We start from the raw sequence: 72,089 nt of genomic DNA, 5'->3' as shown, positions 1-72,089 counted from the left end.
ACTGCAAAAGCCGCATCGAAACCACAGGGAGTCCGAACTTCCATTCCCTCCCCTTGGAGTCTACCCACGCTCTCCCTTTCAATAAGTTGAGCCCCAAAATGTTTGTTGGTAGCAGTCCCAATATCATTATAGTTTCTGTCACAGTTTCATCTCCTGGCAGCCAGCACTTGACCCGGGCAGTTGCCTGGGGCTGAGAGTTTCCAAAAACATCCATTACCCAAATTTGTTTCTTGTCAGCAACTATGCCATTACGGTTGGCGACATCCATTCGGAGTGCCGACACCTGAGCACCTGTATCTACCAAAAATGTGACTGGGGTCTTAAGGGGGCCTAGGGGAAAGGTAATTAACAGGTCCCCTTTATCGCTTTCTGTGAGCCTTCTCAAATGGCCGTCCCCCGGCTCACTTGTTGGGGATGGTGGAGGGGGTTTCCCGACTCAGGGACATCCAAATCAATCAATTCAGCCCCCTGAGGAGCAGATGGGGCTGTGTCCCTGGGTTCCTGGGATGGGGGAGAAAGGTCTTTAAAGTTTGAGGGAGATAGGGCCCCTTTGATTTTGTCCCAGCCTTTCACCAGACCTTCCAGGTTGGGAGTGGGCAACCTGTCCATCACCTCCCTGGGGATTCCCTTTGAGATACCCTCTGTCCACAGTGCATATCTTTTATTATCAGGAGGACATGTCGGTCTGCCTGGAGGAGGGAATCGAGAATTGTGTGCGGACCTGGTTTTTGTTTCTCCATTCCCTTCCACCCTCCTAAGGTCTGCTTTGGATTTTGTCTCTCCCTGAGTGGTCAAGCAATCTTGTAATTGCACCGCATACAATTTCAAGGCATCAGGCAATCCCCTTATAAGAGGATGCAACCTTTCAGGGTCTGTCGCACATTGCATGGGGGAGGGCTGTTGCAGAATCAGGAATCGATTATGCATCAGCTGGAAACACGTAGCTTTTTGTACGCTCTCCAAAATGTGACCCACTGTAGATGTTTTAACTGAGAAGGGGTCTCCCCTCTCCATAGGGTCCAATCCACCTGCCCAATATGCTACTCTTTGGGTCAGGGACCACGGCTCTCTATTGTCATTTGTAGTTAGGAAAACCCCCGGACCCCAATATCCCCTTGCCTCATCCTCACTTAGGAGGATATGGTCACCCCCAGTAAGGGATACTCTCCGCACATACTCAGTTTCTGTTTCTCGGGGTCCCTGGGAATATTTTTCCTGAATTTTTGCCAAATCAGTGGGAGAATAGGGGACAATGCAGGTGGTAACTTGTTGGGCTCCTCCTTGATCACCATCCACAGTCTCAGTCTTAATCAAAGGCCGCATCGTGACCTCCCCCATCCCAGGAGAAAATATTTCCCTTACACATCCTAGGTCTTCAAAAGGGTACGATTTTGATTCCTTTTCCCCATCAGAGTCTGCACCCACATTTTCTACAGTGATCCAGGAGCAGGTTTCATCTAATTGCTCTCTTCATACCCTTTCCCGCTCCAGAGCCTCAGTCAAAGCGGTATGTAGTCTCTGGTTAGTCACTCGCTCGGTGGCAAGTTGGTCAGAGGGGCTTCTTGTCTCATTTTCCAATTGTTCCTGCAAAGCCTTCACCAAGTCTTGAAGGGATTTTATCATCTCCCCTTCTGCTTGTTGGGCCACGCATTTGTCCTGTTGTGCTGCCACCAAAGCGGCTCCTAAAACTCCACAAACCAATGCCTGCCCTTTTCCTTGCTTCAACCTTCATTCTTTAGCCAAAATGAAAATTGTCAGCTACAGCTTGCGGATCATGCCAATTGTTATGGACCCAAGTCATATCAGGGGGAGAAGGCCGGGCATTGTAGGCCTCTAATACCTTCAGGAGAGGGGTACAGTCTACAGTCTGACCTCCCAGGGAGGCCATAATGAACACACAAGTACAGGGATCAGATGCTTTAGGTAGTCCCCTGAGGACTGCCTCTACAGTGGGACCTCCCAGGGAGACTGCAATGAAATCAGATTAAGTCCTCTGAGGACTATCTCCCCTTGTGTATGACTCCTCTCAGAGAGAGGCCACAGTAAGGACCTGGTCCCAATGATCACTTTAGCAACACCAAGGGAATCCTGCTGACTACACCAAAAAATGTCATGACCCGGACTGGACAGACCAGGGAGTCGTGTTTAATTCGGAATTCCCTCAGGCTAAATTAAGGTGAAATGACACCAAACGATCAGTTAAACATTTTATTCATGGCAGAAGCAAACTGAATTTGGGAGGCATAACAGTAGGGGGCGGGGTTTCTCTCAACAGGAATTGGCATGGAACTACCTCAGTGAATCGTGTAACCCGTGGTAACCATATACATCAATTCAGGGAATAAAGAGATCCCTCCCACTGAGTCACGAGGTTCAGAGCAGACCCCCTTGCTTTCTAGACTCCTCCTCAGAGAAGGGCTCAGGGGCGGCTGGATCCACTCTTAGTCCCAGACTTGGTCAACGGTTTTATGTCTTAAAGGGATGAGGTGTAGGGATTATGGAAAAGGAAAAAAGAGAGAAAAAGGAAGAGAGAAAGATTTCACCGGTCCTGGTGACGTGCGGAAAACAGACTCCACAATCAGTGAGATTGTAAAGTAGGTATGTTCATTCAGCGCTGGGCAGCACGGGGGGTAGTCCCACCAAAGTCGTGTGCGCCTGATTTTGGCAGTTCGCTTTAAATTTATACAGTCAAGTGTTACATATACATAGAGTTTCGCAATACGCCTATACATAGGCATTACCTATCCCCGCTTCATATTATAATTAGCTCTAGGAAGTCATTTCCATAGTTTCCTTTCAACTGCGCTTGCGCAGTGCCTCCTTATGGTGGTCGTCTGGTGGTCGTGAAGATGAAGGCTGTATGTCTTCTTCACAGTGAACTCTTAACCTTCTGTCCCTGCGCAGACTCAGTTGTCCCTTGGCATTTGTCCAAATCACAAGGTCGGTCTTGGCTGGTTCTTGGAGTCACTGCTGATTCTTATCAGGGACTATCTCCTGTCTCAGTCAGCCTCAACAATGGAAACGTTAAACATCACTTCTCATCCCCTTGGGCCATGTCTACCTCTATTGAAACTTCTTTAATTTCATTATAAGCTAGATAATTATTAAACAATTCCTATCTACATTCATGTATCTACTATATCTACTAAGGTTCCTTTGGTTCCCCGTCTCAGTCCCCCCTTTTCTAGAAAATAGTAAATTCTTTTACTATATCCAACTCTAGTATTTTAATGCATTATTTCCTTATTTAGCATTTTCTCAAAATATTTGTTGGACTCAAGTTTTCGTCGCAACTGATTCTTTTTCCATTCACTGTAAGAGTCCCCTGTATTCTTACAGCACCAAACGCCACATTGAACCATTATGCAAAGGACTACAGACAAAAGAATGATGATTATTACAGTGACAAACAATTGTTTCAACCATGTGAAATTTGGTAACCAGGAGGTTAATTTTTCCCATATCTCAGTGAATCCCCATGAAGTGTCATCTTGTGACATTAAATGTAAAAGTTGGGGTTTTTTCCAAATTTGAGAGAGATCTGTTTCTATTCGTTTCTTTTGGTTAACATAGGTGTAGCAGCGTTCATTAATTACAGTGCACAGGCCCCCTTGCTGAGCAAAGAGCATGTCTAGACCTAGTCGATTCTGGAGCACCATTTTTCCTAGGGAGGTGGTTTCTTCCTGGAGGGTCTTTATAGCATCGATTGTGACATTATTAATAATTTCCATAGTGGCAGAAAGATTTACCAGAGCTTTTTCTAATTCACTAACTCCCAATGATGGAATGAGCCATCGTACAAAACTACGAAAGCTAGTTGGTCTTTCCACTAGAGGATTGCTGGTGCGTTTTTGCCTTACTACTGGTTTCATATAAGTTCGTAAAAAGTTTTGGGAATCGTGATCCGTTAAATTTTTAATCGTAATGGTATTAGGAGCTATGGTTCCTACGGCACATTGGTCAGTCCAACCTAGAGGCAGTACTTTATATCCTGTCTGTCCACAAATCCAATACCATCCTAATCCTACTGGGGTGGGCCATCCCCTGGGTGTAATAGAATTATGCCCCCGGGTTCTTGCAACCCGGGTTTGATTGGAGTTCCACATGTTTGTGCCACCATACTTAATATATTCAGTACAATTAGGGTAACTTCCAACAAATAACTTAACTGATCCACATTTAGGGTCTGTGTTATTACCTCCAGAATTCTTAGTTGTGTTTTTCAGATGGCACCTTTGAACACATGGAACCTTTTGGGTTTCATTCCACAATTCGCTCAAATCTGTTTGCCATTGCAGGTTCTCAGGGGGTATTTCAGTGTACCTTGTGAGGGACATGTTATTAAAAGCTGCTACTATCACAGAGATGTTAGAAAAGACTGTAGCAATTACAGGGTAGCCCCGTCCGAGACCCTTAGGAAAACGTGAACATATCCAGCAATCAGTTTGATTTACTATTTTTGCAATACTCTCATGGAGTTGAACAAACGTGTTCCCATCCCATGTTACGCTCCTTGTTACTAAGGTTGCCCATGTTACCGCGTAAAAACTAAGTGTCCATCGGGTTTTGTGGTGACTTTCCATGGAGTTTTGGGTGTCTTTTTCACTCTGGTGTGATGAATCCAAGTGTCCTGTTCCTTGATTCTGATTGCAGTAAAGGAGGTGAGTAGTACTTGGAATGGTCCTTCCCACTGCGGTTCCAGGGTTTTTTCTGTAAGAGACTTTACATATACGTAATCTCCAGGTTGTATATTATGTACAGGTCCATCTAAACCTCTCCCTCGAGTCCCAGCTACATGTTTCCTGATTTTATTGAGTTGTTTACTTAATGCTATCATGTAAGAGGTCACAATTTCATCCCCAGCTTGTACAGACACCCCTTTTTGTATTTCATAGGGTCTCCCATATAACATTTCAAAGGGGCTCAGTCCTTCCCTTGTCCTTGGTCTTGTTTGTATACGCAAAAGGGCTAAAGGGAGAGACTGAGGCCATGTTAGATTTGCTTCTTGTCCCAATTTTACAATTTGCTGTTTGATTAAGTGGTTCATTTTTTCTACTTGACCACTTGTCTGGGGGTGATATGGAGTATGAAGTTGTCAATCTATACCCAAATGGCGGCTAACTTGTTGTACTATTCTTGAGACAAAATGTGGTCCTCTGTCAGAGGACATGGTTGCTGGAACCCCGAAACGTGGTATTATTTCTTGCACTAATATTTTAGTTACCTCCCGGGCTTTAGCCGTTCTTGTTGGGAATGCTTCTGGCCAACCTGAAAAGGTATCAGTTAATACTAGTAAATATCGATACCCCCCTTTTCTTGGAAGTTCTGTGAAGTCAATTTGCCATTGCTGTCCAGGTCCATTGCCTTTCCCAATATGACCCATTTCTAGTTTGGGGGTATTCTTAGGATTAGTCTGAAGGCAAAGATCGCATTGTTGAGTCACTTGTCTCACTGTGGTATATAAATTTTTAGCCACAATTTCTCTTATTAAATGTTTATACAGAGCCTCTGTCCCCCAATGTCTTTTTCTATGCTCCTCCCGTATCAAATGCCACAGTAAGCAAGAGGGAATGATTAGTTTTCCTTGAGGGGTATGAGCCCACCCTTCTTCATTATATGATCCTTCTAAATCTGTAATAAGTTTCTGATCTTCCTTGGTATATTCTGGCTTACCTTTTAGGGAGATTTGTCTATCAGGAATTAAAGCCCCTTCTATTTTTACCTTTGTTCTGGCCACTTGTTTTGCCTCTCTGTCCACCAGTTCATTTCCTTTTTCTAAATCTGAGCTCACTTTCTGGTGTGCCTTAATATGCATAATCGCTACTTTCTTAGGGAGCTGGACAGCTTCCAGTAACTTCAGAATTTCTTCTGCGTGTTTGATATTTTTCCCCTGGGAATTCAATAGTCCTCTCTCCTTCCAAATTGTTTCATGTGCGTGTACAACTCCAAAGGCATATTTTGAGTCTGTATAAATGTTCACAACTTTGCCCTGGGCCAATTCCAGGGCGCGGGTCAGAGCAATTATTTCTGCCTTCTGTGCAGAGGTGTTCATGGGCAAAGCCCCTGATTCTATTACCTCTTGACTGGTGGTGATGGCATATCCCGCATGTCGATTACCATTTAGGACATAACTGCTTCCGTCTGTGAACCAGGTTTCTCCGTTTTCCATGGGGCTGTCTTTCAGGTCTGGGCGACTTGCATATGTTGCTTCGATGGTTTCTAAACAGTCGTGATGTACTGGTTCTCCTGTGTTCTCGCTGAGAAAAGAAGCTGGGTTGACAATGTTAGTGACTACAATCTCCACGTCATCCTGTTCTACCAATATAGCTTGATACCTCAGGAATCTTTGGGGAGAGAGCCAGTGTCCACCCTTTGTTTCCAGTACTGTTGATACTGTATGAGACACTAAAACAGTCATTTTCTGGCCCAGAGTAAACTTTCGGGCTTTCTGTATGTTTAGTATCACAGCCGCAACTGCCCGCAGGCATCCAGGCTAACCTTTTGCAGTCGTGTCTAACTGCTTAGAGAGGTAGGTAACAGCCCGTCGATACGGACCCAGGTTTTGTGTTAATATTCCCAGGGTAATGCCCTGCTTCTCGTGTGAGTAAAGAAGAAACGGCTTGCTTACATCTGGGAGTCCCAAGGCCGGGGCCGACATTAAAGCCTTTTTCAGTAGCTCAAAGGCTCGTTCGGTCTCCTTGTTCCACTTAAGGTGTTTCTGCTCAGTGGTTGTTAGCGCATACAGTGGTTTAACAAGCAATCCATAATTATAGATCCACAATCGGCACTACCCTGTCATTCCCAGAAAAGTTCGTAACTCTTTCACTGTCTGAGGTCTCTGAGTTTGGCATATTGCCTCTTTACGGGCTTGTCCCAAAGTCCTTTGTCCTGCACTAATTTCATAGCCCAAATAATTCACTTTGCGTTGTATTACCTGTGCCTTCTTCTTGGATACCCGGTACCCTTGAAGTCCCAGGAAATTCAACAGACTCACCGTCCACGTCATACAATCTCTCTCTGTCTTGGTGGCGATCAGGATATCATCCACATACTGTAACAGCTTTCCCTCCTCAGACGGGGTTTCCCAGGATTCTAAGTCTTTTGCAAGCTGATTGCCAAAAATGGTAGGACTATTCTTAAATCCTTGTGGCAACACCGTCCAAGTGAGCTGGGTCTTTCGACCACTCTTGGGGTTTTCCCATTCAAATGCAAATAATTTTTGGCTGGCTTCATGGAGAGGGAGGCAAAAGAAAGCATCCTTTAAATCTAAAACAGTAAACCAAGTTAATTCAGGTGTTAATACAGTTAACAGGGTATATGGGTTCGCCACTACCGGGTAAAGATCTTCAGTTATCTTATTCACTGCCCGTAAGTCCTGGACCACTCGATATGACCCATTGGGCTTCTGAACCGGTAGTATAGGGGTATTGAATTCAGATTCACACTCTTTTAGTAATCCCAACTGCAAAAATGTTTCTATCACTGGTCGAATTCCTTCTCTGTCTTCCTTCTTTAGGGGATATTGTTTAATCCTTACCGGTTTTCGGTCTTCCTTGATCCTAACTTCAACAGGGGGAGCACTTTTCGCTCTTCCAGGTGCATCAGTAGCCCATACCCCCGGGTACACTTGGTTTAAGATGTCCTCGTTAATGTTTCCTTCTAGGGGGAGACTGGTTAAGGTTAGGCTCAGTATTTGAATATATTCTTGATCTTTTACCTCCAGAGTAATTTCCCCTTTTTCGAATACAATTTTTGCTTCCAATTGTTCCAACAAGTCCCTTCCCAAAAGTGCCTTTGGGGAGTTGGGCATATATAAAAATTTATGAATGCCCCACTGTTTTCCTAATTTATATTCTAAAGGTTTACAAAAATATGCCTTTTCACTTTGACCAGTTGCTCCTTTCACCATGACATAATCATTTCCCAGGGGCATCAAAGCTTGGTTCAGAACCGAGTATGTTGCCCCTGTATCTACCAAGAATTCTATTTCTTGTTGTGTTTTCCCTAGTTTAATTATAACCAGTGGATCCGCTAGGGTAGATTCCCCAGGTTCCCGTCAATTTCCCTTCACATGGGCTACTGTTCTTCCTGTTTGAGCCCCCTGATCCTCCTTCTTGTTCTTTGGGCATTCCTTTTTCCAATGACCAAATTTCTTATACAAAGCACATTGATCTTTGCCCAGTCGGGGCAAGCCTCGCCTAGGCCCTATTCCTCTTTCTTCCTGGATAACAGCCATTAATTTTCTTTGTCCCTGCCTATATCCTTCTTCTCTGTTACTAAATACTCTCCATGCCTCATCCAATAATATTTCTAAATTCCTACCCTCTGTAGGGCGCAATTTTTGAAGTTTGCGCCTTATATCCCCTGTAGATTGACCCAAAAATAGGGAGACCAATTGTTGTATTCCTACCTCTGACCCAGGATCCAGCGGTGTGTTGCGGCGCATTGCATCCCTCAATCGATCCAGGAATTCAGATGGAGACTCGGAAGGACTCTGTTTGACTGCATATAAAGCTGACCAATTTATAATTTTGGGGATTGCCCTCTCCATTCCTTTTGTAATCCAATCCTGATACCCCTGCAATCTTTCCATATGTGCAGATCTATTAACATCCCACTTTGGGTCTTGGAGAGGGAAATATTCTTTAACGTCCCCTCCTGTGATCTTATAATGATCTTCAGCTAGGTTCCCTGCTGTTTTTAAAATCAGCTGTTTCTCTGTTTCGGTCATATATTCTAATAATAGCTGTATATCCTTCCAATCAGGGTTATGCTGTTTTACAATAAATTGGAAATGTTTAGTTACACTTATCGGATCACTCCTATAATCTTTTGCAACCTTTTTCCATTCCCCTAGGTCAGCAGTAGAAAACGGTACTTTGATTAACATCATCCCACCATCCGGCCTCACCGCCTCTCGGAGAGGTGCTTGTAAAGCTGTTGAGGTAGTTTTCTTCCTAGTACGGGAAGATACAGGGCTGTCCGGGGGGGTCGGAGTTCTATCCGAGTCTGCATCCTGTTCCTGTGGTCGAGGGGGAGGCTTAAACAAATCAGTTAGATCTTGTTCTGGTACCTGATGAATTTTATTTGTCTTTGTACATCTTTGTCCAATACTACATGCCGAACAACACCGTCTCAGTTTACCTCTAAGCTCCTTGTTGTTTTCTCGCTCAACTGCGAGCACCATGGGGTCCTGTGGGGGTACTATTCCACAGTCCCTTTGCCACTCCGGGTGGTTTCGGAGGGTGAAAAACATGTCTGCATATGAAACTTCATCCCATTTTCTTTCTCTCCTTAAAAACAGCATTAGTTGTAATAGAGTATTATAATCTGTTGACTCATTAAGTGGCCACTTAGCATCACCTTCTAACTTATATAACGGCCACCATTGATTGCAATACTTAATAAGGTTCTTTTTATTTTCCGTACCTCCGGCCCCAACAATATCTTTCCAGTGGGTAATAACACAGCCCAGAGGACTCTTCCTCAATATTCCCCCTTGATTGTTTCCCATTTCATTACTTCTCCCCTTAATATGATTCCATGCAAATTGTTTCTTACACCTCTTTATAGAATTCTCCTGGTTTTTCTCTCACATGTCCTGAATTCCGAGATTAAATTTTCCTTTTCACACACCAATTTCACTATTTTGGTTATCTTTCCAACCACAAACAATCCCAACTGTCTACGTAGCTCGTTCCCTCTTATCCCAAGGAGTCCAAACCCCACACTCAGGGCATTCAATATCCCCGCCACAATCTATTTGCAACCTCTGTTTACACCACACACATTCCAGGACATATGAGGGCATACACTCATTTCCTGGATGTAAAAGACACCATTCTAATACCCACATTTATGCGATGCACCATACAGGGACTTTCTTATACCAACACCACAAAATGATTAAGATAATCAAACTCAAACTTACAATTACAACACTAACATATAAATTCAAGTTTCAAATCATCAGTGAGTCACACTTCGTTTGTCTCCGGCCGTACCCCTTGTGAAGTTACGAAACTGTGGAGCAGAACTCCACACACGCTCTGCAGCTGAGCTGTGTCTCTTTTACTCAAACATTCAATCCACAGTTTTAGATATTTACACATTAACAAACATATATACACATATGAATCTCAACATAACATTTTCACATTCTCACACAAAATCTTTAACATTAAATTTCCAAACATTCATACCATACAATCATCGCTCCAGGTGATAACTTTTCAGCAGCTGCAAAAATGTATCAAGCGCAATTGCGAGGGGGTCCACTTACCCCATAAACCAAGCGCAATTGCGAGGGGGTGCGCCTACCCTTCTCCTGCCTCTTATATACCAGTCATCGACAGGTCCGTCCTGGCTCCCGATACTGGGATACAGCAGTCACCCCGGATTTGCTCGATCTACCCTCAAGATCGCTAGCGGCCGCTCTATCGGTCAGCAAATCCCCCCTTGTTACCGTCCAGGGTACCCTCCTCCCATACGGGGACTACGCTGCACGCCAGACGTCTCTGCGCGATTTACCAGCTGTCCCGGCCTGTACTTTTACAGGCTCCCCTTGTAGAACATACCGTTTGGACCGCGGCTTCAGGAGGTTGTTGTCTGCTCCCGCGGTGAGCGGCTGGCAGCGGAGGCTCCTCCGAGGAAAGTGCTCGGGGCGCGCCTAGGGGCGTCCGCTCCGCAGTCGGTCCCGCAGCCGAGCAGAGAGTCTCCTGGCTGGCTCGCCAAACTGACGTGCGGAAAACAGACTCCACAATCAGTGAGATTGTAAAGTAGGTATGTTCATTCAGCGCTGGGCAGCACGGGGGGTAGTCCCACCAAAGTCGTGTGCGCCTGATTTTGGCAGTTCGCTTTAAATTTATACAGTCAAGTGTTACATATACATAGAGTTTCGCAATACGCCTATACATAGGCATTACCTATCCCCGCTTCATATTATAATTAGCTCTAGGAAGTCATTTCCATAGTTTCCTTTCAACTGCGCTTGCGCAGTGCCTCCTTATGGTGGTCGTCTGGTGGTCGTGAAGATGAAGGCTGTATGTCTTCTTCACAGTGAACTCTTAACCTTCTGTCCCTGCGCAGACTCAGTTGTCCCTTGGCATTTGTCCAAATCACAAGGTCGGTCTTGGCTGGTTCTTGGAGTCACTGCTGATTCTTATCAGGGACTATCTCCTGTCTCAGTCAGCCTCAACAATGGAAACGTTAAACATCACTTCTCATCCCCTTGGGCCATGTCTACCTCTATTGAAACTTCTTTAATTTCATTATAAGCTAGATAATTATTAAACAATTCCTATCTACATTCATATATCTACTATATCTACTAAGGTTCCTTTGGTTCCCCGTCTCACTGGGTCCAGCGTTGGTCCAGTCAGCTGAGGGGTCCAGTTCCGGTGGGCTTGCGCATCTGGGGCTTCAGTTCGTGCCCTTTTATCATCTCCTTGCCCCTTCTTCGGGCAGATACTCGAATTTATTGGGCCAGTTAGGTATCACGAGCAGTTTGTGAGCCTTTGGGACTTGGGGGTCGTTTGGGGAGTAACTTGTCCTTCCCTGCAGACGTGACCATTGTTTGATCTTTGTATCAGAACAGCGAGCTGCGCAGCACCCTCCGGCATGCCCTCCCTGCCCTGTTGCTGATGTCTGTGCTAATGGGCTTTTCACCTGTGGTTTCTTGCTGTGCAGGGTTCCTTGTTATGCAGAGTTCGTCTTTAAGCAGAACTAGCCCCACCACAATGTTTGAGACCTTAACTCTTTCAGTCTCTCACACATGCTCTGCCTGCAAGCAGGTGTACAAGAAGCTGGGAGGGAACATAGCCAGGACAGCTGACCCGAACTAGCCAAAGGGATATTCCATACCATAGAATGTCATGCTCGATATATAAACTGGGGGGGAGTTGGCTGGGAGGGGCGGATTGCTGCTCGGGCATCAGTCAGTGGATGGTGAGCAATTGCATTGTGCATCACTTGTCGGTTTGTGGTGGTTTTTTGAGATAAGAACGATTTAATAACTAAAGTAAAATATAATGCTAACAATAATAATAAAATATAATAATATTAATAATTGTAACGGAAAGGAATATATAAAAAAAAAGAAAAAATTAAAAGGCCCCCTGAGCCTTCTCTTCTCCAGTGGGATGGGGGAGAGAATCGGGGAAAAAAAAGTAAAACTCGTGGGTTGAGATAAGAACAGTTTAATAGGACAGAAAGGAAGAAAAAAATAATAATAACAATAATAAAATGACAATAATAATAATAAAAGAATGGGAATATACAAAACAAGTGATGCACAATGCAATTGCTCACCATTGGCCGATTGATGCCCAGTTAGTTCCTGAGCAGCAATCCACCCCCCAGGCCAACTCCCCCCAGTTTATATACTAGACATGACGTCACATGGTATGGAATACCCCGTTGGCCAGTTTGGGTCAGCTGCCCTGGCTGTGTCCCCTCCTGACTTCTTGTACCCCTCCAGCCTTCTTGCTGGCTGGGCATGAGAAGCTGAAAAATCCTTGACTTTAGACTAAACATTACTTAGCAACAACTGAAAACATCAGTGTGTTATCAACATTCTTCTCATACTGAATCCAAGACATAAGACAATGCCAGCTACTAGAAAGAAAATTAACTCTATCCCAGCTGAAACCAGGACACAATCCAGCTGGTCAGCTGCCAGTGTGTAGTGGTAAGAGGGGTTATTCATCCCTAGTTGCAGGAATTGGCATTTCCCTTTGTGGAACTGCATGAGGTTCTTCTCTGCCTAGTTCTCCAGCCTGTCAAAGTCCCTCTGGATGGCAGCACGATCCTCTGGTTTATCAGCCACTCCTCACAGTTTTGTATCATCAGCAAACTTCCTGAGGGTGCACTCTGCCCCAGCATCCATGTCATTAATGAAGAGGTTGAACAGTACTGACCCATGGGGTATATCACTAGTGACATGCCTCCAACTGAACTTTGCGGCACTGATCACAATGCTCTGGGCCCATCCATTCAGCCAGTTTTCAATCCATCTCACTGTTCACTTATCTAACACATATTTTGTCAAGTCGTCTATGAAGATATTATGGAAGACAGTGTCAAAAGCCTTACTGAAGTTGAGGTAAACAATAGCAACTGCTCTCCTTTCACCCACAAAGCTAGCCATCTCATTGTAGAAGGCTATCAGGTTGGTTACACATGATTTCCCCTTCATAAATCCATTCTGACTACTCTCAGTCACGTTCTTGTCCTAAGATATTTGGTAAGGGCTTCCAGTATTATAGGCTCCATCACCTTCCCAGGGATTAAGATGAGTCTGACCAGTCTGTAGTTCCCCATATCTTCCTTCTTGCCCTTCTTGAAGATAGGGGTGACATTTTCTGTCTTCCAGTCTTCAGGAACCTCCCTTAATCACCATGACCTTTCAAAGATAATTGTTAGTGGCCTTGCAATGACATGGGCCAACTCCCTCAGCACTTGTGGGTGCAACCTGTCAGAGCCCATGGACTTATGTATGTCCAGTTAGTTTAAATGCTCCCTAACCTGGTCCTCCTCCACCAAGGGTAAGTCTTCCTTGCTCTAGACTTTCCCACTGGTTGCAGGAGCCTGGGCTTCCTGAAGGCTGATATTCCATCTACCCCATCTACCACTTCCTAGCTTGATTTGTGAGGACTATCTCCTTCCCCCCATGATTCCTAGGTTATAGCTCTCCTTACCAGGTTGGCCAGCATGTTGGCAAAAATACTTTTGCCTCACTTAGGTGGATTCCGTCTCTTCCAAGCAGCTGTTGATTCTTGAAGAGACTACTATGTCCAATAAGGTTCCATAGAAACCAAACCCCTGCTGCTGTCACCATTTGCACAAACAATTGCTGACCTGCAGGATCCATCCAGTCCTCCTCAGGCCACCACCTGGGAACCAATGCCCTTGACCACTGCCCCCAGCGCCATATAGTCATGCTCGATACTTTTCATGTCTCCCCTGGCAGTATCATTGGTACCTACTTGGAAGAGCAGTAAGTGGCAATAGTCCAAGGGCCAGACAAGCCTCAGCAGTCTCTCCACAACATCCCTAATGCCAGCCCACAGTAAGCAGCAAACCTCCCTAGATGACAGATGTTTTGCACCAGGAAGTGCTGATCCATTATTATCCCAGTAAGAAAGGTACTCAGACTCTGTAAGGATCATTCAAAATGCTATTTATTAGAGCTAACGCTATAAGGAGAGAATAGTACAGATAATCTTACATCCCTTTAGATAGTGGGAACTCTGAGTTGTGTGGCATCGAATGGGCCTCTGATCGATGCGCAGCATGCCATGCAGACCCCACCCATAAAAGAGAATCTCCCATTTTGGTCATTTGAGCCATTATAGGATTTTCTTACAAGGAAACAACTCTATTCATCATTACTACTGTCAAACACAAAGGATGTTTGCCTGAGAACTTCTTGCTGCATTTTTAGAGAAAGGTGAGGACATACAAGTGATGTGATCACGGATACCAAGAGGGAGGTTCCCGCAGGCTCCTCTGTTACAATGAGCTGGCTAAGTTTATTCTGCGGCCAAGGGATTTGTGCAGCACAACACAGGCCTGAAGGCCAAGCTATATAAGCAGCATAGGGCAGCACAGTACAGGCCTAGGCCAACTCAGGTTAACGGTTATGTGGATCACTAACTCCTCGATGTACAATAGTTTTCTGGTCAGGACTACTACATTCCACCCCTTGATCCACATACAGTTTACCTTTCTCAGAGATATTATAAGTTACAGATTATAATAGTAAGTGCTTTGGCTACAGTGTGATGTAGTAGACAGGAAGGAGCTTTGGTGCAGCTGGAGGGCAAGGGCATCCAACATGTCACGTTTGTTGATACATAGCATGCAGCAAGCAAAAGCAGCGGTGTGAGGCTCCACATAGTGGTTCTGTGTGAGATAAAACAAAGGCATTATTTTATGTACAGCATACATTGAGGCACATAATAAGGGCTGTCTGCCTGCTCCTGTAGGATTAGGCATGTGGCTCCTGGTCCCTTTGCCAGGAGCTCTGCAAGGATGACTTTCCCTCAAGAAGTCCAGTACATGCACTTGCCTCTGACTCACAGTGAGTCATTAGGTTCTGTCAGCATCCCGGATTGTACCTCATAGCATTGATGGCCTAACAGAAGCTGGTAGGAAGCCTTGGAAGTGTGCTTTACTATTCAATTTCATTGCAGCTTGCTGTAGCTCTGTTGGCCAGTTATGAAGAGTGTGAGAAGGGAGCAGTACACATAACTGTTCCTTCAGTAAGGCATTGCTGCACTCAGCTAGGCCAGCTCCCCTGGGATGATAAGCTATTTGGTGTATCCAGTGTACTTCATGCTCAGCAGCCCATTGTTGTACCTTTTGGCCTGTTAAATGAGACCCATTGTCCGACTGGATGCAGGTGTGTGAGCCTATCCACTGTCTTAGTAATGGCAGGCCTTTCAATGTCCCTTTCTGGTCCACACATGTAGCTGGGGACACAGCAACATAACTGGTATATGTGTTGACAACTACCAATATGTACTGTAATCCCTGTGCTTTTGGTAAGGGCCAGATGTAATTTAATTGTCAGGTATGGCCAAGAACAGGGCCTTGTTGAAACTGCCCATAAGGCTGCTGAGACAACTTTTTATCTTTCAGTACTTTACAGACTGCACACCACTGCACTAGTTCCTAAATGGCTTCCTGGGTACATGGGATGCCCCAGATTTGAGTCCATCTGTATGTGCCATTCACACCTAGGTGCCCAAATTTTTCTTGGGCCCATTTAACAAGGCCTTCCTCATCAGGAGAAAGAGCATCAGGGCATGAGGTATCCAGTCTTCAGGAACCTCCCTTAATCACCATGACCTTTCAAAGATAATTGTTAGTGGCCTTGCAATGACATGGGCCAACTCCCTCAGCACTTGTGGGTGCAACCTGTCAGAGCCCATGGACTTATGTATGTCCAGTTAGTTTAAATGCTCCCTAACCTGGTCCTCCTCCACCAAGGGTAAGTCTTCCTTGCTCTAGACTTTCCCACTGGTTGCAGGAGCCTGGGCTTCCTGAAGGCCAATTATAGGGCGCAAGAAGACTTTGTTACGGTAACCCAGGATAGTTCGCCTCCCCCATCCAAGTATGTAGAGTCCCAAACACATCTTATCTTGTTGTTATGGTAACCTGGGATAGTTCACTTCTTCCCATCCAAGTATGTAGCGTCCCAAGCACATTTTATCTCATTGTCACAGTAATCCAGGATAGTTTGCTTCCCCACCCATCTGCACCTACTTTTGCACGCGTGCCAATGAGGGTGGCCAGCTGCGGATCTCAGAATTTGGACAACAGCACCTGCATTACATCAGCAAGTTTGCTAATGAGCAAACCAAAACATTTACACATGTATGATATGTTAATCAGCGCAAGTTTTATTATCCACCCCTGCAGTGCTTTCCCTTGAGCTTCACCCCCGAGCAGGGCTCTGCTGTGTCGGGTCCCCATTTTGACTAGCATCAGTGTCCCGGGGCTCCCACTGTGGTAATGCTACGCTTTCATTAAAGCCAAAGCTTTCACTCGCTGAGTGTCGTGCCTTGTCCCTGAGGGATCCACACCTGCTTTTCGCTCATAACACCAGTCTTACCAGTAAAGACCGAGGCAAAGAAGGCATTGTGTACCTTGGCCTTTTCTGTGTCCTTTGTCACCAGGTTCCCTGCCCCATTCAGCAGTGGGTTTTCCCTAGTCTTCCTTTTGTTGTTGATGTACTTGTAGAATCCTTTCTTCTTGCCCTTCACATGCCATGCCAGATTAAACTCCAGGTCGGCCTTGGTTTTTCCATGTCTATACTCCTCCTGGGTCACCTGTTCTTGCTTCCACCTCCTGTACACTTCTTTTTTATGTCTGAGTTCAGTTAGGAGCTCCTTGTTCATCCATGCAGGCCTCCTGCTTGCTTTCTTTGATTTCCCACTTGTCAGGATGGACCACTCTTGAGCTTGGAGGAGGTGATCCTTGAATATCAACCAGGTCTTTTGGACCCCTTTTCTCTCCAGGCTCATATCACAGAATAACAGAATTGCAGAATGGTTGAGGGTGGAAGGGACCTCTGGAGGTCATCTTGTCCAATGCCCCTGCTCAAGCAGGGTCACCTAGAGCCAGTTGCCCAGGACTATGTCTAGATCGCTTTTGAATATCTCCAAGGAGGGACATTCCACAACCTCACTGGGCAACCTGTTCCAGTGCTCAGTCACCCTCACAGTAAAAAAGGGTTTCCTGATGTTCAGACAGCACCTCCTGTGTTTCAATTTCTGCCCATTGCCTCTTGTCCTGTCACTGGGCACCACTGAAAAGACCCTGGCTCCATTCTCTCTGCACCCTCCCTTCAAGTATTTATATACATTGATGAGATCCCCCCCCGAGCCCTCTCCTCTAGCCTAAACAGTCCCAGCTCTCTCAACCTTTCCTCATAGGAGAGATGCTTCAGTCCCTTAATCATCTTCGTGGCCCTGTGCTGGACTCTCTCCAGTATGTCCATGTCTCTCTTGTACTGGGGAGCCCAGGACTGGCTTCACCAGTGCTGAGTAGAGGGGAAGGATCACCTCCCTTGACCTGCTGGCAATGCTTTGCCTAATGCAAAGCTCTGGTTGTTATGGTATGCAGACTTTATCAGTCTTGTGCTTAATTAGAATAGCTCGTGCTTAATTGGAACTAGGTAGAGGAATCAAGGTAGAATGATTCATCTTAGGGAATATATAAGGTAAACAATGTGTCACTAGTATGAATCGAATAATTATAGAGGAGTTTGGGGTGCAAAATTTTTCAAGATCACCTGTACCCCAGCAATCATATCAGTAATACCACATAAGGCTGAGGTCCCCCTGTCTTGTTGAGGAAGGGGACTGACAGAGCAGCTTCATGGGCACCTGGCAGCCAGCCAAGGTCAACCCCCAACATTTACATATATTAATATGTTTATATAAATGATATATATATAAAAATATACAAAGTGTATCTGTGTACAAATAAATAAAATATATATTTATACATATTTGTACACTCCTTTATATTTCTATATACTCCACAGGCCAGGGGAGTCTACACCCCTGGTCTGACTCCAGTAGCTAGCACCAAATTCCACTCACACACATACAAGTCTCACCAGTATCTGGCACTTAGTCCCTGCAGCGCGCGCGCACACACACACGAGTGAGATTATGCACAGAGATAGTTAATAAAAGATTGAATAAGGAGACAGGCTAGACTGGTAATCGGGCACAGGGCTCAGTCAGACAAGTGTACTGACTGGTCCTGTTTTACATGTGACTGGCCCCTTTCTGTCTCCCTCCCTCTTTGTTCCTCCCTGCTCCCCCTTCCCCTGCACATTGCCTCATCAGTTGGCACAGTTCCACTGACCCCCCTCCAATATCCTGGACCCTCAGGTTTGCATCCTTATCAGTTGCAAAGTCCAGGTTTTCCTGCAGTTTCTTGCTATCCCATCAATTAGTACGACTGACTAGGTTTGTTTCTTGTTATTGTCTTTGTTAATGCTAATTGGTCAGGTTTTATGTCTCTGTGTATTTGTCTCCCTCCCTTCCCTTATGCACCCAACTGAAAAAATAAACATTCTCACACTCCATATATCCTTACCAATTAGTGTGACTGACCAGGTTTGTTCTCATCACTGCCTCCCTTATCATTTGTTGGTTAGATTTGACTCTGGATGTTCTTGTTTATTGCTCTTTTGATCAGATACCCTTAAAGGAGCAGACACTGTCCTTCCACATACCCCCTTACAAAATGTTTAAGAAATCTTGATAGAAATAATGTGATATTTTTATTAAATTAAAACTTGACTAAGAATCTTACAGTAGCTATATGTTCTTGTCCTGTCATGTCTCCAACAGTTTTAAAAGCTTAGTTTTGAAACAAAATAACAAAGTCATAAGAGTTTCACTAAAGGAATCTCTAATTCTAGGGTCTGTTTCCAACTCTTTTGGAAACATTCTGAAGTTGCTGCTCCGTGGCAGTTCTTTTGAAACAGCCTTGCGTATACTGGGTGAGTGAGAGCAGTATTGCTATTGCACTGCACTGGAGCATGGAGTCTATCTATGAATGTAAGAAATAACTGTTTTCTTTCAGTGTTGCAATACAGTTCCTGGGGGTTTTTAATATTCTTTCACTTTTTTTGAGGGAGAGAGAGAAGTGCAAAGGAAACTATTACTGAATGAAACACTCTATTTCTCTATAGTGATGATACTGATATTGCTAGCTCAGCCCATGTTTGAATGCTATATTGGATTAAAATGTTTTGGTGGTGATCAACTTCTGGACCTTCCAAAAGAAGGTAAATATAGAAACTTTGAATGATTTGAAGAAATTTTGGTGGTGTTCAACTATTCAGGTGAGTGGGTTTTATCATAAACTTTTCCACCTGATATTTTTTAAATGTTGTGGTAAGATATTTGCAAGATATTGGGCTAATGGTGAATCTGTTTAGGTGACCAAGTTCAAGGCAGTGAACTGTCTACTTGGTGTCCCTTTTGATAAAAACAAATGAAATGTTTGTTTCTGTTCCGACACTGGTTCTGTGAATACCTCTTCTGAGAGCAGTACTAGTTGAAGTGATCCTTGGACATCTGTTCATGCCCTTGAGTCTCACATTGCATTGTGCTGCTGGCACATCTGGTCTGCACAGACTAAATCAGGGAACTGATCTGGCTGAAATATAATCAGGATTTTCTTTTTTTAAGCAAATTATTTGATTCTCATTTCAGCTACACAAACAGCTGTACTAGCACAATGCAGTAAATGGTCTGGGAATGGTAGCTAACTCATGGTTTAAGCAACATTGTTGTCAAATATAAGCCCACAGTCAAACTAGCCAGTATTTGCATGTGGTTTTATTCTCTCCTTTTCACCTTAACCATACCTGCAATGTTTTTGTTATCTAATGCATGCCAAGTATTTGTTGCAGCACACACATTTCATGACTACCTATTGAAATAATGAAATGGAGCCATGTAAGCCTTGTTTTCCCACAAACATTGTTTCTATGTTTATAGGACAAATTTCTCATAAACTGTGCCTGAAATATGTTCAGCATAACTATCTTATAAGTTACACAAAAGGTCACAATCTTCACAAGCTGTGTTACATTATGTCCTCATGCTGTTCAATGCCAACTTTAGCATTTTCTGTTTTAAGAGATCTTTCAGATATTTTAATTTATATTACATGCAACTGTTTTCAACCACAGAAATTTGGACTAAGGTATGAAACCTAGGTCTTAGAGCAGAATAGAATAACTCATGGGTTTGAGGCCTAATTAATATTATATTACCTTGTGAAAAAAAAAAAGATACTAAGCTGGACTGAACTTTTCTTCTGTAGATAAACACTGTGCAAGACTGGAACCACACAGTTCTGGGAAACACTGTCATCCTCATGGTTATATTTCTCTTTAAATGTACACCAAACTGTATAGGTTCCAAAAGCTGATAGTTTGCAGCAAATGAACAACTTAGGTATTGAACACCATAAATATTATGGCAATAAGGATTGCAGATGTATACTAAAAGTTGAAAGACGATTCAGACTTACTGTGAAACGAGAACAGCAAATTGATACCAAAGTTATAGTATTCAATAAAGAGAATTACTTTTCTGAGTTTCAAAGTATATCTTTTAAGAGGCTGGGGTTACAGTCACCCAGATGATTCACAAATATCATAGAGACTGTGTCATGATAAAAGCAATGGTTTTGCAGGGCATCTAAGAGATTGTAAAGCTTTAGGTGTGCATATGCAGTGGTGAATCAAGCTATAAAAATGTTAGTATTGTTTTCCAGGGTCACGTGTCTTTTGGCATGCTACCACAAGACAGTGGCTATGTCCTAATCAGCAAAATCACAGGAGGATGCATCATAAAGGGGAGAAAAGAGTTAATCATAAAATTTGTCTGGTTCTCTTATTATAGTGATGTTGGGTAGGTTGGATCTCTGTCCAAATTTTCCCCACAGAGAATTTAAAAACAGTTTGGCAATTTGGCGTTTGTCAGGCTGCAGAACTACATCCTTCTGCCTGTAATCTTCAATGTATTTAGCTTTTTTGTCAGCATCTGAGCACCAGGCTGGGTAGCCTGAAGCTTCTTGCTTCTGGCGGAGGTGGAGTTTTATATAATCTGAGAAAAGACTGTCACCCCTCTGTTCAAAATGCCAAGCCTCAGATTTTACCAACCCTGTAGCCTTTCTCCAGAGCCTTGTTCAATTCTGAGGAACACCAGCTGCCCACAAGGGCTCTTTCTTCATCACTGTGGGTACAGAGGGACAGACAGGTTTCAGCACAAGTGTGGCACAAAGGAAATAATAGCTTGACATTTACTCTCATGGGAAGCACAGGGGAAAAGAGCCCATGAGGCAGGTACACCTCTGCTTTGACCGTTCCAAAGTAGGTCATCAACAGTGTTGAAAAAAATGGGGGAAATAACGTTTGAAACCCTTGAATGCTTGGGGAAGGAAGGCTGGGTAAAAACTTTAAAGAGTCTATGAAATGCATACTCAGGCTGGGTACTTCTATGCACATGAGTTTACCACCTTGTGTGATTAACTGCACATCCATTTTTTCCTTTAGAAGCTGACTAATAGCAAAGTAACCATCACAGCTTTTGTAATTATGCACTAGGAAAGTGTAGCCCTGAAACTTTGTTTCCATAAACAACCAAATAAAGTCTACAAGTGTCATGGTTTAACCCCAGCCAGCAACTAAGCACCACACAGCCACTCATTCACTTTCCCCCCACCCAGTGGGATGGGGGAGAGAATTGGAAGAAAAAAGGCAAAACTTGTGGGTTGAGATAAGAACAGTTTAATAGGACAGAAAGGAAGAAACTGATAATGATAACAATAACAATAATAAAATGACAATAAGAATAATAAAAGAATGGGAATATACAAAACAAGTGATGCATAACGCAATTGCTCACCACTTGCTGACTGATGCCCAGTTAGTTCCTGAGCAGCAATCCACCCCTCCTGGCCAACTCCCCCCAGTTTATATACTAGGCATGACATCACATGGTATGGAATATTCCTTTGGCCACTTTGGGTCAGCTGTCCTGGCTGTGTCCCCTCTGTGGCAGTACACTCCCCTCCCCCAACCCCCATCCCCCATTCCGCCAGCAGGAAACAAAACTTCTCCAAGCAGGGAAAAGGAGAAGGAAACCCTGGAGGCCACAGGTTGAAATTTGAACTGGCCAATAGGGATTAAATGACCACAGGTCAGATTCGACAGGGGTATAAACGGGGTCCCGCCGGAGGACATGTTGGAATCAGTCCTCCTCAGAGCAGTGGGTCTGCTAGTTGGGGATTCCCCGTCGGGTCGGGTGGGGTCGGGGCACCGCCCCACCCTGCCCAAGGTAACTCCTCGAGGGAAAGAACCCTCAGCTTTTAGGTGAGTGATATGCACATTTTGAGCCATCACTTTAAATCTTGGGGATTCTTAAGTCGGCCGTGTAGTATTAATTCTCTTTACATCATTGAGCCTGTGGTTTTATAAAATGTTACCAGACTTCTAACTAACTTTTTACTGAAGAATAAATCTGAGTTTTAACACCTGTTGGATTTGGTTAGTTGTGCATCTGTAACACCCTCCCAACTTCTTGTGCCCCTCCAGCCTTCTTGCTGGCTGGGCATGAGAAGCTGAAAAATCCTTGACTTAGTATAAACACTGCTTAGCAACAACTGAAAACATCAGTGTGTTATCAACATTCCTCTCATACTAAATCCAAAATATAAGACAATGCCAGCTACTGGAAAGAAAACTAACTCTATCCCAGCCGAAACCAGGACAACTATATATCTTTCTTTTTTCCTGCCTTCTGTGGCCATCCTAGGAAAATGCCTGTGCTCACTGTATGCTGAAAGCCTGCATCTGCTCCCTTTGGTGTCTAGAAAATTGCCTGACCTACTTAAATCAGGTAAGATTTTAAATATTTTTAGTTTTATGTAAAGGGCTGATAATATGTCAGCCCCTTACATGCAGTCTGAAGCTGACACATACTATGTTGTACTTTGGAACTTGATTGAACTGAATCAAGATATTTTGGTCATGTCTGCAGTACTGAAATCAGGGTGCATTATGATCTCACTGCAAGTTGTTACGTTAGTCCTCATTTACAATGCAAAGGTGAAAAATTACCAGTATTGACCTTTATAAACATATCTCAATTTTATAATGGATTTGTTTAATTCTCAGAGATGTTCCCCTTTATGTCCACTCTGCTGAGGTCTGAAAATACATTTGCTGTGACATGAGAATGAGCCTTTTCTAGATTTAATATTTAAGGTCTGCACAGCTAAAAAAAAAAAGTGTGCATAGCCTCAAATTGTGTAAGTCATTCTCATCTACAAAGTGGGGAAAACAATTGCAAATTGTGACACATTGGCTAGTCAGTTCCGCCTTGTAAAAGAATTTCTTTGGCCAGTGGTTCCACCTCCATTAATATTCTTTACAGGTTTTATGCTGTTGCTTAATTTGTCCTGCTGAAGATAAATATTTTATTCATTCATGTCTGATTTTACAAACCTAAGTGCTTGTTTACCCATCTGTCTTTGTTCATGGGAATACTTTCCCTCTGGTCAGATAACAGCCACTGTTTATAAAAACATAAGATTTTTGGGAAGTGACTTTGCCCAGAGAAGATGGAGGGGTTTAAGTCTTGCTGTTGATGGTATATAATGGGTTTCTGTGTTTGGAGTGCCTTGCAAACCTTATCCAATCTTCCCAACACACCATTTTACAGACAGGAAACAAAGATGAAAATGTTGATGTTTTGCTGAAGCCCAGACAGGAGTTAGCTAGTTCACTAGTCTCAGCTAGAAACAGAGCTTGTTACTTGGTTTAGAATGTTGTGATAAAAGAAGCATTTTAAACAAAGCAAAACAAAAAAGCACATCTTTACAGTATCCCTGCCCCAAATGATTTTAAATCATCTCAGTGAATATCATCACTAGTGTGTGTAATCCTTAGAAATTGATCCAGCTACCCTTGACTTTCCTATTTAGTGATGCTAGACAGAATTAGGAATACAGTCTATTCTCTCTAGAAATTATGTTTTCTGACTCATATGACTCTCAAACTGCTTTATATTTCCAGATTATTTTTTTCTAAAAAAAATCACATCCTACTGTAAAGAGATTGCAAATTCTGTTTTAATTAGTTTTTTGGTGTAAACTGGTTAACACATAAAGGATGAGCAAGGGAGGTGAATTGTAATTCTCTGCCTCATAGTTTTCTGTCTGCTGTTTACATACTGTTTGATTCAACATTTGTCAAAGTAATTTTAATTCATTAACATCATAAGACTTAATGTGACTTAATCAAAAGACTATAACATTTTTCATGGAATGATTGTAAATGCTAAGGGGAATTTTAGACCTAGGAAACTTTTTTCAGTACACCACTCAACCATTTTATCTCTAAGATAAAGCACATTCTGTAGAAATTAATAGCATCATTTGATCATGCTGATATTTTTCAAGTAGCTTTATTTCTTACCAAGTCTCTTATCAAATCCAGTGTTGTGGAACAAAGTGCTTCCTTTTATGGAAGGGAATATCACTAAAATCACTTCATGATTGATACTGAACAGAAATTCTAAGGTGTGAGGTCTGAAATTTCTGAGCATTTTATAATTAAGTCTTTATTCTGCTTTTCCCAGAATGCATATACAGCCACAGCTATCAACAGCACAGCCTTCTGCACTTCGGCAAAGGATGCCTTTGTTATTCTAGTGGAGAATGCTTTGTGAGTGGCTGCCATAAACACAATGGGAGATTTTATGCTGTTCCTAGGAAAGGTATGTCTACCTTATAACATTGTTATGTACATATGTATGTCCAAGGTATGTTCTTCTTGCTGGCAGTAAACTTCTCTAAGCAATGGCTTGAGTTCCAGATACAACCTGCCTTCAAATTCCCAGCAGAAATTTAGGTCCTCCTGTTTAAAGAAAAAAAGCCATTTATGTATGTTGTGATTTAAATTCTTTTATAGTTATTACAACAACAAAAATGTGTTAAGTATTCATATAATAATTTTTGTGTTGCCCTACATTAAATTAAATGGATGAGAAAGATATGTTTTATCATGATGCTTCCTTACATTTTCTTGTTGGTTTACCTGATCCTGTATGTTTCAGCAGTGTTAGTATTACTTTGGCCTATAAACTGAGGTCAAGATGAGGTGGCTTTGCCATTTCAGAGTAACAACTTTTGTATATGAGCTATGTGTGCAAGAAAAAGAAAAATAATATGTTTTCTATTTTGTCCTCATTTTCTTCTTGTGTATAGGATAAAAACTGGCACAGTGCATAAAAATGCAGAAGATGTAAGTCAGTGTTATGAGCGAAAAGCAGGTGTGGATCCCTCAGGGACAAGGCACGACACTCAGCGAGTGAAAGCTTTGGCTTTAATGAAAGTGTAGCATTACCACAGTGGGAGCCCCGGGACACTGATGCTAGTCAAAATGGGGACCCGACACAGCAGAGCCCTGCTCGGGGGTGAAGCTCAAGGGAAAGCACTGCAGGGGTGGATAATAAAACTTGCGCTGATTAACATATCATACATGTGTAAATGTTTTGGTTTGCTCATTAGCAAACTTGCTGATGTAATGCAGGTGCTGTTGTCCAAATTCTGAGATCCGCAGCTGGCCACCCTCATTGGCACGCGTGCAAAAGTAGGTGCAGATGGGTGGGGAAGCAAACTATCCTGGATTACTGTGACAATGAGATAAAATGTGCTTGGGACGCTACATACTTGGATGGGGGAGGCGAACTATCCTGGGTTACTGTAATAAAGTCTTCTCCCACCCCGCAGTCAGTCTTAGTAACCAAAGGAAAGCCAGCTGAATTTTTGATTTGGAAGTTGCTGAGTGATACTGTATTTGCAATGAAATACCTACTCATTAGATATATAGATGGCAACATTTGTGAAATAGTATCTATCCACAGATAATGAGATGCTCTTTTGAAATGTCCACTATTATTTTCATGAGGATCAATGAGAAGCTGAATTTAGCATTCAGTAAATTGGGTCAATTTCCACAGGCAAAGAATATAATATTTTAAAAAGTTTTATGACATTGAATAGGTGCAAACGTGAATTTTCAAAAATATGTTATTTTGGGTCAAAATAGGTTTCATTATAGATTATTTGCAAGTTATCAGCCAGTTCCTGTGTTCATTTATTCAGGAGTAAATCCAGAATTTGCTTTGTTTAAAGTGGAATGCAATCTTAAAATGGCAGTGGGAAGAAAGGTTCTTTATACCTTAAAAGCAACTTTAAGATATATATTCATGAGTATAGGTAAAAGTGCTTTATTTGTGCATATAAGCAGTATCTTTCAAACAAATGTGCACTTCTTAATGCAGAAATCTATAGTCATTCTAGATCAGCCATTTAATCAAAGCAAGCACATACCTGACCTCATACTGGTGTCAGATAGAGAAAATCCTGTGGTAGATTAGAAAGTCCTGTTTTAAATTAAGTTAGTTAGCCAAGATCATTCTGATCTTTTCTATTCTTCCTGTTTAATGGTGCCTCACCTGGAGCACCAATTCTGATCCTTTCTATTCTTCCTGATTGATGGTGCAACCCTCTTGGCAGGAAAATGAACCACTGACCCGATACGGAGAGACTTAGTGGTCAAAGTGAGGAGGGGATACCTTCCCAAACAACCACCCAAGACACCCGCGCATGTGGAGAAGGCATCTGATGTGTCATGGTTACGTAATCCTATGCATATGCATTAGATAGTTTGAATATGTATTAGGTAGGAGTAGTTTAATAAATTAGATGCAATTGTTAATGTATAAAAGGGACACACCTGATGAATCTGGTGTGCTTGATTTGTGGAAAGTCCACTGAGCACCCTGCACAGAATAAAGCAATATCTCTCCTGAGTGTGTGAGATTGGTCTGTTGCACACTGGGTAACAAATCCGCTTTTAGGACAACACTATCATAGGGAAAAGATTTCAGATCTCTCAATCCTGTAATTTGCATTTTTCTTTCAGATCTTGAAAATAATCTCAAAATTTTTTCTCGTGTTCATTTGTGGTGGGTTGACCCTGGCTGTACTCCAGATGCCCACTAAAGCTGCTCTATCACTCCACCTCCTCAGCTAGACAAGGGAGAGAAAATACAACTAAAAGCTTGTGGGATGAGATAAGGACAGGGAGAGATCATTCAATCAATTACCATCACAGGCAAAACAGACTTGACTTGGGGAAAATTAATTTAATTTATTACCAGTCAAATCAGAGCAGGATAACGAGAAATAAAACCAAATCTTAAAACACCTTCCCGCCACCCCATTCTTCCTGGGCACAGCTTCACTCCTGAATTCTTTACCTACCCCCACCCCACCAGAGGCACAGGGGGATGGGGAATGGGGTTTGCGGTCAGTTCATCACACGTTGTCTCTGCCGCTCCTTCCTCTTCAGGGGCAGGACTCCTCACACTCTTCTGCTCCAGTGTGGGGTCCCTCCCACGGGAGACAGTCCTCCACAAACTTCTCCAATGTGAGCCCTTCCCACAGGTGTACTGGGTCTGGCTGAGATGGAGTTAATTCTCCCCATAGCAGCCCTCATAGTGCTGTGCTCTGCATCGGTAGCTAGAAAGGTGTTGATAACACACCAGTGTTTTGGCTACTGCTGAGCAGTGCTGGCACAGCATCAAGGCTGTCTCTCCAACATTTCCCCCCCACCTCTCACTGGCAGGGACGGGCTGGGCAAGATCTTGGGAGGGGACATAGACAGGACAGCTGACCCAAACTGACCAAAGGGATATTCCATACCATATGATGTCAGCTCAGCTATAAAAGCTAAGTAAAGGGAGATGGAAGGGGGGCATTTGTTATTTTATGTTTGTCTTCCAGAGCAACCACTACGAGTACTGAAGCCCTGCTTCCCAGGAAGTGGCCAGACATCACCTTCTGATGGGAAGTAGAGAATAAAATCTTTTGTTTTCCTTTGCTTTTGCGCACAACCTTTGCTTTTGCTTTATTAAACTGTCCTTATCTTGACCCATGAGCCTTTTGTTCTATTTTCTCTTCCCCGTCCATTGAGGAGGGGGAGTGATAGAGCGGCTTTGGTGGGCACCTGTGTCCTGGTTTCAGCTGGGATAGAGTTAACTGTCTTCCTAGTAGCTGGTACAGTGCTATGTTTTGAGTTCAGTATGAGAAGAATGTTGATAACACTGATGTTTTCAGTTGTTGCTAAGTAGTGTTTAGACTAAAGTCAAGGATTTTTCAGCTTCTCATGCCCAGCCAGCAAGAAGGCTGGAGGGGCACAAGAAGTTGGGAGGGTACACAGCCAGGGCAGCTGACCCAAACTGGCCAACGGGGTATTCCATACCATGTGATGTCATGTCTACTATATAAACTGGGGGGAGTGGGGGTGGGGGGATAACCACTCGGGGAATTACTGGGTGTCGGTCGGCGGGTGGTGAGCAATTGCATTGTGCATCACTTGTATATTCTAATCCTTTTATTATTACTATTGTTATTTTATTAGTGTTATCATTATTAGTTTCTTCCTTTCTGTTCTATTAAAACGTTCTTATCTCAACCCACGAGTTTTACTTGGGTTTTTTTCAATTTTCTCCCCCATCCCACTGGGTGGGGGGGAACTGAGTGAGCAGCTGCGTGGTGCTTAGTTACTGGCTGGGGTTAAACCACGACAGTCCATTTTGGTGCCCAACGTGGGGCTTGAAGGGTTGAGATAATGACAGACCTGACCAGAGCTTGTTAAAACGAATTTGTTAAAAGCATTCATTATATTGGTCTAATAGCCACTGGTCACTATGCCAATTTATGAGCTCGTTTTCAGAGTTCTGTTATGTATCACCTCACTTGCTGTATGTAGTCCCTGTGCTGCTGCTTATCATCCGTGGGAGGTGGATTAAGGTTTTCACTTTGATGTACTGTGTAATACTGGCTTATGGTATGATAAAATTATCGGTCGTGGGACTAATCCGGTATTTGCACTCAGCATTGTCACCTCTATACTTCAGAAGCCATCTGTGGGAAACTATTAATAATTACACCATTTACCTTTCCTCCTCGGAGAGCCAATCTATGGGTGGGGTACCTTTCCCCCTTTCCATTCTCCTCCAGTCTAGTTACAATTGTGTTTGAGAATTTTGAAAAATTTGAATACCCTTGGGATGTTGAGACCAGCACGGTCCTATTGCTAGGAACTAGCATGTTCGTGAATGTGATTCAGAGCTTGTTTAAGGTTAAACAACTATTAAAGAAGATCACCCAGAGATCTGCCTTGAGGCTGGATAATTATGAGTGGCAGGGTGTGTGGGATAGTATGGGCAAATACCTAGGACAGTGGGCACCTCCAATGTTTTGGAAATTCACCCCTGAACAAGTGCAGAATCTGGAAGAACTAGTAAAATATTTGGAAAAGGTATGCTGTCACCCTGGCAACTCCAGAGAGACACAAATCACTGCAATGTGCTGGGGCCTGGCCCATGCCTATCGAGCCCTGTTCATCAACACCACTCAGTACCCTCAAGGGGAAGAGAAGGTCTCTCGATCTAACAACAAGGTGACAGGCACTGTGGCCCCTCCAACCCCGGCGACAGGCAGTGAGGCTACCCAAACCCTGGCGACAGGCACTGTGGCCCCTCCGACCCCGGAGATGGGGACTGCAACTGAACCAGCAAACCAACGTGCACCAGTATCCGTTGCCCCCATACAGAAGAAGAAATATACAAAAAAAATCAGTTCACTTACTTAGTGAGGGATGAAAGTGAACCAGGGTCATAATGGGAACAGGGGGAAGAGGCAGAACCAGAGGTAATCACCCGATCCTTATCCCTGAATGAGATGTGGGATATGCGAAAAGATTTTGGCCGTCATCCAGGTGAGCACATTATTACCTGGCTGCTCTGATGCTGGGACAAAGGGGCTAGTAGCCTGGAATTAGAAGGTAGGGAAGCCAAGCAGTTGGGATCACTTGCCAGGGAAGGTGGCATTGACAAGTGAATTGGAAAAGGGACACAAGCCATCAGCCTCTGGAGGCGACTCCTGTCAAATGTGAAGGAAAGGCACCCCTTTAAGGAAGATGTTATAATGTCAACCAGGCAAGTGGACAACCATGGAGAGAGGTATCCAATATCTGAGGGAATTAGCTGTGCTAGAGACAATTCATCATGATCCGGACAACCCACAATTACCCAAAGATCCAGACGAAGTCCAATGCACACAACCCATGTGGCGGAAGTTTGTACGGAGTGCGCCATCGTCCTATGCCAACTCATTGGCAATAATGACCTGGAAAGACGAAGAGGCACTGACGGTGGATGAAATGGCTCGCCAACTCCGTCAATACGAAGAAAATCTCTCCTCCTCCCTACAAGCCTGCATTTCGGCTGTGGAGAAGCTGTCCCAGGATGTCCAGCAATTCAAAGAGGAGATGTCCTGTTGCCCACCTGTAAGGACCAATGTCTCAGCTATTAGGAGTGAGCGCTCCTCTGCCCAAGAGAGAGAATATAGAAGGTACACACCGCGAGGTGCCCTGTGGTTTTACCTATGTGATCATGGAGAGGACATGAGGAAATGGGATGGAAAACCTATCTCAGCCCTAAATGCACGGGTACGTGAGTTGCGAGGAAAAACCACCACAAAAGGGGATTATCCCAGGAAAAATGCTGCTCCAGTTTCCAAACAGAGTAGAAGGGCTGATCTTATTTCTGATCCTCTTGAAGGGACTTCTGAGCCAATTTTATGAGAAGTGAGTACTGGATACTCTGACCAGAATTAGAGGGGCCCTGCCTCCAGCCAGGTGGAGGAAAGGGATAACCGGGTCTATTGGACTGTATGGATTCGATGGCCTGGCACGTTAGACCCACAGTAGTATAAGGCTGTAGTAGACACCAGTGCACAGTGTACTCTAATGCCATCAAGTTATAAAGGGGCAGAACCCATCTCTATTTTTGGAGTGACAGGGGGATCCCAAGAGTTAACTGTATTGGAGGCTGAAGTAAGCCTGACTGAGAATGAATGGCAGAAAAACCCCATTGTGACTGGTCCAGAGGCCCCGTGCATCCTTGGCATAGACTACCTCAGGAGAGGGTATTTTAAGGACCCGAAGGGGTATTGATGGGCTTTTGGTATAGCTGCCTTGGAGATGGAGGGCATTGAACAGCTGTCTACCCTGCCAGGTCTCTCTCAAGACCCTTCGATTGTGGGGTTGCTGAGGGTTGAAGAACAACGAGTGCCAATTGCTACCAAAACGGTGCACTGGCAGCAATATCGCACCAACCGAGACTCCCTGATTCCCTTCCATAAGTTGATTCGTCGACTGGAAAGCCAAGGAGTGATCAGCAGGACTCACTCACCCTTTAATAGTCCCATATGGCCAGTGCAAAAGTCTAATGGGGAGTGGAGACTAACAGTTGACTATCGTGGCCTGAATGAAGTCACGCTGCCACTGAGTGCTGCCGTTCCAGATATGCTAGAACTTCAATACGAACTAGAGTCAAAGGCAGCCAAGTAGTATGCTACAATTGACATCATTGCTAATGCGTTTTTCTCAATCCCTCTGGCAGCAGAGTGTCGTCCACAATTTGCCTTTACTTGGAGGGGTGTCCAGTACACTTGGAATCGATTGCCCCAGGGTGGAAACACAGCCCCACCATTTGCCATGGACTAATCCAGACTGCACTGGAAAAAGGTGAAGCTCCGGAACACCTGCAATACACTGATGACATCATCGTATGGGGCAACACGGCAGAAGAAGTCTTTGAGAAAGGGAAGAAAATAATCCAAATCCTTCTGACAGCCGGTTTTGCCATAAAAGAAAGTAAGGCCAAGGGACCTGCACGGGAGATCCAGTTTTTAGGAATAAAATGGCAAGATGGGCGTTGTCAGATCCCAATGGACGTGATTAACAAAATAGCAGCTATGTCTCCACCAACTAATAAAAAGGAAACACAGGCCTTCTTAGGTGTTGTGGGCTTTTGGAGAATGCATATTCCAAATTACAGTCTGATTGTAAGCCCTCTCTATCAAGTGACCCGAAAGAAGAATGATTTTAAATGGGGCCCTGAGCAACAACAAGCCTTTGAACAAATTAAACGGGAGATTGTTCATGCAGTAGCCCTTGGACCAGTCCGGACAGGACAAGATGTTAAAAATGTGCTCTATACTGCAGCTGGGGAGAATGGCCCTACCTGGAGCCTCTGGCAGAAAGCACCTGGGGAGACCCGAGGCCGACCCCTGGGGTTTTGGAGTCGAGGATATCGGGGATCCGAAGCTCGCTATACTCCAACTGAAAAAGAGATATTGGCAGCATATGAAGGAGTTCAAGCTGCCTCATAAGTGGTTGGTACTGAAACACAGCTCCTCTTAGCACCCCGACTGCCAGTGCTGGGCTGGATGTTCAAAGGGAGGGTCTCTACACATCACGCGACTGATGCCACGTGGAGTAAGTGGATTGCACTGATCACACAACGGGCTCGCATAGGAAACCCCAGTTGCCCAGGAATTTTGGAAGTGATCACGGACTGGCCAGAAGGCAAAGATTTTGGAATGTTGCCAGAGGAGGAGGTGACACATGCTGAAGAGGTCCCACTGTCAGAAAATGAGAGGCAATATCCCCTGTTCACTGATGGGTCCTGTCGCATTTGGGGAAAACTTGGGAGGTGGAAGGCTGCTGTATACAGTCCTTGACGTGGTTTAACCCCAGCCAGCAACTAAACACCATGCAGCCGCTCGCTCACTCCCCCCCCACCCAGTGGGATGGGGGAGAAAATCGGGAAAAGAAGCAAAACCCGTGGGTTGAGATAAGAACGGTTTAATAGAACAGAAAAGAAGAAACTAATAATGATAATGATAACACTAATAAAATGACAACAGTAATAATGAAATGATTGCAATGTACAAATGATGCGCAGTGCAATTGCTCACCACCTGCCGACCGACACCCAGCCAGTCCCCCGAGCGACGATTCCCCGCCCCCACTTCCCAGTTCCTATACTGGATGGGACGTCACATGGTATGGAATACACCGTTGGCCAGTTTGGGTCAGGTGCCCTGGCTGTGTCCTGTGCCAAATTCTTGTGCCCCTCCAGCCTTCTTGCTGGCTGGGCATGAGAAGCTGAAAAATCCTTGACTTTAGTCTAAACACTACTGAGCAACAACTGAAAACATCAGTGTTATCAACATTCTTCCCATACTGAACTCAAAACATAGCACTGTACCAGCTACCAGGAAGACAGTTAACTCTATCCCAGCTGAAAACAGGACACAGTCCTACAGGACAAGTTGCAGAAACTGCTGAAGGAGAAGGTGAATCGAGTCAGTTTGCAGAAGTGAAAGCCATCCAGCTAGCGTTAGACATTGCTGAAAGAGAAATGTGGCCAGTGCTCTATCTCTATACTGACTCATGGATGGTGGCAAATGCCCTGTGGGGGTGGCTACAGCAATGGAAGCAGAGCAACTGGCAGCGCAGAGGTAAACCCATTTGGGCTGCTGCACTGTGGCAAGATATTGCATCCTGGCTAGAGAATCTGGTTGTAAAAGTACATCACGTAGACGCTCATGTACCCAAGAGTCGGGCCACTGAAGAACATCAAAACAACCAACAGGCGGATCAGGCTGCCAAGATTGAAGTGGCTCAGGTGGATCTGGACTGGCAACATAAGGGTGAACTATTTATGGCTCAGTGGGCCCATGATACTTCAGGCCATCAGGGAAGAGATGCAACATATAGATGGGCTCGCGATCGAGGGGTGGATTTGACCATGGACATTGTCACACAGGTTATCCATGAATGTGAACCGTGTGTTGCAATTAAGCAAGCCAAGCGGTTAAAACCCCTGTGGTATGGAGGGCGATGGCTGAAATATAAATATGGGGAGGCCTGGCAGATTGACTATATCACACTCCCACGAACCTGCCAAGGCAAGTGCCATGTGCTTACAATGGTGGAAGCAACCACTGGATGGCTGGAAACATATCCTGTGTCCCATGCCACTGCCCAGAACACTATCTTGGGCCTTGAAGAGCAAGTTTTATGGTGACACGGCACCCCAGAAAGAATTGAGTTGGACAACGTGACTCATTTCCGAAACAACCTCATAGACACCTGGGCCAAAGAGCATGGCATTGAGTGGGTATATCACATCCCCTATCATGCACCGGCCTCTGGAAAAATTGAGCGATACAATGGACTGTTAAAGACTACATTGAGAGCAATGGGGGGTGGAACTTTCAAACATTGGGATACACATTTAGCAAAAGCCACCTGGTTAGTCAACACCAGAGGATCTGCCAATCGGGCTGGCCCTGCCCAACCAAGACTTCCACATACTGTAGAAGGAGATAAAGTCCCTGTAGTGCGCATGAAGAGTATGTTAGGGAAGACAGTCTGGGTTAGTCCTGCCTCAAGCAGAGACAAACCCATTTGTGGGATTGCTTTTGCTCAAGGACCTGGGTGCACTTGGTGGGTGATGCAGAAGGATGGGGAAGTTCGATGTGTACCTCAAGGAGATTTGATTTTGGGAGAGAATAGCCAGTGAATTAGGCTGTATGATGTTAACTGCTAAATAACCTGCCAATGTATGTCATTGTATCTATAGTGTCTATATGCCATATCAAGGGTATTACTGTAAGAATTACCCAAATGACTGAAGGATGGACTTTGAAACCGAGCCAAGTGCAACAGTGATGGAACTTTAACTGGTGCCCAGCGATTTCCTTAAGATCCACATCTTCAACCTGCAGACCAAGGGCGTGGGTTGCACCAAATGTACCAGCCGCAAGCTCCAGAGGCAGCATGCAACAATCCAACACCTCACACCATCTCTCCTACCCTTAAGGACTGTTACAACAGATGGAGCCCCAAAGTCATGGACTAAATAAAATTGATGGACATATTAGAGGGATGGCCCATAGACTAAGGGAATGCTATTTGTGTGTGGGCAGGTGTCTATATACATATATATATGTATATAAGACAAGGAAAGTGGTGGTGATTAATTGGAAAATGTAGGATCTGGGCACAATGTAGATGGTATAGAATAAGGGGTGGATAATGTCCTGGGTTCAGCTGGGAGAGAGTTAATTTTCACAGGAACCTGGGAGGGGGCACAGCCAGGACAGCTGATCTGAACTAGCCAAGGAGCTATTCCATGCCATGTGACATCAAGCTCAGTATATAAATGGGGAGCGGGCTGGGGGGTGCTCTCAGCTTTCGGTGGGGGAAGTGGCAGATCGTTGGGTTCCGGGTGGTGAGCAGTTGCACTGTGCATCACTCGTTTTGTATATTCTTTTATTAGTACCGTTGTTGTTGTTGTTGTAACTTCTCTTTTTGTGTTGTCCCAGTAAATTGTCCTTATCTCAGCCCTCGAGGTTCCGGTTATTTTTTTTCTTTTCTCCTTTCTGATTCTCCTCCCCATCCCACTGGAGGGGGGCGGGAGGAGTGAGCGAGCGGCTGCGTGGTGCTTTGTTACCGGCTGGGCTGAAACCCCGACATCCAGGAAAGCAGGGCTCCGTCATGTGTAATGGTTACTTGGGAAGACTAATGCCATCACTCCGAACGTCCCCCCTTCCTTCTTCTTCACAGCTTTATATACCGAGCATGATGTCATATGGTATGGAATATCCCTTTGGTCGGTTGGGGTCAGCTGTCCCGGCTGTGTCGCCTCCCAACTTCTTGTGTACCCCCTGCCTACTCACTGGTGGGGTGGTGTGAGAGGCAGAAAAGGCCTTGACTGTGTAAGCACTGCTCAGCAGTAACAAAAACATTTCGGCATTGTCAACACTCTTTCCAGCACAAATCCAAAACATAGGCCCATACTAGCTACTATGAAGAAAATTAACTCTATCCCAGCCAAAACCAGCACAGCTCTGTAATAATTCATGTACAAGGACGGGTCCCCAAAATTTCTTACCACTACCATTTTGGTGTGGTTTCTTAAAATATCAGAGAATTCGGGGGCCAAAGATGCAGCTTCACACTTTCTCAAAGTGAAATGAGATGCGCTTGTTCTTTATTTCAGTGCTGATCGTGTCAATGTGCTGGCAGTTTACAGGCACATATAGTGCGACTTATCATACATCACCATAACCTCGTTGTTATTACCGTCAGTCAGAATGCGGCAGAATAATGGAACTAAAAAGTCTCTGACAAGCTGGTGCTATACAAGATCCGTATAGAGGTAGAGTGAGTTAAACCCACTGGTTATGTCCACCACAAAAGGAAATTTCTTAGCAGCAACATCCAGAGAAGCCCCCAAAATATGTGCTAGATCCCCAGTAATAGAAAAAGTGTAAGGCTTTTCATCCATTTTGAGTTTTGTTTTTCTTGACAGGGTCATAGACCAGGCCCACTGCTGGAGAATCAATGGCTGAAGCTTTGTTTTGGGGGTTAATAAGATGGTTCATACGTTCCATCAACATGGAGAGGGACAGATTTTCCCTAAGTATACTACCATGTCTTACCCTGCAGCGCTATTTCAAAGATGGTGTCTTCATTGATGTCACTCCAGCTGTGCGGGTACTGTATTTCTGCCAGCCCCACCTCCCACTTCCTTGAGAACTCCAGGGACGTCACCAGCTGTACAGTAAAGTTTATAAAGAGATATAACAACACATCAATGTAGCGAAAATTGTTGCATGCTGTAAAATATCTCCACAACTTGGTTTTGAGCGTCCTGCTAAAACACTCTATGACAGAGGCTTTTACTTCATTATTATTAACAAAATAGTGAACATTGCACTGCTTTAACAGCTTGTTTAAAGGCTGGTTTAAAAATTCTTTTCCCTGGTGAGTCTGTAATTTCTGAGGCTTCTGCCCCCCGCTAAAATTTGTTTTAAAAGCCCCAGCTATTTCAGAACCTGGTTTGCCTTTTAGACCAATAGCCCAGGCATGCTTGGATAATGTCTATCACCATTAAGAAGCACTTAACAACATTGTTGTTTCTGGAAAACTGTTGCATATCCACTAAGCCTGCCTGCTACTGTGCATCTACCTCTGCCACAATCATCCTGTTTCCTTTAAAGTGCTTTCTTGCCACTTGGTTTAAGCTCTAAGCATCCTGGCTTGCAAGCCAGGTTGCCGCTTGGCGTCTGCTCAGAACAGCGATTCTCCTTTTAGCACCTTCAAAAAGGGGATTTATACCCCCAAAGCTTCCCACCTCCCCAGGAGCATAGTAAATATCTTTTAACAGAAGTGGCGGTGTGGACTGTGGACATACGTACACAGTTGTTTCTCTCACATATTCTCACTCCTCTCTCTCACAGCTGCTGCGCAGCGTTTTTTTACCCTTTCTTAAATATGTTATCACAGAGGCGCTACCAATGTCACTGATTGGTTCAGCTTTGGCCAGTGGCAGGTCTGTCCTGGAGCCAGCTGAAACTGGCTCTGTCTGACATGGGGGCAGCTCCTGGTGTCTTCTCGCAGAAGCCACCCCTGCAGCACCCCCCCACTACCAAAACCTTGCCACGTAAACCAAATACAACAAGATATAAGGAGAATGGAGGGGAATACGGAGGGGCAGGTGTGTCTTCCTCTGTAGGGTCGGAAGGGGGTCAGGGTCTGGTCTGGGGCCAAAAATGTCCCTGTCCCAGTTATCATCATTATCATCGTCTTGGTAGATGGTGGCCCTAACTTGGGCTGTTGTAACAGGACGATCGCGCCGGGCCTTGAGGGAACTGGGCCCCACTGGGCCAAGGGGGCTTACTTACGCTCCAATATTGATACGTGGGTTTGAGAGACCAGGCAGTTGGATCACCGTTCTGCTGCGTCCCTCTCGTCCTCTTGCCTAGCTTCTTCCTCCCATTCAAGGGCACTATGCAGCCCGGTAATTTAAGCCCAGGCAGCATCTAGGGCACAACTCAGGAGGCTGATCAAGGCACCTTTGCCCTTACCCTGTTTGCAATGGCTGGCCTCATGCCACTGTTCAAATTCATCCCTGATAGCCTGGTCGTTCATCCAATTATCTTGGACCCAATCCTCTACCCAGCAGGGAGCGCTCCAACCTCACTCCTTTCCTAAAGTCTCCAGCAGGTGTTGGAAAGACTCCATCCTGCCGACTATGCCAATTAGCGTGGTCCAAACAGTAATGGAGTTTGACAACACATTATAAACCAAACTTTACTGAGGCAGTAAGAAAGATGAGCATCAATGCGCCCACGCAGCGACTCACCCAATCACTGATGGCAAACACAGGATCGTAAGCGATGCCATGGCTCTGGCGGACTATCAGGGACACTTAATGTCCGGGTCATCTGACAGCAACAGCCAATCACGCTATATCTTTATAAATGTATATAAATATCTTGTCCTAGTTTCAGCTGGGATAGAGTTAACTGTCTTCCTAGTAGCTGGTACAGTGCTATGTTTTGAGTTCAGTATGTGAAGAATGTTGATAACGCTGATGTTTTCAGTTGTCGCTAAGTAGTGTTTAGACTAAAGTCAAGGATTTTTCAGCTTCTCATGCCCAGCCAGCAAGAAAGCTGGAGGGGCACAAGAAGTTGGCACAGGACACAGCCAGGGCACCTGACCCAAACTGGCCAACGGTGTATTCCATACCATGTGATGCCACATCTAGTATAGGAACTGGGAAGTGGGGGCGGGGAATCGCCGCTCAGGGACTAGCTGGGTGTCGGTCGGCGGGTGGTGAGCAATTGCACTGCACATCATTTGTACATTCCAATCCTTTCATTATTGCTGTTGTCATTTTATTAGTGTTATCATTATCATTATTAGTTTCTTCTTTTCTGTTCTATTAAACCGTTCTTATCTCAACGCACGAGTTTTACCTTTTTCCTTCCGATTCTCTCCCCCATCCCACTGGGTGGGGGGGAAGTGAGTGAGCGGCTGCGTGGTGCTTAGTTGCTGGCTAGGGTTAAACCACGACAATAAGGATACATAAAAAATAGTGTATCTATGTATACATAAATAAAATACATATTTTTATATATTTGTACACTCCTTTATATATATTTTTCTATATATGTATATATTGTATACATTGTATATAAAAGTATATATTTTTATATCTGAACATTTCCTGGTCCAAAGGAAGCAGGCAGCCAACCAGAGGGAAAACTGAGAACACATAGGTATGACAGTGTCAAAACCAGCCCTCAGCCAATCACAAACCAGTACAAAAACACATGGGGAGTGAGAGGGGGCTTCCTTTTCTGACATGCTTTTGTAAACAGAAAGGGGTGGCTGGTCCTGCCAGCCAATCACAGGGCTGCCTGAGAACACGTGGGTATGACAAGCTCAAGAAATGGCTGTCAGCCAATCACACAGCAGTATGAAAACACATGGATTTTGATGTTTAACAAAATGGCAGCTCCCTGCCATAAAATGGCATCTGAAAATAAATAAATAAATAAATAGTGGCCCTCTGTGTATGTAGGGGGAAGGGACTTCCTGGTATGATGTACTTATGGGTAAACTAGAAGGGGCAACTGGTTCTGCCACCCAATCGCAACAGATCACGTGACCAGAAGAGGGGACGTGACCTCCAGGGCAAATGGTACACATGGTTGCTGGGGGGGGGGGGTACCCATTACTTCTTATCTTGGACAAAAGTTGTCCCTATACTACTAACTAGTCTTGAAAACTGGGACACTTTCATGTAAATCAGTACATCTGATCACTCAGGATATCTTTTAATTAACTCAGAACAGCAGCATATCAATATATGCAAATTAGAGAGCTTCAAAGATTGTGGATTTTTGCATTGCATAGAAATCCAAATTTCCCAGAAACTTAAATTGACTCAGTTCTATGTGTTTAGAAAAACATCCAAGAAGTCTGAACTATGCCTGCAGCCCCAGAAATTGCTCTGAATTGCTGCTGTGCTACTGTTGCAGTGAAACTTAGATTTATCAGTGCTGTTCTCAACATATCCAATATGTCTGAGAAGTAGGGTTACCATTCACTGCATTTTCCTCCACACTATAATCCAGAAACTGGAAAGAGCTGTCTGCTGCCCAGTATAACATATGACCAGGATTCCAACAGTCTGCAAGTTGCTCAAATCTAATATACTACAAGTTGGCTCACAAATGAAATTATCTTCCTAATAGCCTACTCACGTGAAATGCTTAGAACACATCCCACATTATGACAGCAGCCATGTTACTCTGAAGTTGTGAGTCCAAAAATGGCTTGGCAAGAGACAGCAATTCTACTGAGAGAGGAAGGCAAGTTAGGGCTACACATATAATGCGGGGGGGTGGGGTGATGTTACACCAGCAAACCAAAATGTTTTATCCATCTCCAACAAGCTTGGAATGGGCGAACCTAGCAAGTATACAAAATACATCATCTGTATTAAAAAAATAAATGAGAAAACACCATAATGCCATATCCAAATTATGTAAGAAGGTCCCCTTCCTTATCAACACGTATACAAAAAAATCCATATGAATATCCACTTGGTTAGCAAGATTTGGGTCTTTAAACTTCACGGATCTTCAAGGACCTGCAGAAGGTAACTTCTGTGCACTTTAAATTCTGTGCAGATCCACACTGACAGAGGTACATGGTGACAATGAACCCAGAACTGGAAGGACAGGAGTTGTGACCCTCCTGTCTGAACTCCATGAATGGAAGAAATGGTGCCATTTCCTTATCCAGGAAATTTATTCCCACAGGGAAAAAACCCCAACAGCAGCAGCAAACAAACCAGACCCCAAACTAAGATACTGTAGAACAATTATATTTAAAAGGATTAACGTAGAAAACATCACCTTGATAGAGATTTATATGTTTACTTTTGCATAATGCCTCGCTTTTGTACCCTCACCCCTCAGTGAATACGGCGGGTGCTGCTGGGGGGGAGGGGGGAAGAGGGGGAAGGGCCAGGCCGGCAAAGGCGGCCGTGCTCCGCTTAGCTGCTGGCCTCGGCCCGGCTCCCTGCCTACAACCTGGTCAGGACTAGCCGCTTCACGAACAAAAGCTTTGGGCGAGATCTGTAACTGAGCGATATGCCGAGCATTACCCCAACAGAATCGTTGCTATTTTTGCTGTTAGCCAGGCAACCCGTGGCTGAGAGGGAGAACCCGTGCCGGCCGCGGCCAGACTCTGGGGCCCGGCGCTCACCGCCCGCTGCCCGATTTCAGCTACCAGCTCCTTCCGAGACACCTCCCGGCCAGCCAGCCAGCCAGGGCCCCCAGGCCGTGCCAGGCAGTGAGACGAGACGAGACGAGACGAGACGAGACGTCGAAGCCCTCCGGACGAGGAGCCCTCACACCCCCCGCCACAGACGTTTTTCTCTCAGTTCTTCAGTACCTATCTCAACACCGCACTGCGAGCTCGCAGTGGAGCCCTGGCTCCACCAGGGAGTGCTCCGGCTCTCTGCACAAGACGGAAGCAATAACACAAAAAAACCGCACACGACAGGAAAGACACGCGCAAGCGGCGGAGGAAACCGCCACCACGACTCGACTCGCGCATGCGCGACGGGGTTGTTTTTCACAAAGCTGTTCGCAAAGTGAGCTGGTAGTGTGTGGGCAGCTGTCTTTGTGAGATCGCAGCGCTGGGCGGCTGTCGTCTCTTCAGTAATTCCGATGAAGCGTTTGTAGGGGACACGCTGGTCTTGTTGGCAGGTTCTTTGTGTGGCAGAGGCGTTGTTCAGTCTAAAGTGAAGATCGCATTTTGTATGAGACCTTGACTTTTTTTTTCTTACAGTATATTTTTATAGACTTTGTTATAAAATATGGTGCTGGGAAAGGTGAAGAGTTTGACGATAAGCTTTGACTGTCTCAATGACAGCAATATCCCTGTCTATTCTAGCGGGGACACAGTCTCAGGAAGGGTCGGTTTAGAAGTTACTGGGGATATTAGAGTAAAATCTCTTAAAATTCATGCAAGAGGACGTGCAAAAGTACGTTGGACTGAATCTAGAAATGCTGGATCCAACACTGCCTATACACAAAATTACACTGAAGAAGTAGAGTATTTTAACCATAAGGACGTTCTACTCGGGCACGAAAGAGGTAAGCTTTTCACTTATTAATTCACTACATGCAGACATTTTTCCAGAAAAGACATATCTTTGCATCGTCTTGGTTTATCCCTTTTTAATATGCAAGTCTCATAGAGTTCACTGTTTCTAAAGATGAGGAAATGCTGGCTATGTTCTTGGGTTTTATTTTCGATTATTTGAACGTTTACTTAACATTAAAACCGTGTTGAGGTGTATTTTCAAAGTACCTGCAAACAGGGCTTTCTTAAAATACCTGCCTTTAAACAGAGTCTTTTCGTAAGGATTTGCATTTTTTAATAAATTTTTTTTTTATATGCAGTGTCTTTTTTTTTCTTAGTGTTATTAGCAGGATTTGTGTCTCTATGGGGAAAATAACTGTTAAATCAAAACCAGATATGCAGTAAATTACTTTCTTGATAGCATCCTATCGAATCACAAGTGTAATTAAAATATAACATTAGACTTTTTGATACATAATAGATACAGGTCTGACTTTCAGACTGATATGCGATGATTTTTAAAGTTGGTTCATTGTTGGCAGATAAAAGATTCCCTGTGGCTTACTTTGACATACTATCACCACCCCACCTGTAATTTTCCATCTCTTCCTTTGTTCTAAACTAGTATACTTGTAAATTACTTTCATTTCTTTTATTCAACCCCTCTATGGGGGACCCAAATGTAAAAATCTGTATGAAAGGCCAAATAAGAGGTCATGGTTGTACAATCAGAGCATCGCTTCTGAGTTGGGGAGTTCTGGAACCTGCATTCAATGAAAACCTGGTCTGCTAAGTCCCTATAGAAATGGAAAGTGCCCTGCAAATTCCCTTATTTTGGGTATGGAAATGGGGTATTACATTGTGAGCAGGATTGTGGGTCTTAAGTTTGCTAATCTATTGTTCGCATAGTTACGTTGTGAAAGTATAAGGGACTCTAAGCTTGGTTTTTTCTGAAGTTTCCAGCCTTTGTTAGAAGCGGTTCAATCCTGTTTGGGACCGGTCCTGGGAAGAAGGGAGGGAGTACTCCTCTCTGCAGATTGGTTGCACACGTCAGGTGGTGGCGATGACTTAATTTCTAGCACAATAAAACGTTAAAACTGATTACATAATTTGGGTCGGATGTTTTGGTGTGTTGTTTTGGTTTTGTGTTTGGTTTTGTTGTTTTGTTGTTTTTTTTTTTTAAATATGCAGCATACTTACTGCAGAGATCCTCTGCAGTAAAATGCAATTTTTAAAGAAGTTCGGCTACAGATTGCATTGAGCCTTTTATTAAGCACTTCTGAAGTAAATACTGTAGCAGAGTGGAGTTGCTATTGATTTTAATTATGTCATCGTGATGCAAGCAAGCACGGGTCACTCATGAGGTGGCTTTGTAGCTCAAATGTTCTTTATACTGCCGCCTTAGAAATAATTCTCTCATGTGAAAGTTCGTTCACCTCTGGTTTGCAGATGACAGAAACGTGCAAACATGCACGAGTCGTTCATAGCAGGATGTATGCTTACAAGTAGGAGGGCGACCCCATGCTTCTAACTGTCTGCTTCAGCAGCAATAACTTTGCATGTGGACTGTAGGTTCAAATGCTGACCCCGATAGTAGGTGCTTGGTTTTGGCTGGAAAGGGAACAAAAGGTGGCAGGGAAGGGACAGATCTGACGCGTTCCGACACCAGAAGCGAGACAGGGTGCGCACCACTGCATGTGCGGCACGTAAAAACTTAAGCAGATGTCCCGGGACACCGCTGCCCCTCTCTCGGCTGCAGGGGCAGGACTGCGAACACTCGCCGCACGGAGTGGAGTTTAACTCAACACCTCGTACCCTAGCATAGTCTGGAAGGCCACTCCCTGTCCCCGCCTTGTCATTGGCCTGCTGGGGTTTGTTAGCCTGTTGCTAAGGCGATGCCAGCCGCTGATTATAGGGGGCTGGGACGTGGGGGAAGAGCGAGGCTGAGGGAGCAGGTTCCCTTGCCCACACTCTGGTGTGTGCTGGGGGCGGGGCGAACGGGCTCTGGCCACCCCGAGGTCAACCCTGTGCGGGGTTGGGGGTGCTCCGGGCCCCGCTTCCCTGAGGAGTTAGCAGAGTATGCACGGGGTGGGGGCACTAGCTGTGAAGTGAGGAGTACAAGTTTACCTTGCTGGGAAACCGGGGGGTGGGGTGTTTCAATTCAGCAGTTACTGCTTTCTCCCATGCTGCCTGCCTTTCCTCCCACCCCCCGGTTATGGATCCGATCGCGGCCTTGGTAGAACGCTGGGGGCGCTGCGCTGCTAAGGGGGAATGCTGTCACCCTGGTCACTTTTTGTTGGGAACAGGGTCTGCCTGGCAATGTCGGCCTTGATGGCTCAGAGGGCACACTGCCTTTCTTGGGAAAGTCCATCTCTGGGGACAGACAATAAGCATTCAAGCTCCTGCCACGCACATCCACTGGGCCATCAAGGGGCTGTGAGCAGGGGTGGCCATTGGGACATATGGCCCTGCAGCCTCTCACATACCTCACTCGGTTGTCTTTCCCCTCCTGTGCCCCTGGCCAGCACTATCCGTAATCGCGTTTCAGTAATGGTCAGCACGTGCTCCTGAGAGAAGTGCAGGACTGGGGTGTCACCTTGCGCATAGTGCAGGGCAGGCCGGGGCAAGCCAGCAGCATGGCCCTGTGGTATGAGGAGATGAGATGGTGAGGCATGGGCGGTGCCCCTCCCTCTCTCCTTACCTCTGCGGTAGTCATGGTGGGGTGTAACGTATACTGTATGCATATGAGTAGCTGGAAGGGGATCTGCTTGTGCCTGCTTAGGCCAGTCCTCTCCTGCTCCAGCCTAGTCTGTGATTGACAGCTCGGTACTTGTTTACCACAGTTCTGCTGCTGCTGCTCAGGCTCAATGGGACTGCTGATCTGGCAGGAAGGAAGTGAAGAAGGGATGAAAAAACTCGTGTGCAAGGAAAATATTTAATTTTTCTAAACCAAACAAAAACCTCCAAGTGTTTTTTAGCAAAAAAACAATTATAGACATTGTTTTGCTCTTTCAGTGTATTGAAGATTGTTATTTCATGATGTTACGTGCTGAGGACACATTTGTATAGTGTTTTTATATTTTTGAATAGGTTTGTTTCAGCATTTCTGGTGCGCTAAAGAAATTGGAGCATCAGCATTTTTGTAGGACAATGGGAACTAAACAAACAAACAAAAAATCTTAAAACGTACCAACGTTCCTTCATGATGTTTCAGACTATTAACAATAGGTAGTGTCTTTTGCATGATCCCACTATATGTGTGTTTATTACCCTGTGGTGGGTTGACCCTGGCTGGATGCCAGGTGCCCACCAAAGCTGCTCTATCGCTCCCCCCCTGAGCTAGACAGGGGAGAGAAAATATAACAAAAGGCTTGTGGGTCGAGATAAGGACAGGGAGAGATCACTCAGCCAATTACTGTCATGGGCAAAACAGACTTGACTTGGGGAAAATTAATTTAATTTATTACCAATCTAATCACAGTAGGATAATGAGAAATAAAACCAAATCTTAAAACACCTTCCCCCCACCCCTCCCTTCTTCCCAGGCACAGCTTCACTCCTGAATTCTCTACCTACCACCCCCCCCCCCCCCCCCCAAGCGGCGCAGGGGGATGGGGAATGGGGGTTACAGTCAGTTCATCACATGTTGTCTCTGCTGCTCCATCCTCTTCAGGGGCAAGGCTCCCCACACTCTTCCCCTGCTCTGGCATGGGGTCCCTCCCACAGGAGACAGTCCTCCATGAACTTCTCCAACGTGAGTCCTTCCCATGGGCTGCAGTTCTTCATGAACTGCTCCAGCATGGGTCCTTTCCATGGCGTGCAGTCCTTCAGGAGCACACTGCTCCAGCGTGGGTCCCCCACGGGGTCACAAGTCCTGCCAGAAAACCTGCTCCAACGTGGGCTCCTCTCTCCATGGGTCCGCAGGTCCTGCCAGGAGCCTGCTCCAGCGCAGGCTTCCCACAGGGTCACAGCCTCCTTTGGGTATCCACCTGCTCCGGCGTGGGGTCCTCCATGGGCTGCAGGTGGATATCTGCTCCACCGTGGACCTCCATGGGCTGCAGGGGGACAGCCTGCCTCACCATGGTCTTCACCATGGGCTGCAGGGGAATCTCTGCTCTGGTGCCTGGAGCACCTCCTCCCCTTCCTTCTTATAGAATCATAGAACCGTTTAGGTTGGAAAAGACCTTTAAGATCGAGTCCAACCGTCAACCCAACACCATCATGCCCACTAAACCATGTCCTGAAGTGCCTCATCTACGTGTTTTTTTGAACACCTCCAGGGATGGTGGCACCACCACTTCCCTGGGCAGCCTGTTCCAATGCCTGACAATGCCTTCACCGGCCTTGGTGTCTGCAGGGTTGTTTCTCTTACATGTTCTCACTCCTCTCTCCAGCTGCAGTTTCTGTGCCGCAGCAACTCTTTTTTTTCCCTTCTTAAATATGTTATCCCAGAGGCACTACCACTGTCACTGGTTGGCTTGGCCTTGGCCAGCGGTGGGTCCATCTTGGAGCCGGCTGGCATTGGCTCCATCGGACATAGGGGAAGCTTCTAGCAGCTTCTCACAGAAGCCACCCCTGTAATCCCCTCCTCCCGCTATCAAAACCTTGCCACACAAACCCAATACGTACCCCAACCCTTTTGTATTTGAGATGCTCAATTATTTTGTCTAAATAACTTTCTATTTTGATGGAATCAGCGTTTTTCTGGTTTCATGGTAATTATATCAGAACAAACCACAAATTTGTTGGAGCATTTAAAGCAATACAAAGAATCATGACTATAAACCAAGGTCAGCTTTCTTGTTGAAATTAGGAAATGTTTGCATCTGCTATCCAAGCAAAATCGAGCTAAACTTTGAATTTTTGATACGTTAGCTCTAAACAACATTAATTGGACAGCTTGCCACCTTTCATGCCCCTGAATTTGTTTGGTACTTTCTAGGCGGTGCTTGTGCACTTTTTTTTTAAAAATCAATTTTTGGACACTTGCTAGGCAGGAGATAGAAGGAAGCTGAATTACTAAATTTAATCTATTAATGTAGCAGACTTAATACTAAGATCACTTTAATAGTATTAGAGAGCTCTATTTCATTTGAAGTTTTAACTAGAAATCATATTGGAAAACATAGTTTCCATTACAGATCTTTCAGGCAGACCTTGAAATGGCAGTAGTTACAACTATGTCAGTACTTGGAATCAAGATCATAAATTAAAACAAGTTAACTTCTGCTTTTATGTAAGGTGAATCTTGGAATCTCGCCTAACCTTAAAAATTCTGCAGCCATACATCTAGCAGTTAATACAAATGGACTGGAGAGACTTGTTTCTGGGATGCTGTGTTCTTAGTATTGTAAAGAATGTATAAATCCTTCTTATTCTGGGAAAGAAACCTATATAATATGTTATGCTGTGTAAAATGTTCACAGGTGGAATAGCATATTGGGTTTTTCCCTCCTAGATGATGACAATTCTGAAGAAGGCCTTCACACCATTCATTCAGGAAGGCATGAATATGCATTCAGCTTTGAGCTTCCACAGATGTAAGTACTTACATGCAGTACACAGCTTGTGTGAGAGAAGGCTAAGATACATACCTGCTTAAGAAAAATTCTTGTGGGTGGAGAGGAAACCTTTTCAGTGGTAGAGTTGTGCTCAGACATGCAATAGAGGACATAATCTCATTAAACTGAAGAGGTTGCTTTTAAACTGGTTAAGAGTTTTTCACAAAACAGGAGCTCATTGTTGCCCAGTTGGTTACTCTCTGTTTTGACTGAGGTCTGTTGACTCATTATGTCTTTGTAGTATTTTACCCCTTCACAGGAGAAGGGAGGGAAATTTGTGTCATTTGAGTCCTGCAGAGTGGCTGAGGTATCTTCTAAATGAAACAAGATTTTACTGGAGCCATGCAGGCCATCAGAACTAGTGATAAGATAACAGCTTAACTGTTCGGGCTCAGTCTGAAACAGATGTGGCAAGCTTAACCATATTTGAACAAAATAAGAGAATTTTTTTCTAGTTTAAATAGGATATATGTGCTCAGGCTAACCTTTATGCAAAAAGCCAGGATGGAAATAAGCAAATGGATGGGTGGATGAAGCAAGAAACATTCCCATACCTAATCCTGCTTGTCTCAGAAAGCAAAGGTGAAGCAAGAGTGATAGCATAAGTCTTAAGATAAATTCACACACACACACACAAAATGTTTGAGGTGTCTAATGTATACATTGTGAAGGGAAGATTTATAGGTAGAGGAGTTACCGACGTGGAAATTAGCTAAAACACAAGTTGCAGGAAAATTAAATATAAAGGAACAGAGAGGGTCTGGAAATAGATGAAAGAAGGGAGGCAGGAGGAGCCTTTTACTGTAAAAGCCAAGCGCTGAAGTCATTAAGGTTAAAAAAAAGTTGGCAGAATATTAGACTAATACCTAATATTAAAGCTAATAAACCATCTGCTTATTAGAGGGGCTGGCTTTAGCAGAACCTGTAGATAATAAATGCTTTTACATATCAGTTTCAGTGAATAGCACAGGGCTTTACAGTAGATATTATTGGAACACTGAAGAAGACCCATATATATAGAGACTTTTAGAAGTCAGTTTAAGGTTCAGGTGAAAATCTCATCTATAAGAAGTGATAAGGATGATACCGATATTCCCTTGAGTTGGAAGGCATGTTCAGGTGGTGTTCCCCAGGGCTCAGTATGGGGGCCAGTTCTCTTTAATATCTTTATCAATGATCTGGACGACGGGATCGAGTGCACCCTCAGTAAGTTTGTAGATGACACCAAGTTGGGAGGGAGGGTTGATCTGCTCGAGGGTAGGGAGGCTCTACAGAGGGATCTGGACAGGCTGGATCGATGGGCCAAGGCCAATTGTATGAGGTTCAACAAGGCCAAGTGCTGCGTCCTGCACTTGGGTCACAACAACCCCATGCAATGCTACAGGCTTAGGGAAGAGTGGCTGGAAAGCTGCCCAGCAGAAAAAGACCTGGGTGTACTGGTTGACAGCTGGCTGAATATGAGCCAGCAGTGTGCCCAGGTGGCCAAGAAGGCCAATGGCATCCTGGCCTGTATCAGGAATAGTGTGGCCAGCAGGAGCAGGGAAGTGATTGTTCCCCTGTACTCGGCACTGGTGAGGTGACAGCTTGAGTACTGTGTTCAGTTTTGGGCCCCTCACTACAGGAAAGACATTGAGTTGCTGCAACGTGTCCAGAGAAGAGCAACCAAGTTGGTGAAGGGCCTGGAGCACAAGTCTTATGAGGAGCGGCTGAGGGAACTGGGGTTGTTTAGTCTGGAGAAAAGGAGGCTGAGGGGAGACCTTATCGCTCTCTACAACTACCTGAAAGGAGGTTGTAGTGAGGTGGGTGCTGGTCTCTTCTATCAAGTAACAAGTGATAGGATGAGAGGAAGTGGCCTCAAGTTGTGCCAGGGGAGGTTTAGATTGGATATTAGGAAAAATTTCCTTACTGAAAGGGTTGTCAGGCATTGGAAGAGGCTGCCCAGGGAAGTGGTTGAGTCACCATCCCTGGAGGTATTCAAAAAGCGCGTAGACAAGGCACTTCAGGACATGGTTTAGTGGGCATGGTTGACAGTTGGACTCGATCTTAAAGGTCTTTTCCAACCTAAACGATTCTATGATTCTATGAAATATGAAAGAGAAAAACAGTATATGTGAATATGGAATATTATGTTTGAGATTAAATAGATGACCAGTAAAATAGCACAAGCATTGATTAAAACACTGAAGTTCTTTTCAAGTGACTTGAAGGAATAACTATGAAGCCATCTTTGATAATACTGAAAAAATGAAGGCTGGTAATAAAAGGCCTGAAGAACACTAGTTTGACACTGCCTCCTTACTGTTTCTTGCTATTTTGTATCCATAGAATATTTCTAAAATGTATTTAAAACAAAACCAATGTGGTGGGTTGACCTTGGCTGGCTGCCAGCCCTCCATGCAGTTGCTCTCTCACTCCCCCTCATCAACAGGACAGGGAGAGAAAATAAGGTGGACAAGCTTGGAGGTTGAGATAAAGGCAGTTTAATAAGAAAAACAAAAGCCGTGCATGGAAGCAAAGCAAAAATAAGAATTAATTCACTACTTCCCATCAGTAGGCAGATGTCTAGCCACTTCCTGGAAAGCAGGGTCTCAGTATGTGTAGTGGTTGCTTGAGAAGACAAACACCATAACCATGAATGTCTGTATTATCCCTGTCATCTCTTCCCTCCCTCCCCAGCTTTTATTGCTGAGCATATGGTATGGAATATCCCTTTGGTCAGTTTGAGTCAGCTGTCCTGGCTGTGTCCCATCCTAACCTCTTGCCCACACTCAGCCTATTGGCCTTTGGGAATGGGGTGTTGGAGAGACAGCCTTGATGCTGTGCAAGCACTGTTCAGCAGTAGCCAAAAGGCTGGTGTGTTATCAACACTGTTCTAGCCACAAATGCAAAGCACAGCACTATATGGGCTGTTATGAGGAAAGTTAACTCCATACCAGCCAGACCCAGTACAACCAAATACAAAGCAATAGTGAAAAAAACAAGACCCTGACTGGCCTTACTGATTTTGCCTTAAAGGATACTGGGGCAGGATGAAACATTGAAGACTGATTAGAAAATCCTTTCATTTGCATTATTAAGAAAAAAAAGTAAGCATTTCAGATGTGCAAATAGAGATGTCAAACCTGTAGCAGAAAGAATCATTCTAGTAAAGTACTAGCACAGCTAGTATTATTCCCTATAGAAGTTAGGGAGGGAAGCTTTGCCCGTAATTTATCTTTTATTATGATGCATTTCAAACATAGTGCAATATAAAAAATTCTTCCTTTGAGATTAAAGGCAAAAAATGTTAGGAAAAGACAAGTTACAGGTAACTGGACATGACTGGAATATAAAAAAATCTTGTGTCCTTCATCTGATGATGAGGGGGGTGGGTGGGGGAAGGAGAAAAGGAAAAAAGGGTAATGCTGCAAGGTTTGGAGTCCCTTTCCACACATCTCTTTCCCCCCCCCCCCCCCCCCCCCCAACTCCCTAAAAGGACTTCCTTTGTCTTTCAGCGTTCAGAGCAGAATAGTCTTTATCTTTATATATATATTTTTTTTAAGATGGCCTCATCAGGGTAAAGGAAAATTAGAAGATGCTCAAAATAGCCTCTATTCAGAACTCTAAATTGAAATATTTAACTACCGTACTTAAGGCAAAACAAGCTACAAAAGCACTCATAGCTAAAATAAACCACTGAGATACCAGCCAAGTAAATAATACACAATTATTTACAGAATACAATGTCCCAATCTGATCAATTGTATCATTATTGGAAAGAGAGAAAAATTTTACTCAACTTTGACCTTTGTCCTGCACAGACCACTTGCTACCTCATTCGAAGGCAGACATGGCAGTGTACGCTATTGGGTGAAAGCTGAATTGCATAGGCCTTGGCTTCTACCAGTAAAATTAAAGAAGGAATTTACAGTCTTTGAACATATAGATATCAACACTCCTTCGTTACTGGTAAGAACTAACAGAATTACTCATTCTTTTTCTGGCATAAAAATAACAAAGTATAATAACTGAAACAACATCAACATGTAATTTTACCTCATATTTATTTGCTAGTTTAACTACAGCTCTTCTTTTAAGTATTATATCAGTTTAGCAACTCTCTAACTGCTGGCATTTTGAAGGCTAAGTTATCCTGTACTTGGAGTTGCTTGATTTTTACGATACGTAAAAAGCATTTGATGATCTAAATTGATACTACTAAATTGTAGAATCTCATTAAGGAAGAAAATTTGGTGAACTGTTCCTCTTCAACTATAAATAAAGAATAATCTATGGAAGGAACAGTGCAACTCTTAATATTTTAGTGAGGGACTGTTAACTTAAAAATGCAAAGTAAAAAATTTACTGCAGTGCATAATTGATAATTTCCATATGGATAGTTTTCTACTGATGGGGAGAAATGATCACAATTCTGTATAAGTCTTTCCTGAAATTTCATTTTATTAAAATAACTTTAATATCACAACTGCTTTCAATGAGGATTTGATTTCAGTCTGGCCTAAAAATCCTTTATTTTATCCCTTCCTCAAATTTTAATCTAGAGGAAAAAAAAATTTAGAAGTCCATTGAAATAGGTTTCTTGTGTGTATGGGTGAAAAATCAGGCTTGCAAAGGGACCTTGCACAAACTCCATTAAAATCAAAGGTCTCCCATTTGACTTTAATGGGCTTTGGATCAAGCCCTAAATCCTGATGTTGTGTAAAATAAGTCTTTTTAATATAGATGAAACAGGATCATTCAGAAACCGAAGAAATAGCAGGAGTCAAGATTACAGTAGTTTAGCTTAGTTATTTTGTTTCTGAAATACAGCTTAATGGAAAGTGTGAAGATGTTCTAATTTACTGTTAGTTAAATGAAAAGCTCTGCAACAGTATGTTGGGATGTGTAGGCTATGAAGCTTTTTGTTTTAAGCTATACAGTATTTCTTTTTAGTATTAAAAACTGTTTTAAGTATGGCTGTAGTATGGAGGATGGCAGAAAAAGCAATACTAATACAGCAATGGAATTGGGGCAAACGTATCTGTATAATGCTGTTTAAATTGCTTGAGACTTCCTATGAAAGTAGCTTTGTTTATCAAAATATGTAATAATAAGCGCATTATGAAAATGATTATTTTCCTGTGTTGATTTAAATATCTGAAGAGATTCATGGAGCTCCTAATTTAATGGACAGTATTTTTCTCTTCTTGCAGTCACCCCAAGCAGGCACAAAAGAAAAGACTCTCTGTTGTTGGCTTTGTACCTCAGGCCCGATATCCTTAAGTGCCAAAATTGAAAGAAAGGGCTATACCCCAGGTATGTAATAGAAGTAATTATAGGACATGTTTTTCCTTCCCTTTTAAAGCTAGAGTTTGTACTTACTGTTTTTATATAAATGAAACATTAAGGATACTTTTACCACCTCAGTCTGCATTTAGCAATCTTTACAGTATACTCTGTTAACTAAGCACTACTTGTATCTCTAGATTGTTAAAGGACCTCATCTATTAGACTGGTATGTTTTGGGTTGGGTTTTTTTTGTGGTGTGTGTGTGGTGGTGGTGGTTTGTGTTTTTGTTTGGGTTCAGGGTTTTTTGTTTTTGTTTTGTTGGGGTTTTTTTTCTCCTTTTAGAACAGCTCACGGGGATCTTGCTTCTATTAGTATCAGCGGATGTTCTTCCAGGTAGAGCAGTGATAGCAGCATCTGGTGCGTTTTAACAGTATACAGAATGTGACAGTTTGCTTAAGCTGCCTTGTAAATGTAGAGAGAACTTGAAATTCTGGGTTTTTTGTTTCAGGTGAATCAATTCAGATCTTTGCTGAGATTGAGAATTGCTCTTCCCGTATGGTGGTGCCAAAGGCAACCATTTACCAAACACAGGCATTCTATGCCAAAGGGAAAATGAAGGAAGTCAAACAGCTTGTTGCCAACCTCCGTGGGGAATCCTTGTCATCTGGCAAAACGGAAACCTGGAATGGCAAACAGTTGAAAATTCCACCTGTTTCCCCTTCAATCCTTGACTGTAGTATAATCCATGTGGAGTATTCATTGATGGTATGTTGGGTGGTCTGTTTCACTCTTGAGAATGAGTAGCTTCCAACATTCCATACAAATTCCTAGCACAGCATTTTGTGATAATTAGTTATGAAAGAAATACGTGTTCTGGTATTAGTGTCCTCACAGGAGATCTGGTAAGTAAATTTAGTTTTAAATCATTGTCATGGTTTAACCCCAGCCAGCAACTAAGCACCATGCAGCTGCTCACTTGCTTCCCCCCCACCCAGTGGGATGGGGGAGAGAATTGGGAAAGAAAAAAAAAAATAAACCTCATGGGTTAAGATAAGAACAGTTTAATAGGACAGAAAGGAAGAAAATAATAATGATAATAATAACAATAATGACAACAGCAATAATAAAAGGATTGGAATATACAAAACAAGTGATGCACAATGCAATTGCTCACCACTCGCTGACCGATGCGCAGTTAGTTCCCGAGCAGCGATCCCCCCCAGGCCAACTCCCCTTAGTTTATATACTAGGCATGATGTCACATAGTATGGAATATCCTGTTGGCCACTTTGGGTCAGCTGCCCTGGCTGTGTCCTGTGCCAACTTCTTGTGCCCCTCCAGCCTTCTTGCTGGCTGGGCATGAGAAGCTGAAAAATCCTTGACTTTTAGTCTAAACACTACTTGGCAACAACTGAAAACATCAGTGTGTTATCAACATTCTTCTCATACTAAATCCAAAGCATAACACAATACCAGCTACTAGAAAGAAAATTAACTCTATCCCAGCCAAAACCAGGACAATCATGCAAGTTCTTAAAACAGTTGTGTGTCAACTAAGCAAGCATTTTATGAGTAGACTGTGTTTCCATGTGAGGCCTCATGTTAAGACTCTTCTCTTAACTTGAAGAGTTCATGTCTCCATAGGGGCATGGGCCCTAAAAGAGACTATTAGAAACAAGCTCCTCATGGAAACTTCCATAGAAAGACAACTTAGACTAATACTTATGAAGTGCTGATAAAACCCCACATTTTAATCATACGCTTGTTTCATTTTTCTTCAGGTATATGTTGATATTCCAGGAGCCATGGATTTATTCCTTAACTTACCACTGGTCATTGGTACCATTCCTCTACATCCATTTGGTAGCAGAACATCAAGTGTGAGCAGCCAGGGTAGCATGAACATGAATTGGCTTGGTCTGACGCTGCCTGAAAGACCAGAAGGTAACTTGACAATACAAATCCCAATCAATTTGCTAGTCTGTTTTGGTTTTTGTCTGCTTTATTCATTGCAGTCTTGCTAACAGAGTCGAATGACATCCTTTCGTAATAAAGCCCACAGGCTTTAATACTTACTTATTTAAGCTAAACGACTAGTATTTCCTAACAGTGTCCTCCCTTTGTTTTTATTAAGCATTCCTGCTAATATGTCAAAAAGAACTCTTGAAGTCTTTCAAGGCGTTTAACTACTGCCCATAGTCTTATATACAATATTATTACAAGTAACAGACATAATAGAATCAAAGCTAACAAGATCATCACTGGGTGGAGCGTGTGATTATAGATTCCCGTAGCTGTTGGTGACCACCCAAAGAGTTTCCCACCAGCGGTGTTCTCCATCCTTCTTCACTCTTTCCAAGACATGATGTATCTCTTCTGCATCATGGTGGACAGTGATTAGAACTCTGTCCATCATCCCTTGCGTGTTTTAATACTCGTTGTAATTCGCTATGCTGTAATAGTTTCTTTACTAGTGTTAGATTCGTTCCTATGGGAGTGGGCAACAAATCTTGGTATAATGTATAGTTAGACTGGAGCAACTGGTGGGATGTGACAGGAGCTGAATAATTAAAGTCACATCCTGTAATTTCAGTAAAGGTACAAATATTTGTATTTGAGCGATTACTTGTATCTACAGTAATGTCATCTATGAATAGAGATTCATGAAGGGTTCTCATACAAACACATCCCTTTCCAATATACACAAGTACAGTTTTGGGGTTTTCATTGGGATGTATTTCAAAATGGCAGACTTTTTGTTCAGTATCAAGACAAATGTCTTGGGCTTTGATGGTGTTGCTTTCACAGACAAATCCTCACTGGTCTCGTGCAACACAAGCACCAATATCAACAGTTTGCCACTTGTTCCCAATCTGTTGGGCCCATACTCTATTTTCTAATGGATAGAGTACAGTTCTATTGTGATTTAATCCTAACTCAACGATTGGGTATATGGTGTATACCGAAGCCTCGTGTATTGTTAAGACAAAAGCAGTGGCCCTATTGTTGATGGAGTCATAAGTAAAATTGACTAAATACCACCAGGATTGGAATTCTTTTTCAAATTTAGTTACATTGTCCCAAATTGCCTTTTGAATCTCTGTGGGTAAAATGCCTTCTTCGCCTTCTCTTATAATTGCTGCTACTGTAGACTGCATCCACAGTTGAGCTTGGATACAGCTAAGGGCTAGTGAAACATTGCCTTGGATTGTTCCAAGTGCATCTACAATAATCTGGTGGTCTTTTTCATTAATTTTTTCCCACTGAGGTAGGATATCAGACACAAGCCATTGATTAGTCCCTAACGCCAACAGAGAGGATTGCAATGGGTGTTCTAATTTGCTTAAGTCACTTGTGGTTGCGCTCAGTTTGTTTACAAGTACTTCAGCGTTTATGTTATTTAAGACTCCCAATCCTGTCCCTATGATACCAGTTGCATCTTTTTGTTTGTCCGAGGGGGTAAAGGTTTGCTCGTGTAACTGTGCTAACCATCCTGCATAGGATGTACTTGGGAATGGTGAACAGGTTGGTTTGATTGTAGAAACATTAACTTGTATCAACAGTTCTACTTGTTTCAGTGACCATGAGGGATTAAATAACACTTCTTGTTGCCCTACATGTTTGATAGTGTATGGTCCAATTTCAGATATTTGTGGGATCAATGCTTTTCTTATTAGCAGAGTCGAGGTTGGATTCATTGTGGTAGTTAGAGGGACTGTAGTTGATATCGGGTCAATTCTTTCACAAGATAACATTAGTTTGTACATTGCCAACTTCACCATTAACCGCCACACAACACCTGAAATCAAGTGTTAAACAGCAACTGGTATCATTGGGACAACGAGATCTAATTTTTCTGACTACCTCTGTCACAGTTGCATCATACGCCTTATCCGATTCACAACAAAAAATGAGAGTCCCTTCTTTAGGCTTTTCAAGAATTGAGAAACTGGGTCCTGCATACTCTATGTGGATTATTTTCTTTTCAAATTTATCGCTTTTCCACCACTCTGGAGTATCCATCCTTTTTAATTTCATACTTAGCCATTCTGTAGTAGTCACCAGAATCGACAGTATCAGTAGTGAAATATCCCACTTCATTCTTTGCTGATTTTCAGGAATCTGTCAGCTGGTTGGCTATTCACCGCTCATTTGACGTGAGAATGGCGTATCCAATTTTCTTTTCTCTGCTGGTGTTAGTCCTATGGATTCTTGCAGTGTATTTTGAACATCCCATAGGACTAAGTTTAATGCTTCTGGCCATTTTAAACCAGTGCATGCACATACTTTTGCTATCTTTTCTTTTCATGTTCTGTTCATCCTTTCTACCTGTCATGAAGACTGTGGGTGATAGGGGGTATGTAAATTTCTCTCTATTGCCGGTGATTTGTATAGTTGATTGATTATATTTGCTGTAAAATGAGCACCCCTGTCTGACTCAATTGACTCCAGAACCCTGTATCTAGGTATAATGTCTTTCAATAAAGCTTTTATTACTCCCCCTGTGTCAGCTTTTCTTGTCGGGAAGGCTTCCACCCAGCCAGACAGTTGATCTACTATTACAAGCAAATGTTTGTATCCATTTTGCATGCATCCTTGGTTATAAGTCATTGCAACCCATAATAGCAGTTTCTGGGGTCTCTCACCAGCCTTAGTAGCCAAGGCTTTGTGAAAAGATAATATTCTTTTCTATGGGAAGTCTCTTATGGCCAAAGAAAGAATTATATATTTCTTTCCTTCTGTTTTCACATATCTAATATCCTAGGGTTTTTCTAAGTACAAATCCCAGACCTGGAGACTTCTCGAGTCCAGAGGACTGCAATGTTCTGTCATTCCTACCTGTACAGAAATAAATTATGTTTGGTATGCTTTAAACTTTAAGGGGATAATTAAGCCACAAAAAACAGTGGTCAGTCTGTTTTTGAACATAAGCTTAATATTAGAATAAAATGAAATAGTCTAGTTTCCCTTTTTTTGTTTAACAATTTTTTTAAGTAGTCACCTGCCTGCTGGTGAATCTTACAGTGATTAAAGTTTAATATTTGTCATGTTATATATTTTGACGTGCTTAAGAGCTTGTTGTTTGAACTGCATGTACCTTCTCCCTTCAGCACCTCCCAGCTATGCAGAAGTGGTCACAGAGGAAAACAGACAGTCCAGCCTTGCACCTATAGATGCTTTTGATGATTTTGAGAGAGCCCTTCAAGGACCATTATTTGCATATATCCAGGAGTTCCGTTTTCTGCCTCCGCCCCTATATTCAGAAGTAGGTATATCTGTCAGAACATGATGATTCATGTATTGTTTGTGTCTGATTTTTTTTTGTTTGTTTGTTTTGTGGAATAAGTTTAGGAAGATGTTTCTCCTTCGTAAAATTAGGAGAAACCATTAAAATGATGAACATGGAGAAAGTTGGTTTTGGGGAGGATTTTTGTTTGTTTGTAAGATGCAAATGAATTGCATCAAGAGTTTTCCATGCCTGTTTTACAGCATGGATTACCCTTTTTTTATTTTTTTTAGGTTTATTTTTAACATGAACTCTGCAACCTTAAATTTAAAAGGTGCTCTGTGAGGTGCCTTGGCTTCTCTATCATGCTATTTCCTGCAGCTGCAGACCTGGAAGGTAATTTTCCTTGGCAGCACTCTTCCCTAGTCTAATACTGTCTCGAAATTTTCAAAGTGGTGTTTACCATTTTAGCAACATCATTTTTTTTTAATTTGTATATTAAAACTAAAAAAATAAGGTTTCAACTCTTTCACCTCTACTGCTTCCTAACATTTTATAGCAACCACTAAACTGTTTTACCTGCATGTGTGTTTAAGTTCTGTGGATGTAGGGCTTTCAGAAGCTTCACGTAGAAGTGACATACTGGTATTCATTTCTGACTTAAGTTTTCTGAAGTATACAGTTCTTCAATGCTTTTGGCTTTTACAGAACTAAAAATGTATGAATGAGATGCAAATTTCAAAGCTTTTCGTGTTTGTTTTTCAAGAAAAAGAAGTGATATGGGACAAAAGAGAAAAATGTGTTCTCTGGCCAAATTTTGCCTGAATTCACCAGCTTTAGGAAAATAGCATTATGTAGCATGATTCCCCCCCCCCCCCCCCCCAACCTTGAAACACTACTGTGCTAACGAGCAGGCAGAGGGGTGTTTTTTGTGTGCTAGACACTTTCCTAAGAACTCTGCTATAGTTTAACTCTAGAGCGCAACTCCTGAGTCCTTTTCTTTTTAGGTACTTTAAGATTTAGAAAGAAGCTTTTTTTTTTTTTTTTTTAAAAAACAAAACAAAACAAAAAAAGGCTATATGAAGTTAACTGATGCAACATTATTGAAGAGATGCACTGTACACTTAAACTATTCTTACCATCCAGTTTTTGAGACCTAAGTTAGCAGGCTGTACCACTCCTTTCTCCTATAGCAAGGAAGAGGAGGTAAGGTTTAGAACACATAACCTTTTTGAAAGATCCCATAGGATATTTGAGGATTAACTACTTTTAATTAAAAAGTAGAATGATTTTTTTTTATTGATAACTTTCTGCCTTTTCAAGCAAAACTTCTCTGCTTCTCTCAAATCAATTAAATATTTCTTAAATTATGTTTCTAGTGATATGTCAACTTTTGTGTATATCAGATAATTCAAAAGACTTCTGTGCTAGTAAAGCAGAAATGTTTTAAGTTTTATATTGGTTATTCATGCTTATCTTTAAATTACCATCAACCTGTAGTTTAAAGTCTTCCACTGTATCTAATATTAATATTTCTATTAATTTTTATCCAAAGTTTTGTCTGACTGGAAGTTTTTCAATTACTTCAATAACCTTTGGACTGGGAACGCCATATATCATTATAGTTGTCTTTAACTTGTGAATTTTCATTTTTATTTCTAGCAGTTGATTCTAAAACACACTGGGTTGTTGTGGGGGGTTTTTTTTGTTTGGTTTGGTTTTTGTTTGTTTTGGGGGTTTTTTTGTTTGTTTGTTTTTTTCTTTTGGTTAGATTGATCCAAACCCAGATCAGCCCACAGATGAGAGACCATCTTGCCCCTCTTGTTGAAGGAATCCATAAAAAGCTGACTTGACTTGGGTTTTGAATCACACCTGCTGTGTTGAAGATCAAGGTGTCATAGTGGAGACTTGCTTTTAAAGGAAATGGTATTGCTATGCTTGTATAGTGAATAAATGAAAACAACCTGTGATCATACTTTGACACCTGCAGCACATCATAGGACTGTTCCACATGCTTGAAAACCTGAGGCCCCCTCCCTTAAATAGTGGCACATACTAGGAGCAACCTTACTAGTGTACAGTCGTGTTTCAAAAAACTCAAACCACGTTGTAAGGGAGAAATGGCTGCTTCTTATGATTTGAAAATTTGCACATGCTTATTGCTTATGTTATGCAGTTCAGTGTCACTACAGCTTTTTCTCATTTATGATGGACTGTTGTTACCACCCCCCCCCCAATTGTTTGTGATCTGCACAACAAGGAACAAAAGAAAGCTTTGACAAAAAAAAAAAAGGCGATGAAGACTGACAAATGCACTGACTTTTTTTAAATTTAATGTAGCCTGGACTTTACCTGCATATGCACATGCTCAGAATTGTCCTAGTAGGCTGATCATGTATCATCTCTTCAGCTTGGGTCCTATTGTGGATTTATTTACAAACATCACATGCCTTTAAGCCAATCCTTCTTGCTGTATGTTTTGCAGCCAACTGTAGTAGACAAGCAACAGATATGTGGGGGTGGGGGCAGAGATAACAGAAGGAAACCAATAAGAGGCTTTATCAAGATTGTATACCTTCTTGATTTCTTTTAATAATTTGTTGCCTTTCTGCTATTATTGCAAAGCAACATTTTTGTTACAGACTGCTTAAAGATCACTTAATCTCAGGTGAACTCATCACTTGCCAAACTGTTAGAATGCTATTTGTTTTGTTACATTGCACTGTTGAGTTATTTCTTTTTGTTTTGTGTTCATGATTTGGTTTTGTTCTTTGAGGGGGATTCTGAATGGGGACATGCACAAAACTTATGAAGTGAAAGCAGCACCAGCAGCCACTAGTAAAGTGTGAAAAGAACTTTAAAAGGGGATAGTCGTATGCTGTCCAGGGTTCATAGGCAGAGAGATATCTCAACTAGTAAGGATGGGAAGGAGAAGGTTTGTTTGTTGGTTTGTGTTTGTGTTTTTAAAATAATACGTAGTTACCTAATCACCAAAAATTATATGTAAAATGAGTCTCCAGTAGAAAGTATATTTCAGACTGCAAGAAAAGTTTGAACTATGACAACAGCTCAGTTTGTGCACTTTGTATTATCTTCAGGGTTTAAGATACTGTATCATAGAATTATAGAATACCAGGTTGGAAGGGACCTCAAGGATCATCTGGTCCAACCTTTCTTGGCAAAAGCACGGTCTAGACAAGATGGCCCAGCACCCTGTCCAGCCGAATCTTAAAAGTGTCCAATGTTGGGGAATCCACCGCTTCCCTGGGGAGATTATTCCAATGGCTGATTGTTCTCATTGTGAAAAATTTTCCTCTTGTGTCCAGTTGGAATCTCCCTAGGAGGAACTTGTACCCATTACCCCTTGTCTTTTCCATGTGACTCCTTGTAAAAAGGGAGTCTCCATTTTCTTTGTAGCCACCCTTTAAATACTGGAACATGGTGATAAGGTCTCCCCTAAGCCTTCTTTTCTCAAGGCTGAACAAACCCAGTTCTCTCAGCCTTCGCTCATATGGCAGGCTTCCCAGTCCTTTGATCATCTTTGTGGCCCTTCTCTGGACCCTCTCCAGCCTGTCCACATCTTTTTTGCATAGCGGGGACCAAAACTGAACACAGTATTCCAGGTGTGGCCTGACAAGTGCTGAGTGGGATAATGACTTCTTTATCTCTGCTGGTGATGCCCTTGTTGATGCAACCCAGCATCCTGTTGGCTTGCTTTGCCACAGCAGCACGCTGTTCGCTCATATTGAGCTTGTTGTCCATCAGGACCCCCAGGTCCCTTTCCACAGAGCTGCTCCCCAGCCGGGTAGATCCCAGCCTGTGCTGCACTCCTTGATTATGTTTTCCCAGGTGCAAGACCTTACACTTGTCCTTGTTGAACTTCATAAGGTTCTTGTTAACCCACTCTTCCAGCCTATCCAGGTCTTCCTGCAGGGTGGCTCTCCTTTCTGAAGTGTCCACTTCCCCACTCAGTTTGGTATCATCGGCAAACTTCATCAGGATACACTTGATCCCATCATCCAGATCACTTATGAAGGTATTAAACAGCGTTGGGCCCAATATTGATCCCTGGGGGACCCCACTTGTGCCAGGTTGCCAGTTTGAAAAGGAGCTATTTACCACCACCCTCTGGGTGCGGCCTGTCAGCCAGTTCCCCACTCACCACACGGACCACTTGTCTAGACCGTAATGCATCAGTTTCTCTAGGAAGAGGCTGTGGGAAACTGTATCGAAAGTGTTGGAGAAATCCAGGTAGACAATGTCCACTGCTCGCCCCACATCAACCGAGCAGGTTACTTTGTTGTAGGTGGCGATCAAGTTTGTCAAGCACAATTTGCCCTTGGTGAATCCGTGCTGGCTTTTCCCAATCACGTGCTTCATTTGACTTGTGATAGTCCCCAGGAGGATTTGTTCCATAGCTTTCCCAGGGACTGAAGTAAGACTGATGGGCCTATAATTTCCTGGATCCTCCTTTAAGCCCTTCTTGTAGATGGGGGTGACATTAGCCTTCTTCCAGTCTTCTGGGATGTCCCTGATCTCCATGACTTCTCAAAGATTATGGAGAGCGGCCTCGCAACAACGTCAGCCAGCTCTCTTAACGCCCTCGGGTGGATATTGTCAGGGCCCATTGATTTGTAGGGGTCAAGCTCCTGTAATAGTTCACATACCAACTCTTCCTTCACTGATGGTGGGTCTGTGTTTGCATCAACGTGAATTTTTGTTCCCAAGGCCTGGGGCCCAACAGTGCTGGTAAAGACAGAGGGGAAAAAAGTGTTGAGAACCTCTGCCTTTTCAGCGTTGTTGGTGACTAATTCACCTCTCCTGTTTAACAGTGGGTCAATATTTTCCTTCTGTTTCTGCTTGTTGTTTATGTACCTGAAGAACCCTTTCTTGTAGTTTTTGACATCTCTGGTCAATTTCAACTTGAGCTGAGCTTTTGCTTTTCTAACTGCATCTCTGCACGCCCTGGCAATGCCCTTGTAGTTCTCAACGGGTATTTGTCTGCTTTTCCATCTCTGGTACGCTTCTCTTTTGGTTTTGAGCAGACTCAGAAGCTCACAGTTAAGCCAAGGGTGTCTCTTGCTCCGCCTACTTCCCTTACCTTTAAAGGGGATGAACTGCTTTTGTGCTTCCAGGAGAAGGGGGTTTTGTGCTCAGAAGGGAGGGGGAGAGAGAAAGCTGGTGTTTCTGCATTGTGCTCATTCTTACAAAGTTCTGCCTTATTTTTAAGGCTTCATAAATATGACAAAATAGGCTTTTCATAAGTGGCCTTTATGAGAACATGAAAGCTATTTCATGTTTCAAAAATGATGACAGGGTGATTACAACGAGAGTCACGTTTTAAGTGATTCAGTTCAAAGGTTTGGGCTTTGATAAGCAAGAATTGGAAATTGGGTGATGTCTTATGATGGCCAATTTTGTGAATGTCCCTTCCTTCTACCCTCTCCAACCAGACAAAATTTTAAAAGTTGGTAAGATTTTTGACATAAAAGGGCATTTGGTAATTTTTACTGGTTTTTTGTTGTTTTAATAGACTAGGGAACAATTGCTGATATACATAGCATTAAAGTACTTATCCCAGTATAATGGAAAACTATGAAGCAGAATTGACCAATGTTGTAGTAATTGACATTGCATCACAGGCTGTGATCAGAGTGAAATATTCTAAAACCTTATCAAATAAAGACTTCCCATTTAAACTTTTTTGTTAGTTGTTCAGAGGCATTACAGGTTCATAGTTGTAGCCCAATATTTGATATAGAATCTTGTTCTGAATTAGGGGGGAAAAAAAGTAAAATCCAAGCATTAGAGAAACAAAGTGCAATATTAAATGTTTGCTTTATAGATTATATTCTATGGCTGTTTGTGTGTATATGTATATAATTTTGTTTTGTTTTGGTGCTGAATATGTCCTTATGGACTCTGTTTTAAGAAAACTATGTGGAAAAAAAAATTAATTTTTCCTATTGTTCTTCCTTGTGGAAAATAAACTTTTTTTTTTTAAATGCTTTAACTGTAAGCCATAAGATTGTTTGTGACTTAAACATTTAATATGTGTCTTTGTATAAAATAATAGCCATAAGGATCAAATTACTATAGAAATACATATGCTATGTATCAACTACATAGGGAAAAAACTATTTCTGGAGCTACACCACTGATTCGCACAAGAGCTATGTTTCAGCACCTTCAGTTCCTTTTTCTTGTTTATATCAATGATTTCTTGGGACTAGGTTCCAGATGGGAAGCTACAATGCAATCTCCTAAATTTAGAAAATACCAATAACTTACAGGATATGAATGTCTTTCTGGGACACTGTTTAAAAATTATTGTAACTAGTGATCTCTGTTCAAGTTGTCTAGTATTTTCCAGTACATATGGTGGGGGCAGGGATTGCACATTTTGGTAGGGGTGGGAGGAAATTGGGGAAGGGGAATTACTTTAAAAGCCAGATAACTCAGTGGTTTGCAGTTGGGATCTTGTCGTGGAAGACAGTTAACTCTATCCCAGCTGAAACCAGGACAGATCTGAATGTTGGTTTGTTGAACTGGGGTCAATAAGGTGTGTCTTGCTGTTTCCTTGGAAGTCTAATGTTACCAGATGTTGAAAAACACTATCTGCTATTTGTGTTTTGGGCAGTAGAGCTTTGCAAGATATTAATACAGCTCTTCAACATTCCAGAAATGAAGCACTGCTATAGCATCTTGTTTCTGCATACTGCACACAGCTGAACCTCTGACAGAATGGACTATTATCATTGTTTGGTATCAAAATGTCATTTGACCTAAGGCAAGGTTCACTAGGCTAGCAGCCAGGGACTCAGGAGTCCAATATATGCTGTTCCTGTCTGTTGGTCTTAAAGGTACTGAAGACCACTAAACTCTCATGGTACTGTTACAGTAGGTTTTATGGTGTATGCTACTAACATAGACAACCCAAACATTTAATCCAACTCCTTGTATAATGCAAACAGTAGACTTCCTGAATGTGTGAATTCTTGTGTGAAATAAAGCATTTTGATTTAATTTTGAATTTGTAACTGCCAACTATGGAGAATCCAGAAAGATCTTTTAGGTTTTTTTCCCATTAATAACACTGTTAATCATTTGTGCCTGAGTTCTGGTTGAAACTAATAGGAAATATAAAAAATAAGGTTGTCTCTCATTATGATCATATACTCAGAACTCCTTTATAGCGGAGTGACAATGATTAGAATATTTTTTTCTAATAACAGCACAACCCTTTTTAGTAACTAAAGTTTCTAATGCTATGTGGCAATGTTAGAATTAAAATTATCATCAGTGTCATTTAAGGGACACACACTTCAAGCATTTTTGTGCAACGTTTTCTTGAAATCACAATTTTAGACCAGAACCACCGCTTATGGTTTTTTTACCTTTAGGTTTATTGTTAGCATTAATAAAAAATTGGAAATTGCCAGGTTTATTCTTTGAGATCTGAGTTTTTCATTTAAAAAAAGGCAAATGTTTCATATTTCTGAATATTAAAATACCTGTGCATGCATACAAATCTGTGCTATACCAGGCTATAAAACTAATGGCTCTTCTACATCAGCTATCCATAAAAATATACAAAAGGGTGATTAATTATAAAACTCCACTATCTGAGAGATATTAGGCAATATTGCAAAATTGATCAATTTTTTTTCAATTATCTAGCTAAAATAGCGCTGCTTAATCCCTTTTTAAATTGAAGCCTTTCATGTTTTAGAAAAATCAACCAGTAAATCACCATAAACTACAACTACCTTAGTTTTTCACAGCACAGCAACACTCACGAAAGTTCAGGTACAGAATCAAAGAACAGTCTTCAGAACAAATAGAGTAAGCTGGGTGTTTGTCCAGTAATGAACTTTCTACAGGAAAACTTCTTTGCTAATGTGAATGCTGCTGATTTGAACTGAATCCTGTGAATCGGACTATATGGCTATATACAACTCTGCAAAGAGTCAAGTGTCCAACATAAATTTTCAGTAGGCTAGTGTTACAAGAGGATGGCTGCTCCTAGGAATATTGATTTGGCTGGAGAGTCCAGCCCGACTCAAAGAGTCCAGTCGCAGACTTCCCATGTTCCATGGATTTTGAGCAGAATCTTCAGAGATTCTCAGAACTTTAGGAGGTGCCAAGGACTTGTACTTGCATGATGGATAATTAGGATTTTATATTTTTTTCTAGCGAAAGCAACATACAAAGACATGTCATCAGGCATGTTTCACCTGCCCTCCAGATGATATCCTTGAAATAGGAAAAAAAGTAAACTATTTGTTCTCTAAGTAATCATTCACTCCCTATCAGCTACAGCCTGCTATTTTTAGAGCTGCATCTCCATATCTCCTGACCTAGTAGTAGCTTCGGAGTAGAGGCCAGATGATGCTGTGACATACAAGTTGAACAGTGTACCTTTAATCCAGTTCATAACAGGAAAGATTCAGAATTTAGAAGGATGTTGTATTCTGAGTTGGTTTCAGGCACATTGCTATAAATGTTTGTCATATTTGGATGAAAGACAATAACTTACAACAGTGAAGGTGAGAGCATGCATTTTTAAGGGTGTAGGAATATACAATCACAGAAAACCAAACAAACCTCAAACCCACATCCAGGAACTAATATTGAAGTGCAAAACCAGGTATTAAGCATTAAGCCTCTGTCTCTTCAGCAATAGAGTCTGATCCCCTTATACAAGAAAAACAAAAATCTAAGATAGTGAATCACCATGTATGACAGCACTGAGGTCTACCATGAAATCCCTGTATGGGCTCCCACTAAGGACAATGGAGGGAATTATGAAATGAAAGATGGTTCTTCTCTTGTTTCTCTGCATCAGGCTAGTCTAAAGTATGCCTTTGACTTGCCCACTCTTCAACAAATGTTGGGAATGGGGGAAATCAGAACCTTTTAGCTGTTCATTGATTTAATAAATGTTACGTCTAAAATGATTTTATGAGTGGGGTGTCATTCAGTCTTTCTCAAAAGAGATATGACACTTGTTTTCAACTGAATACAATGGGGAAACATAGGAGGATGGAAGATCACTACAAAACCTAATGGTTTTTTTATTTTTATCTGAAAATTCATGCAGTTATCTAAATATAAACAATGCCTTAGTGTCATCAAACTGCCTAGAATCCAAATTAAACTTCCCACTAGAGATGGTCATATTAATATTCAAGGCAAATTTGTCATGCTTGTCCATCAGTTAACAAACAGAATATAATAAATTTTTCCATGGTTCATTCAGCTCTGTAGAAGATATAGACCATTTACTGGGTAATGATTTCTGATTAATAAATTAAATTTTTATTATTTGCACCCTAGTTTTGGGGCCAATTCTAAATCAGTTGAAGTCTGTGGGGTTAACCAGTCCATTTTTACTGGTTAGCATTGCTAAGTTCAGAAAACAAATCACCATGACATATTAAAGTGTGCTGGGGAAGATTATGGATCAGATCATCTTGAGTGGTATGTACAGGTGATCCGGCCCAGTCAGCATGGGTTTATGAAAGGCAGGTCCTGTTTGACTAACCTGATCTTCTATGACAAGGTGACCCGCTTAGTGGATGAGGGAAAGGCTGTGGATGTTGTCTATCTAGACTTTAGTAAAGCCTTTGACACTGTTTCCCACAGCATTCTCCTGGAGAAACTGGCTGCTCATGGCTTGGATGGGCATACTCTTTGCTAGATAAAAAACTGGCTAGATGGCCAGGCCCAAAGAGTTGTGGTGAATGGAGTTAAATCCAGTTGGCGGCCGGTCACAAGTGGTGTTCCCCAGGGCTCAGTATTGGGGCCAGTTCTGTTTAATATCTTTATCAATGATCTGGACAAGGGGATTGAGTCCACCCTCAGTAAGTTTGCAGATGACACCAAGTTGGGCGGGAGTGTTGATCTGCTCAAGGGTAGAAAGGCTCTACAGAGGGATCTGGACAGGCTGGATCGATGGGCCAAGGCCAATTGTATGAGGTTCAACAAGGCCAAGTGCTGCGTCCTGCACTTGGGTCACAACAACCCCATGCAACGCTACAGGCTTGGGGAAGAGTGTCTGGAAAGCTGCCTGGCAGAAAAGGACCTGGGGGGGGGTGTTGGTTGACAGCTGGCTGAATATGAGCCAGCAGTGTGCCCAGGTGGCCAAGAAGGCCAATAGCATCCTGGCTTGTATCAGAAATAGTGTGGTCAGCAGGACTAGGGAAATGATCGTCCCTTTGTACTTGGCACTGGTGAGACTGCAGCTCAAATACTGTGTTCAGTTTTGGGGCCCTCACTACAGGAAAGATACTGAGTGTGTTCTAAGAAGAGCAGTGAAGCTGGTGAAGGGTCTAGAGAACAAGTCTTATGAGGAGCGGCTGAGGGAACTGTGGTTGTTTAGTCTGGGGAAAAGGAGGCTGAGGGGAGACCTTATCGCTCTCTACAACTACCTGAAAGGAGGTTGTAGCGAGGTGGGTGTTGGTCTCTTCTATCAAGTAACAAGCGATAGGATGAGAGGAAACGGCCTCAAGTTGTGCCAGGGGAGGTTTAGACTGGATATTAGGAAAAATTTCTTTACCAAGAGAGTTGTCAAAACATTGGAACAGATGTGTAGACGTGGTGCTTACGGACATGGTTTAGTGTTGGACTTGGCAGTGTTAGGTTAACGGTTGGACTCGATGATTTTAAGGGTCTTTTCCAACCTAAATGATTCTATGATTCTATGAAAGTCCAGCTGTGATTTCCAAAATTATTTCAGTATTAAATGTGGTATAAACAAAGAGAAATTTGCATCAGTGTTTTAGAGCTATTTAATTATCACCCATAAATTAAAGTAAATGGTCTTACCAGTCTTAACAGCTTAAGACAGGAAAGAAAATTTTACTGCTGCCCTTTCTTTTTAATCCATCAGACACTATATATATCGTGACCGACTTGCACACCTCTAAAGCAATACAGTGATTCATTGGTTGTACCACATAAGGCTATCATCTCAAAGAAAGCAAATGAAGCAAGCCATACCTGGTCAATGCAGAAGTAAACCAATATAATTTAAATGAACTTTCAAATCACATCACTGTGTTTGCTTTTCTACTTTCTAATTTTTCCCTATTTTTTCCTTTGTAATTCAGAGTAATTCAAAGAAGGTAACAATCTTCTCTTAGTCCCTTCACAGTTGTGGTGGGTTGACCCCAGCCAGCATCCAAACACCTACCCTGCCTCTCGCTCACTCCCCTCTCCCAGGGGATGAAAGAAGTAGAAGGAAGGCAAAAAGACTCGTGGATCGAGATAATGACAATTTAATAAGGAAAGCAAAAGCTGCCTGTGCAAGGAAAGCAAAAATAAGAATTAATTCCCTACTTCCCATCAGCAGGCAGATGTCCAGCCACTTCCTGGGAAGCAGGGCCTCAGCACGTGTAGTAGTCACTTGGGAAGACAAACACCATAACCATGAACATCCCCCCTTCCTCCTCCTTTCTCTGAGCTTTTATTGCTGGGTGCAACATCATATGGCATGGAATATCCCTTTGGTCAGTTTGGGTCAGCTGTCCTGGCTATGCCCCCTACTAACCTCTGGCCCACCCCTAGCCTAGCCAAAGACTTGCCAAAGCAAGTCTTTTAGGGGAGGGCAGGGGGAAGAGAGAAAGCCTTGACACTGTGTGAGCACTGTTCAGCAGTAGCCAAAAGACTGGTGTGTTATCAACACTGTTTTAGCCACAAATGCAAAGCACAGCATCATACAGGCTGTTATGAAGGAAGTTAACTACATCCCAGCCAGACCCAGTACAACTGTCTTCCCTTTTTTATATCTTATTCAAACTTTTTAATGCTCCAAAACATCCTACTTTTAGTGCTTGTATTTCCTTTTATATCCTATACCACCAACAATGCCAAATATAAAGCTTGATTTCCTCCAAAAAAACCCTTTCATCTACCTTCTTTACCTTAAATGCCTTCCCAGAATGCACTTGTGAAGCCATTATCCATTTTCTCCCCCAAAAAATGTTTTTATTAAAAAATGCCAAAAGTAATGATTAGATAGAAGACTTGTGGGGATTTCTAGTATAAAACTTACTTTTATTCATGGCATGACCTAGTAAATAGGCAGTTGTAGTATGGCGACTATTTTATATTTCCACAGCTTTACCCTGAAGTAATCATAATGAATCTCATAATGAATGCAAATTAACTTATCTTCTGGGGGCAATTTTATCATAGATTAAAAGTATACACATAGCAGATTAATATCAGAGTACTGTGCAGTAAACTTATATCCTTGCTTTACCTGTGAGATGTCTTACCAATGTCTTACGATTACCCCTTATCCCCAAAAAATAACTAATTAAAGCTTTAAATAGTTTATAAACATCATTTATATGTAGCTAACATATGGAAACCCTTTTCTAATGAAGGTTATATCATCCTACATATGCTGATACTTTTTGTTTACAATATCCAATTATAAAGTAATTTTAAAGTACGTTCATTCCTTTGTCATCTTCTGACTGATCAACAAACCCCTACAATGGAAGAAGGCTCAGAGGAGATGGACACAGGCAATGTGCTCAGGAAGCTCAGGGAAGAATACAGGAAGTGAACATAACTGTTTGTTTTGGGTTTGTGTGGCGGGGTTTTTGGTAGCAGGGGAGGGACTGCAGGGGTGGGTCCTGTGAGAAGCTGCTAGAAGCTTCCCCGGCTCCAAGTCGGACCCGCCTCTGGCCAAGGCTGACCCAATCAGCGACAGTGGTAGCGCCTCTGGGAGAACAGATTTAAGAACGGGAACCTACAGTGAGGGAGGAAATTGGAATGTGAGAGAAACACCTATGCAGATACCAAGGTCAGTGAAGAAGGAGGGGGAGGAGATGCGCTGGAGGAGGTGATGCCCCTGCAGCCCATGGAGTTGAATGGTGGAGCAGATGCCCACTTGCAGCCCGTGGAGGACCCCACGCTGGAGCAGTTGGATGCCCCCAAAGATGGCCGTGACTCCATGGGAAAGCCCACGCTGGAGCAGTGTGTGACTGAAGATCGGCCCGCGGAAAGGACCCATGCCAGAGAAGTTCATGAAGGACTGCAGCCTGTGGGAAAGACCCACGTTGGAGAAGGTTGTGAAGGACTGTCTCTTGTGGGAGGGATCCCACGCTGGAGCAGGGGACAAGTGAGGAGTCCTCCCCATGAGGAGGAAGGAGCGGCAGAGACAGTGTGTGGTGAACTGACCCCAACCCCCATTCCCTGTCCCCCTGCACCGCTGGGGGGAGGAGGTAGAGAGAACCAGGAGTGGAGTTGAGCCAGGAAGGAGGGAGGGGTGGGGGGAAGGTGTTCTAAGGTTTGGTTTTACTTCCTAATATCCTTGTCTTGATTGGTAGTAAATTAAATTGATTTTGTTTCTTCCCCAAGTTGAGCCTGTCTTTTGCCTGTGACCATAAGTGGCGAGTGAATCCTCCCTGTCCTTGTCTCGACCCATGAGCTTTTCTTTATATTTTCTCCTCATCCCGCCGGGGGGGGAGGGGGGAGTGAGCGGCTTCGTGGTGCTTTGTTACCGGCTGGGCTTAAACCATGACACTGTTGTAAAGAAATCTGAATTTAAAAAAGGGACTGGCGGGTGGCCTTTCTTTTGGATAAATGGATCAGCTGGCTCTCTTATCAGTTGAGTGGATCAGCTGGTTGTGTAAAGGGCCTTCCCTGAGTTAATCAAAAAAAGCGTGAATGTCTTCCTGAGCCAGCCACAACAGCATGGGGGAAGTGTATACATGGCTGTGGCAGTACGCTCCCCCCACCCCATCCTGCCAGCAGGGAACAAAACTTCTCCAGGAAGGGAGAAGGGGAAGGAAACCCTGGAGGCCGCAGGTTGAAATTTGAACTGGCCAATCGAGATGTGCCAGGTACACCGAGGTGACCCTCATGGCCAATAGGGATTAAATGACCACAGGTCAGATTTGACAGGGGTATAAACGGGGTCCCGCCGGAGGACATGTGGGAATCAGTCCTCCTCAGAGCAGTGGGTCTGCGGTCGGGGACTCCCCCTTGGGTCGGGGCAGGGTACCGCCCGAGGTAACTCCTC

The 72,089-nt window shown here is 43.2% G+C and overlaps 1 protein-coding gene across 4 annotated transcripts; it reads left to right on the top strand.

The window, feature by feature from the left end:
* Nucleotides 1-41,315: 41,315 nt before the first annotated feature.
* On the top strand, nt 41,316-63,751 carry LOC128136238 (arrestin domain-containing protein 3-like). 4 transcript variants are annotated; one of them, XR_008233291.1, is made up of 9 exons: nt 41,316-42,003; nt 47,451-47,532; nt 51,354-51,501; nt 52,746-52,848; nt 53,330-53,586; nt 54,603-54,765; nt 57,933-58,087; nt 58,342-58,444; nt 59,820-63,751. XR_008233291.1 is itself a non-coding variant. In XM_052775482.1 (8 exons), exons 1-8 carry the CDS (start codon nt 41,724-41,726, stop codon nt 59,874-59,876), a joined length of 1,245 nt encoding a protein of 414 aa, XP_052631442.1. In that variant the 5' UTR covers nt 41,316-41,723; the 3' UTR covers nt 59,877-63,751. The 4 variants fall into 4 exon arrangements, 3 of the variants coding, with proteins under 3 accessions (XP_052631442.1, XP_052631443.1, XP_052631444.1); XM_052775482.1 differs by lacking the exon at nt 58,342-58,444; XM_052775483.1 differs by lacking the exon at nt 59,820-63,751 and having other exon boundaries at nt 58,342-59,088.
* Nucleotides 63,752-72,089: the final 8,338 nt, after the last annotated feature.

The sequence above is a fragment of the Harpia harpyja genome, chromosome W (assembly GCF_026419915.1).
Source record: "Harpia harpyja isolate bHarHar1 chromosome W, bHarHar1 primary haplotype, whole genome shotgun sequence".
Classification (NCBI taxonomy): Eukaryota; Metazoa; Chordata; class Aves; order Accipitriformes; family Accipitridae; genus Harpia; species Harpia harpyja.
The sequence above is the reverse complement of the archived record's forward strand: the minus strand, read 5'-3'. Positions and strand labels throughout refer to the sequence as shown.

What these genes read in the sequence shown, in the direction of transcription:
- LOC128136238 (XM_052775482.1), top strand. Translation starts at nt 41,724, where the DNA reads ATGGTGCTGGGAAAGGTGAAGAGTTTGACGATAAGCTTTGACTGTCTC. An exon ending in TCTACTCGGGCACGAAAGAG is followed by an intron (nt 42,004 to 47,450) that starts GTAAGCTTTTCA and finishes TTTCCCTCCTAG; the next exon opens with ATGATGACAATTCTGAAGAA. An exon ending in ATGTGGAGTATTCATTGATG is followed by an intron (nt 53,587 to 54,602) that starts GTATGTTGGGTG and finishes ATTTTTCTTCAG; the next exon opens with GTATATGTTGATATTCCAGG.